The following is a 72,089-nucleotide window of genomic DNA, read 5'->3' as shown; positions in this document are numbered from 1 at the left end:
ATCCGGGATACAGAAAGAGAACATACTTTACCACCCCTGTACATGAAGAAGGTAGTTTAGTCCCATCTTCCTTACTTAGTGGAATGCTGGCAGTATTCATTCCCAATTTATCTCCCCAAAACTCTTTTCTTTTATAGGGTGTGAGACAGAGAAATCTTTGTGGGGAGGGAAAAGTTACTTTCTCGCAATTATTTCGCTCTATGTTGTTTTCAATATCTCATTTTTACCTCATTACTTATGGGATTTCTTTTATGGTTATCTCGCTTTACCTGATTGATAAACCAAAGGGGAATTATAATCCAGTCATTATTACTGACAGCTGTGGCAACCGGTAGTTCTTAATGAATTAACATCTCTCCATGGGTCATTATTTCATTCATCACAGGAAAAGTCTGCAATAACAAATGTCTCTTATCAATCATACGCACCCCGTATATTACCCAGTCTTGTTTATTATAACACTTACTAATAAGAATGTCTATTACCATAGAATCCAGTATCCCTCTGTGGCCTAGGTTAAAGGAGTTAAAAGATAAGCATGTTCCTTTATTTAGACACACATTAACCCAGTTTAAAACAAAGCACATTAGTTTGATAGAATAGCTAAATCACACTTGAGTTTATATGCACAAAGGATTTTGGTTAAAATAACAAAAGAATTATGGAAGCTTAATATACACAAATCATAAAAGGTAAATAGTTACTGACAGGCACTCCCTTTTTGCCAGTAAATCAATGGCTTTTGCTGCAAGTTCATTGCATGGTAAGAGAAATAAAACTCCCGAGGCAAAGCATTGCTAACCAACCAAAGGAACCGTGGATCGACAGAGCGAGGCTGCATGTTTGGCAGCAGAATTCCATTGCACACAAGTGGCTTATCACTTGCCACATGACCCTGGAGTACACACTGGTGGCGTTCTTTCCTTCAGGTAAGTCCAGTTTGTTTTCAGTCAGACTCACCGTAACGTTAAAGCACTCACTAACCAATGTGTCCTTAGTTGCGTTCGGCTCTAGTGACTGGAAGCACCTAGGGTAATAAATGCAATCGGGGAACTTTTTGAAGTTGTCGGTGTAATATTTGTCCTCTTCGGGCTCTAGTTTGATGTCGAGCAATTGGCCGGTGTAACAGAGTGTTCCTGGAATCTTCACTGGTTCTTTTTTGGTTGGCGGGCTGGGCTTATTAACGGGGGGAGGACTTTTATTCTGGCTTGCTTTCTTACTTGAGGAGCCCCTCCTACAAAGGGTGATATCGCTACATAGCACCAGCAAAAGCATAGCCATCCAGCAGGTCACCATCCGGGTCCTTCCCATTCTGGAGGATCTGAAAGGGGAAGAGATTTGGATCATAAAGCCAGAAGGGACCATTGTGATCATCTAATCTGACCTCCTGTATAGCACAGGCTACAGAACATCTCTAAAACAATGCCTGTTTGAACTACAGTTTATCCATCCAGTCTTGCCTGAGCGAATGGCAATTGAGGGCGAATCCACCAGAACGGTTGGCAACTTGATAATTAACCTTTGAATCTCACTACTTTAAAAGATTTCCACTTTGAACTGGTCCAGCTTCTACTTCCAGCCATTGGATCTTCTTATGCTCTTTGTCTGCTAGATTGAAGAGTCCATGTAGGCACGTATAGCCTGGGATAGAGTCGTCCCTTAACTTTCTCTTAAGCTAAATATTTTGATCTCCTTGAGTCTGTCACTATAAGGCACATTCTCCAATCCTTTCCTAATTCTCACAGCTCTTCCTGATCCCTCTCCAATTCCACAATGTCCTTCTTGGATTAATGCTAATTCTTAACAACCCAATGTATTTCCTATAGATATGGGCTCAATCCCAACACCCTGTAAACTTTGGAGGGGTTCAGAATCCTAGCCCGCCTCTAGACCCTAATTTTGCAAACAGTTCCTAACTTTATAATTGACAAAACCAACCCCCTTGTCCCAAATGCTCCCCTACCCTTTTTGGAAGAGGAGGGGGAACAACTCTGGTTCCAAATTCTCCAGCATGTCAACTCCATGACATATGCAGTTTGGGCAAGCTGTTGACTGCTGGGGTAACAACCAGGGGAAGGTGCCAACATTTAGGTGACAAATAATCATACGTAGATAGCGCTCTTCATCCAGAAGTCTCAAAGGACTTTATATTAAAGCATCACAACCCTCCAGTATTACCCAGAGGCTGCATAAGAGCAGCCAGATACTTCCTTTTTGGCTGGAGGAAAGATGGTTTAATGGTTACAGCACCAGCCTAGAATTTGAGATCCGAGTTCAATTCCCCTGCTCTGCCCCAGATTTCTGGGTTGGCCTTGCATGAAATCACTCCATCTCTGGGCCCTGTCAAATGGGGATAGTTACACTGCCGTGCCCCACAGGGGTGTTGTGACCTGCCCAGAAACTACAGCAGTGGGGGGCCAGTTGCATGGTGCAGTAGACTGACCTGTCCTTGCAAAGCATTGGTTCAGCTGCAGGTGCAAAGGTATCTTCATGTAAGTAGCCAGAGTGATCTTTCCATTTTACATCAGAGAAAACTGAGGCACTGGTTAAAGTCAATGGTTTCTATTTTCAAAATGACCTAGGGGCTTTAGATGCTTTTCCCCATTGAGATTGAAGTAGGGAGTTCAGGGCTTTTCTAACTTCTAAGTATTTTGGAATTAATTCCTAATGAACTAGGCTGCCGTAAGAGCTTTCTTTGTATGCTGCTAAAGGAGAATTAAGAATATTGAACAGGGATCTCTAGTAACACATTGGTCCCACTGACTTCAATGGGCTTTGGACCAGGTGCATATTAGTTTTTAATGATCCTTTGCTGTTCTCCACCTAACCGCATTTACTTCTGAACCCACTGTGTTTGGGAATTGCATGGGGGTAAGAAATAACTAATAGCCACAACCCATATTGTGCCATTGGGTATCAAGCAGAACTCCCCCCACCCCTCCCCATCCATATCAAGGAGGGGGAGTGGGGGGAGTTCTGCTTGATACCCAATGGCACAATATGGGTTGTGGCTATTAGTTATTTCTTACCCCCATGCAATTCCCAAACACAGTGGGTTCAGAAGTAAATGCGGTTAGGTGGAGAACATCCATATCAAGGAGGGGGAGGGGAAATCTGCTTAAAAATCAATCCATTGCACCCATCATAATAATTTTTGAAACTGTTCATGTTCACGGTGTGGAAATATTTTCTGAGCATGTAGGACCTAATCCAATGGGAGACTTTCCATTGACTTTGGTGGGCTTTGCATCAGGTCCCTAATGTCCCAACTCATTCAGTGCTAATAGGAAGGCTGTTTTATGATCACAGGATGTTGCCTTTTTGTAAGGCCTCACTTTCAGTGGAAAGTAACAAGTAGTCGCTTTCCAGCTAGGTTCATAGAGCAAGGTTCATAGCTTGCAGCCCTGGCAAATTGTTCCACGGTACGTTACAGCTTCTTCCTGTGGAAATAGTGTGTGGCTGTTTTATTCATCGCAGAAATCTGTGGGTAACTTTTTTTTTAAAAAGGCTGTCAAATCAAGCTCCCCACTGAATCAATTCTGTGAACCCAGCTAAGGGTACTCAGATGTACTGCTGAGTGTTGTCTCTGAATGCTCCACAGAAAAGAGAAAAAGTTGCAATTACACACACTTTTTTTCCCCCCTCTCTCTCTCTCTCTCTCTCTCTCTTTCTCCCTCTTAGCTATGTACCCACACCCATGCATTTGGTTCAAATGTCTATGTTTGGGTGGGGGGTTTTTGCTTACCAGTCTTGTTCATCAGAGTGGCAGGGTAGAATGGAAAGATCAACAAGAGACAACAATGCAGATACCAGGGTGATGGGTGCGTTTTAAATACTTGGGCAGATAGAGTATATGTATCATGGTGGTTAGCTTGAAACATATAGAAGATGGGATGGGTGAATGCTTCTACACCATTTCCTATTCTTTCTGACCTCTGGTTAGAGCAGAGGAATTAAGTTCTCATCCCCAGCTCTCCCATTGGTTTTCTCTGATCTTGGGTAAATTATTTAACCACCCCGAGCCTTAGTTTCTCCATGTTTGTTTGCCTGTCTTGCAGGGGTGTGGTGGGAATGGATGATAAGCCACTTTGGGATCCTGAGGGCTCCAAGACAGACAAGGTGGTATTATTGAGGGGAAAATAGGGTGCTGCCTGTGTGTTTCTGTAGAGCCAAATCATGCAGCGTTTACTCTGGCAAAACTCTGACTGAGAGTCAGTGGGACTGCTAGGAGAGTAAGGATCGGGTTAGAATAGAAGGATTTAGCTCGTTCATAAACAGACTATTAAGAAATGGCTTTAGTCTAAAGAAGAAATCAAAGCATAAGCAAGTTTGTGAATGTGATTTGATTTTTTTTTTTTTTCTGTGAGGCTAAATTCAGCAACAAAACCCACCGGATACATATATATTTATTTTTTGGTAGGTGCTTTGTGGTTTTCCCTGTAAATATGGTACAACATACTCATATTTGCTTCAATCTAAACTAGTAGATGAATAGAACTCTTCCATCATTCCTTTCTTTCCAGGAAAAGACTCTATAAAGACAAGGTTTCGAAACTCAATGGAAAGGTCAGTTAGGGTCCAACATGCAACTGTACCCATTAAAAAATATTTATCAATGATAGTTTTAATATCCCAGAGCAATTAACATTGCACGGGCTGGAAGAAACAGCCAGTTCTTTTAGGATCTAACTGTGCAGATATCAAGTAACTTATCTGAGAGCATGTCTAATAATCATCCAGATAAGACATGCTTGAAGTGAATTCTGGTCCTTGTTACATCAATGCAATTCCTTTTGCTTCGAGATCAGTCTTTGGGTCATGAATTACTGCGGGTCCATGAGTAGTCCCTTTTATCCAGGACACTTAGGAGTAACTGAAAACAAATGGGGATTACATAGCTCTGCAATTCACAGGACGGAGTGAGAGGTTTTTAAACAACAAAGGTAAATGGCAAGATCCTATGCAAACATGAATGAAAATAAGTGATAAAAATCTGTGCCGGATGTTGGCAATCACTCACCTTTCTGCTAGAGAGTTGCAGGTTGTTTTTTGGGGCAAGTGCAGGTCTCGATAGCATTTGCCAAGCTGAATCTCTCAAACTATATAGCAGTAGGTGGGGTATGTTCATTTCCAAATATGGAAAATTATTTCTCTCTGAGTGTACTGTATCTGAGAGCATCTTCTGTTCCCTTCCCCTCCTCCCCTTTCAAGGTTTGAATTGCCTCTTGGTAAATATTTCATTTTCCTGCACATGTTAGAGATGAACTGAGCTGTGCAGTTTATATTTGAACTGTAAGCTCTGTAGGGACAAGGACTGACTTTTTGTACAGCACATAGCACAGCGAGGCCCTGATCCATTATTAGGGATTATAGGTGCTATTGCAATACAAATACTGTCAAGACCTGGATCTGCATCTGAACTTGGCCAAATTTCTAGGGCAGTTGGGCTGAATATCCAAGTTCTGATTGTGCCTAAAAAGAGGCTCAATATTGTGATAATGGGTGCCATATAAAATCTTAAGATCCATCGATTAGATGCCATGAGTGCAGGGGCCTGGACTAGATGACCTCTCAAGGTCCCTTCCAGTCCTATGATTCTATGCACCTCTGAGTTGTAAAATTGGGGTTTTACTCCTGAAAAGCCCTAAACTCTGAGAAGAATTCAGATCTGTCTTCTGATTTGTGGCCCATCTCCAGTAAGCACACACAGTCAACACTGATTGTGTCAAGAATCTCAACACTTTTGTTTAGGAGGTCGGTGGGAAAGGGGATATTTAGATCTTGGGTTCTGGTTTGGTCCATTTCTACATAGTTGGGCCATGGGCATGATTCAAACTTTTAACCTGCCTTTGACAAATTGGGAGTGGTCGGATCCAGGGAATTAGTTGGGACCTATCTCTACAATAAACTAAATCTTTCATCCAGAAAACGAACTCCAGATGGTTAGAGATGGCACCACTTTACACAGTAAGTGCAAGTTATTTAGGAATCAGATTTTCAGGATAGAAAAGACTTATTTGGTCATGTGTCCAATGGGAGGCAGTTCAAGAACTTCTTCTCTTCTGGTTGGGCATGGAAGCACTAGATTCATACAGCTTTTCTAATAATAAAGATTCCTCAAAGTCAAGCAAATGGCAGTCTCAAAGCAAGTTTTTTGGGTTCGAAACAGGGGTTCTCTGTCTCCTGAATGCTGCTTGGTGTTAAATAAGATATAATCAAAGAATTGTGAGAATGCAAATAATCGAAGAAACTCAGAGAATGCAGAGTGTGCCAGAAATAAAGTCCACTGACCGTAATCTTGAATGTGTGGTTTTACGGTGTTCCTGACAATTCGTAATATCCATAGCTCATTTCCCCAACACTATGCACATCCAGGACACTGGAGAACATATTAGTAACACTTAAATCTCCTCACACCCCCATGAGCATTGTTTCATCCCTCTAAAGATGAGGAAACTGAGGCACAAGGAGGTTGACCCAAAATTTTCAAATGTGCCCCTTAACTTCCAGGTGCTCAATCCAAGACACGAGTTTCACATGCACAGAGTATGTGCTCCTCCCAGTGACTTCATTTTGGTGGTGTGGGTGTCAAGTGCCTCTTAAATTCAGGATTTAGTGTCTCATGCTCTGCCCTGAAAATTAGCAGGCACATCTCATTTTGGGCCTGAGATCACACAGGAAATCAATTACCAGGCCAGGAATTGCACCCAGGAGTCCTGGTTCCCAGTATCCTGCTCTAAGCACCCAGTAAGCTGGCTAGTACCAGCAAAACTCCCAGATCTCTGTGAGCTTCTAATAGCTGAGTAAACACACCGAGCTATGTAAAAGCATCCCTTTATACATTAACTGCTAGCCCAAACAGCCGGTTTAGCTAGTTATGCGTCAGATTCTCTTGCTGAACAGACATGGTTTTCTGCCTTTCTTGTAATTTAAACTGCTACCCCTAGCTATAGTGGATTTCCTAGTAAAGGAAAACTCCAGTGTAAAATTACAATACTTCTAATCATTGCATCTGATTTCAAAGGGCTAAATTCTGTCCTTAGCTAAACACATCATGCTTCTTTAGATATCAGTGGGAATTGCACTGAAAATTGCTAATTTCCCTAACCTGTAGTCCTTAATGGAGGTGGTCAAATAGCAGATTTTTTTTGGTTCACTGGTAGATCTGAAAAATTGAAAAAAATCAGTTTGGGTAAAATGAAACTGGATTTCTTTGTATGCAGTGTTGAGAATGATAATAGGTATAGTGGGGCTAGGTCATGAAGGGCTTTTAATGGGAAGACAAGTAGTTTGTGTGTGATGCTGTGGAGATGGGGGAGTCAACAGAGAGTGGTCTGGAAAAAGTGATAGGCTACGAAAATGACCTTTGCAACTGCGCCCTGAATGGTGGTCAAGGCCAAAGAAAAGATGTTGCTGTAATGGAGACATGAGGCCATGAGAACTGTCTCTTTGCTAACGCATTGTTTAAAAAAAAAAAAAAATCCCATAGAAGGAATATAATTGTAAAATTTCCTAGGACTCTCCTGTAAAGGGAGTTTTGTCTGAGGAAGAGCTATAAAAGATTCCCCCCCACAAGTTTATGTTTGGATGTGCTAAACACAGATCCTCTTCCCAGTGGCTGAGTTACAGATGATGTCACTGCCTTTTGTAAGAAGTTTCTTGCTTTTGTGACTTGCTCTCCACTCTAATGTTGTTTGTCTTTTATTTTTATTCTTAAAGCTTGAGGTTTAATTTCCAGTGTATCCAATCCATTCATCTATATTCATTCTGAAATATTTAAATATAACTCCTCTAAGAGCTAATGAGCCAAGAATACATTTATGCGTGATGTTATTGGCAATTTCAATAATTACTTTTTTTCAAAAAAGCACTTACTGTAATTCGGTATTTTTATTAATTTTTCCTTTTAGCAGGCCCTGTCTTGTACTACTCAAGTGGGCAGCAATCTTCATATCAGCCAGTGTCTGGTATGGATTTAAAGATGAACAGTAAAACTTCTGACAGAACGCGTAAAGCTGCCAAAATAAAAATAGGTGCTCTCTCCCACCACTCTGCCTTTAGACTCTGACTCTTTCACGGAATATATATAGGCTTGATGATCCCAATTCTCCCCTGATTTCAATGGAGCTACCTGGTGTCAGACAGTAGTGAATCAAGTCTAACATCAAAATTATTTTAAATAAAATTGTTTGACTATATTTTAGATTTTTTTTTTAAAGTCAGAAGGGACCATTGTGATCATCTCATCTCCTACGAGAGACAGGCCTGGGGAATTTCACCTATTCCATCATCCGATCCAGACCTCACTGAAGTCAGTAGACTCTTTCCATTGACTTCAATGAAGGCTGGATCAAGTCTTCTTCATTGACAAATCCTCTGAATTGCTGACCATCCTCTGTTCCTGCTGAAGACAATGGGAGTTTATAGTGCTCAGGACCATGCCGAATCACACTCTTGCTGACCACTCTTCCTTCAGTATTTTCAGTTTCCTTTGCAGCAGCTAATAGAGAGGAAGGATGGTGTAGTGGTTTAGGCAGTAGAGACTTGAGTCATGTCCAGTTCCCTGCTCCACTACAGATGTCTTGTGGGATCTTGGGCAAGTCACTTGGGCTGAAGGTTCAAAGGTATTTAGGTGCTTCACTCCCATAGTTGGGAACTGGGCAGAGCATGGACTTGAACCTGCCAAGTGAGTGCCTTGCTGCAGATTACTGGCTATTCTAGGGGGTGGGTCGGTCTCTCTCTCTCTCTCTCTCTTTCGTTTTCATGAAAAAATTTGAAAGGTCTTGGCTACATCCAGATGCAGAACAGATGTTTTTGCAATCTCAAATTTTCTTGGGGACAGGAAAACAGTTTCCCACCCAGCTCTAATGTTGCTACTGACCTCCTTTTGTAAAATGCTCTGAGACCAGTTGATGAAAAGCACTGGAGAAGGGCTAACTGGTATCATTTATTGAGCAAGCCCAGGTCTGTGTTCACAAGGTTACTCCTTATCAGAGGTAGCTGGCAATAGATTCCAAATGCAATTTATGTTTATGGCAGTAGCACCCATAGGCTTCAACCAGGGCCGGTTGAGCTAGGTGCTAAGCAAATACTCACAATAAAGCATGATTCCCTACTCTGTGATCTGAGACAAAACTCAAGTAGGCAGGGAGCATGGATACAACTGCACAATTACACAGATTAGGCATTGCCTACTTTGGTCCAGAATCCAAAGCCCGTTGAGGATGCTCTGTGGGGCATAGGGGTTGCCCCCGGAGAGGCCAGATGGTGATGACACCATTGTCATCTCTGGGAGGTTCCACCAGGGAAGGGCAGCTGTAAGTTCTGGTGTATCCCACTTGTGGAATACTACTCCTGGGAGATGCGCTGTTTAAGTGTGTCTCTTGGGCAGCCTAGCCCTGCTCCTCCACAACTAGTCTCATGTGTATGTCTATATTCCTCACTAAACCCAAGCTCTGACTTCAGGTATGAGCCTAAGGCCTTCTTCCGTCCACACACAAATCAGTCTGACTCAGGTCAGCAAGCAGTCAGGACCTGGGTCCTAGGACCCAGGTGGGGGGAGGTCTGAGCCTGAGTCTTGCTGTGACTCTCTGGTCCAACCCCAGGGCCGGCTCTAGGTTTTTTTTTTGCTGCCTCAAGCAAAAAAAAATTTGGCTGCCCCCCAAACCCAGCCCTGGGCTCTAACCAGTGCCCTCCCCCACCCACACCCCCTGCCGCCCCAGCCCTGGGCTCTCTCCCCCAGTCCACCCCACCTGCACCCCCTGCTGCCCCAGCCTTGGGCTCCCCCCGACCAGCGCTGACTCCGCCCGCTCCCCCCTCGCCTCCAGCCAGTCCGGCGCTGGCAGGGTCGGGGTAAGCAGCGGGGCTCCCGGGCTGCACCTCAGCCCAGGGTCCCTCCAGCCAGGGCTCCTGCCTCCAGGACTGGCTGGGACCCAGGAGAGCAGAGCTGGCGGACCTCTCCGGCAGGGGGCTGAGGAGCCGGGGCAGGGTAGCCCCAGAGGGAGTGGGATGCAGGCCCCGCATGGCAGCACCCCGCCCTCTATGGCCCCGCTGCTGCTTCTGGCCGCCCTGCCGCAGTCCCTGGGTGGCATGGGCCGCTTCGTCCAGCCCCGGCTGCAGTGCTGGGGGGCAGCCGCCCTGCGGCACCTGCAGGCAGCTCAGTGTGCCCTGCAGGGCAGCCCCCAGCCCGAGTGTCCCCCGCTTAGAGCCTGCCCGGCCCAGCCACAAGGTGTAGGCACTGCTCTCCCACAGCGCGAACCGCAGTGGCCCCAGGGCGTCCCCCCGTGCATGACGCGCTGCTGCTGCCAGGGCCGGCTCTAGGCTTTTGCCGCCCAAAGTAGGGTTACTATCCGTCCGGGTTTCCCCGGACATGTCCGGCTTTTTCAGCGTTAAATGGCCGTCCAGGGGGGATTTCTAATCAAGTAGAAATGTCCGGGATTTCCCCCTTCCCCTCATGTGGAGTGCGGCGTGGCTGATTGGACGCCTGGCCTGATTGAAAGCCGCTCGCAGCCACTAGGGCCTCTAGCAGCCAGAGTCCCTCCCCCTCCCCCGCTCCCTCCTCTCCCACAGAGCAGCGCGGCAGTGTTTGATTCCACGTGGAGCCTGCATTTCTCCCTCTGCCGGGTGAGCGGGGGGAGCAGGGCAGGAGGTGGTGTGTGTGTGTGTGTGTGTGTGTAGAGGCTGCAGGGGCAGGGCAGGCAGGGGGCACAGAGGCTGCAGGGCAAGTGGGGAGCAGGGGGCACAGAGGCTGCAGGGGCGGGGGGGTGCAGAGGCTGCAGGGGCTGCAGGGCGAGGAGGAGCAGGGCAGGCAGGGGGCGCAGAGGCTGCAGGGCGAGGAGGAGCAGGGCAGGCAGGGGGCGCAGAGGCTGCAGGGCGAGTGGGGGGCGTGCAGAGGCTGCAGGGTGAGGAGGAGCAGGGCAGGCAAGGGCATAGAGGATGCAGGGGCTGCGGGGCGAGTGAGGAGCAGGGAAGCACTTAGTAACCCCCAACCAAGATCAGAGCGGGAGGAGGAGGGGGAATGCGGGGTGCTCAGAGGAGGGGGCAGAGTTGGGGCAGGGACTTTGGGGAAGGGGTTGGAATGGGGGCGGAGAAGGGGTGGGCTGGGGGCGGGACCGGGGCCCCGTGGAGTGTCCTCTTTTTTAAATGTTTGAATATGGTAACCTTACCCCAAGGCAAAAAAAAAAAAAAAAATGACCAGAATGCTGCCCCTGAAAATGTGCTGCCCCAAGCATGTGCTTGGTTTGCTGGTGCCTAGAGCCGGACCTGTCATTTTGCAATGTGGATGCAGCTCAAGTAGCAGACCTGAGTGAGAGGGTCGTGTAGTAGGTTCGTGCCGGGGCTCTGCCCTCCGGGACAGAGGGGTGCCACGCCGACTCACTACAGCACAGACAGTTAAAGCTCAGGCCCCTTTACGCAGGGGCTGAGCGTCCCACAGTTCAGGGAGCTCAGGCCCTCAGGCAGGGCTGAGCAAACACTCAGCTAGCTCAGGCCCTTTGGTGCAGGGGCTGAGCAACAATACACTTTGGGGGAGGCCCAGGTTCCTACCTGAGCGTTGGGTGAGGGGGAAGCCTGCCACCTGTGAGCTGGGGTGGCAGGGGGGGACGCAGGCCCACCCACTCCACTGCGTCCCAGCCCGGGGCCCTAGCAGCCGTTACTGCCGCTGCTGGTCAGTGGGGTGTCCTGACCGAAACACACTGACATCGGCTCACATGTCTCTGCAGCCTGACTGGGGTCAGCTACCCCCGGGCTACTTCCGTGTTCCCCCTCGGGGCCTACCTCGTTGGCGATGCCGGGTTCAGGCCAGTCCAGCAGCATTGGTTCCTCTGGTGCGGGGCTTGGGGGCCGGTCTGGCAGCTCTCCACCAGGGTAGCTGGCACGGGGCAGGCTTGGCTCCTCCTCGGGGTAGTGGGCCCGGGGCAGGCTTGGCCGCTCCTCCTCGGGGTAGTGGGCCCGGGGCAGGCTTGGCCGCTCCTCCTTGGGGTACCTGGCGAGAGGTAGGCTCGACTGGCGTGGTGATGTAGCAGGCGGCTTGCTGCTGTCTCCCAAGCGGGAGCTCGGCCCAGGATGTCTGCTGTCTCTGCCGGCCTGGGCTCCACTGAGCTCTGCAGGCGGGCTTTTCTACTTCCGGGTCGGGGCCGTGACCTCGGAGGGGCGGGCGCCAGACCCGGTGGCTCCGCCCACGTTGGGGCTAGGGGAAGTTTGGCCCTATGCGGGACGGAGGGGCACCACACCGCCTCACTACACCCCCCCACCCCCTCAAGGCCGGCTCCCGTCCCTCGGGGCCGGACCCGTCTAACTCTCCCATGTGGGACAGAAAGTCTGTGTTTGCGTGGTCCTTACCGGCCCTATGGCGGATGGTATAAGCATAGGGCTGTAACGCCAGGTACCACCGCGTTAACCGCATGTTATTGTTCTTCATTCGGGCCAACCACTGAAGCGCGGCGTGGTCCGTGACTAGTATGAAGGGGGCTCCTAGGATGTAATGACATAGGGTGTCACAGGCCCATTTTACTGCTAGGGCCTCCTTCTCTATTACCGCGTAGTGTCTCTCGCGGGAATAATTTTCGGCTGAGATATATAACGGGGTGCTCCTCCCCATCCACCTCCTGAGACAGGACCGCCCCTAGTCCTACTTCCGAGGCGTCGGTCTGGAGGACAAATCCTCGGTCAAAGTCGGGGCTGAACAGGACGGGTTTGTGGCAGAGACCGTCTTTGAGGGCCCGGAAGGCGCTGTCACACTCCGGGGTCCATTCCACCTGTCTGGGACTGGTTTTGGTGAGGAGCTCTGTTAAGGGGGCCGCAATGGAGGCAAAATCGGGGATAAACCTCCGGTAATAGCTCGCCAGTCCCAGAAATTGGCGTACATGGCGCTTCGTAGTGGGTGGTGGGCATGCTGCTAGGGCTTGAACCTTCCCGACAAGCGGCTTCACTTGTCCTCCTCCAATCGTGTAGCCTAGGTAGGTGGTCTCCTGCCACCCGATACGGCATTTCTTTGGGTTGGCGGTTAACCCGGCAGCTTGTAGGGACCTCAGGACAGCCGCTACCCGCTCCAGGTGGCTCTCCTATCAGTCACTATAAATGACTACATCGTCCAGGTATGCAGCCGCATATTCCCGATGAGGAAGCAGGAGGCGGTCCATGAGACGCTGGAACGTTGCAGGGGCACCGTGGAGACCGAAGGGCATCCGGGTGAAGTGGTAGAGGCCCGTGGCGGTGGCAAAAGCAGTTTTCTCCTGTGCCGTGGGGTCAAGGGGAATCTGCCAATACCCTTTGCATAGATCCAGGGTTATGAGGAAGCGGGCCTTGCCTAACCGGTCCAGCAGCTCATCTACCCAAGGCATGGGGTAGGCATCGAACTTCGAGATGGAATTAACCCGGCGGAAATCGATGCAAAAGCGCTGTGTGCTGTCCGGTTTGGGAACCAGGACTACTGGGCTGTGCCACTCGCTCAGGGATGTTTCAATGACGCCCAGCTCTAGCATCGCTCGTACTTCCTCCTCGACGACCTGCCGCATATGATAGGGAAGGGGTCTCGTTTACTCTTGGATCACTACCCCCGGCTCTGTCTGAATGTTATGGTACACGAGGGTCGTGTAGCCTGGCTGGTCGGTGAACGTCCCGCGGAACGCCCACAGGAGGCACTTAGTCTGTTTCCACTGCTCCACAGTCAAGGACTCTCTGAGCTGCGGCACACCGACATCCTCGGTCGGTGTAACCTGAGGCCCTAACTCGGGCTCGGATGGACAGGGATTAATCAAGAGGCCTTCCCGTTCCCACCAGGATTTCAGGAGGTTGACGTGATACCGCTGGACTTTTTTTCGGCGGTCGGGCTGGTTGATCTCATAGGTGACCGGCTCAATCTTCCGGATCACCTCATATGGCCCCTGCCACCGCGCCAGGCTGGAACTTGCGGACTCGGGCCTCTCGGTTATATGTTTGGGCCTGGGTTTCCTGCGTGGCCTTCAGATTCTCTCGAGCGAGAGTTCCAGCTTGTGCTAGGCGTCCCTGCAGCTGGAGGACATATTGGAGAAGGCCCTGAGTGGGTGACGGGGCTTGTTCCCAGGTCTCTCTCATGAGTTCCAGCAGTCCCCTCGGCCGACGGCCGTATAACAGCTCGAAGGGAGAGAATTTGGTGGACGGCCAGGAGCAATGGTGGGATCAACTGGTCCCATCGGCGCAGGTCCTCAGGGGAGAACTTGCGCAGCATGTCCTTCAGGGTGCGGTTGAACCGCTCGACTAGGCCGTCGGTTTGTGGGTGGTATACAGAGGTGCGCAGCTGTTTAATCCCAAGGAGTCGGCAGACCTGTCGTAGCAACCGGGAGGTGAAATTGGTACCCTGGTCGGTGAGGATCTCCCGGGGCAGGCCCACGCAGACAAAGACCTTGACGAGTTTGTCGGCAATGGCCCTTGCGGTGATACTCTCGAGCGGGACGGCCTCGGGAAAACGGGTCACGTAGTCCACTATGACCAGGATGTACAAAAACCCGGCCCGGGTCCTCGGGAGGGGTCCCACCAAGTCCATGGCCACCCGCTCGAACGGGGTCTCCATAGTGGGCATAGGGACTAGTGGGGCTGGGGCCGTCCGTGGGGGAGCAGCCAGCTGGCACTCTGGACAGGAGCTACAATAGTTTCGCACCTCTTGGTGCACTCCTGGCCAGAAGAACCTGGACAAAATCCGTGCGAGGGTTTTCTCTTGACCCAGGTGCCCGGCCGCGGGGACGTTGTGGGCGAGCTTCATCACCGCTCGACGGTGGCACCAGGGCACCATCAGTTGCCTCTGGACCTCCCTGGTGCGGGAATCTCGGTCGACCCAATAGAGGCGGTCACGCCGTAGTTCGAACCGGGGCCATCCCTTGGCCCGGGCGGGATCAATCAGCGCATCCTCTACCGTGGTCAACTGTTCATAGGCCCTGCTCAGGGTGGGATCCTCCCTCTGGTCTTGGCAGAAGTCCATAGCGATCTGAGGGTCATCTGCCGATATTAGTGGGAGGTCTTGAGGCTCTCCTTCCTGGCTCCGATGTCCCGCCTCGTCAGTCTCCTCCAGGGGGTTCTCGCGGCAATCCCCTTCCAACGTGGGGGTGATATCGGGAGTCTCCTGTGCATGGGAGCCTAGGATGCTCGGGAACTCTGGCCAGTCTCGCCCCAAGATCACGGGGTAAGCGAGTTGCGGGGCCAGGCCTACCACCCATGGTCCGTGTGACCCCGTCCATGGTCAGTGGGACTCAGGCACTGGCATAAGGGCGAACGTCCCCATGGATGCATTGCAGGAGGATGTTCCCCAGCTGGGGGTCTTCGGGGAAGCCCAGGCTTTGGCGGACTAGGGTCTGTCCACAGTCCGAGTCAACCAGGGCTCGGGTCTGGTAATCTCCAACGACGACGGGCACGGTGACCTTGGCAGCCTGCGGGGATCGGGCACAGTTCTCCCCGGCGCACACGTGCCCAAAGCTGCAGTCCATCTCAGTGCAGTTGCGTTGGAGATGCCCACGCTTCCCACAGGAGAAACAGGGTCCGATTTCTGGTCGCCCGGGTTGGGCTGAGCCCCGCACTTGGTGCCTAGGGGGACTCCGTGGGCCACAGCCAGTCCTTCTTTTGGGTCCACGGGAGCAGGCCGAGGGGGCCCCTCGGGACGTCTATACCGGGACTCCTGACCCCCCCGGGGGATTCCATGGTTCGATTCGGGGGTTCGTCCGTCTCTTGGGGTTGAGGCGATCGAGCCCTGGAGGGTGGCTCCGCATACCCGGCCCCACCGGGGTTTCCGCCGCCAGGAAGTCCTCCATGAGGGTGACGGCAGCTGCTACAGTAGGAGGCCGGTGGCGAAGGACCCAAGCCCTCCCCTGGGACGGGAGGATATGAAATGAACTGTTCCAAGAGAATTTGCTTGGTGAGCTCCTCGGGGTTCCGCCTCTTGAGTTGTAGCTGGCACCGGTCCCTCAGCTCCTGGGCCACCAACTGAGGCCGGGTGCCCGGGGTGTAGGACAGAGCCCGGAACCACTGCCGGAAGGTTTCGGGGCTAATGTCTAAGGTGTCTAATATCGCCGCCTTTACCCGGACATAGTCTCGTGCCTCCTCCGTGGACAATCCCCGGTAGACTGTTTGTGCCGTCCCAGTCAGGTATGGTGCCAGGAGGGTAGCCCACTGGTCCGGCGCCCACCCGGCAATGTGTGCGACTCTTTCGAAAGTCACTAGGAAGGTCTCAGGGTCATCCTGTGGTCCCATCTTAGTCAGCCTTACCGGCAGGGTGGAACAGGGAGCCCTGTCCGGGTTTCCTAGCTGGGGTCCTGCGGGCCGGGGCAGAGCGTTCGCCAACTGCTGTAGACACGGTTGCTGGAATTCCCGGTTTTTCACCGTCAGGTCCTGTATTAGCTGCTGCTGCTGGGCTCCCAGCTGCTGGACGAGCTGCTGGTGCTGTTGGAGCTGGGCGGCCTGCTGTCGCTCCTGGCTCTCCGTCAGGAGCGTGAAAAGCTTCGTTAAATCCATGTCTCCCGCGGGGGACTGCTCCCCCCCCCCCAGACCTCTTCTCACAGGGGTCTAGGGCTCGTGCCCACATTCTGGGCAAGACGTCCCCACTTCTGGTACCACGTGTAGTAGGTTCGCGCCGGGGCTCTACCCTCCGGGACAGAGGGGTGCCACACCGACTCACTACAGCACAGACAGTCAAAGCTCGGGCCCCTTTACGCAGGGGCTGAGCGTCCCACAGTTCAGGGAGCTCAGGCCCTCAGGCAGGGCTGAGCAAACAATCAGCTAGCTCAGGCCCTTTGGTGCAGGGGCCGAGCAACAATCAGTTACGGGGCTCAGGCCCTCTGGTGCAGGGGCTGAGCAACAGTCAGTTAAGGGGCCCAGCCCCTCTGGTGCAGGGGCTGAGCAACAATACACTTTGGGGGAGGCCCAGGTTCCTACCTGAGCGTTGGGTGAAGGGGAAGCCTGCCACCTGTGAGCAGGGGTGGCAGGGGGGGACGCAGGCCCACCCACTCCACTGCGTCCCAGCCCGGGGCCCTAGCAGCGGTTACTGCCGCTGCTGGTCAGTGGGGTATCCTGACCGAAACACACTGACATCGGCTCACATGTCTCTGCAGCCTGACCGGGGTCGGCTACCTGCGGGCTACTTCCGTGTTCCCCCTCGGGGCCTACCTCGTTGGCGACGCCGGGTTTGGGCCAGTCCAGCAGCATCGGTTCCTCTGTTGCGGGGTTTGGGGGCCGGTCCGGCAGGTCTCCACCAGGGTAGCTGGCCCGGGGCAGGCTTGGCCAGTCCTCCTCGGGGTAGCAGGCCCGGGGCAGGCTTGGCCAGTCCTCCTCGGGGTACCTGGCGAGAGGTAGGCTCGACCGGCACGGTGGGGTAGCAGGCGGCTTGCGGCCTGCGGCTCTCTGCCAAGCGGGAGCTCGGCCCGGGACGTCTGCTCTCTCTGCTCCACTGAGCTCTGCAGGCGGGCTTTTATACTTCCGGGTCGGGGCCGTGACCTCGGAGGGGTGGGCGCCGGACCCGGTGGCTCCGCCCACATTGGGGCTAGGGGAAGTTCGGCCCTATGCGGGATGGAGGGGCGCCACACCGCCTCACTACAGTCTGCATGGCACAGTATGGACATGTTAGTGCGGCTGTGAGACCCTGGTCTAGTAATTGTAAACCCAAGTTTACAATGCTGTGTAAATACTCAAGCACAGGCCTGGAAACACCAAGTCCACAAGCCTGGGTCCCACGTTGTAGGATGTGCATGCTGGCTGGCTGGCTCTGGGTCCCTCCGTGGCACCTAGCACCTAGGGTTACCATTCGTCCGGATTCCCCCGGACATGTCCGGCTTTTTCGGGTTAAAAATAGCGTCCGGGGGGAATTTGTCAATGTCCGGACTTCCCCTCCTCCCCCCCCCCCCCCCCCCCATGCAGAGCGTGCGCGCGGCTTACAGAGCAGCCGGGTCTCCAGCAGCCAGAGCCAGAGCCCTTCCTGCACTTCTCTCCTGAAACTTGACACCACTCCCCTCCTCCCCCTCCCTCCCTCCCTGCACTCACAGATGGCCGGCTGTTCGTCTGGAGCTCCGAGCCTGCTGCCCTCCCCCGCTGTCGAGCGCGCTGCTCTGCAGCACAGTAAGGGGGCCGGGGGCCAGAGAAGCGGCAGGGAGGTTCGGGGGGGGGGGGTAGTCAAGAAACAGGGAACGGGGGAGGGTTGGATGGGTCAGGGAGTTCGGGGGGGGCTGTCTGGGGGTTGGGGGGTGTAAGGTTTTGGGCAGTCAGGGTACGGGGGGGGGTCTCAGGAGGGGGCAGTTAGGGGACAAGAAACAGGGAGGCTTAGGTAGGGGGTGGGGTTCTGGAGGGCAGTTAGGAGCAGGGGTCCCAGGAGGGGGCAGTCAGGGGACAGGGAGCAGAGGGGTTTAGATGGGTCAGGAGTTCTGGGGGGGGCTGTCAGGGGGTGGGGGTGTGGATAAGGGTTGGGGCAGTCAGGAGACAGGTAGCGGGTAGGGTCCTAGGGGGCCAGTTAGGATGTGGGGAAGGTCTCAGGAGGAGGCAGTCAGGGGACAAGAGGCAGGGAGGCTTAGGGAGGGGGTGGAGTCCTGGGGGGCAGTCAGGGGACAAGGAGTGGGGGGGAGGGTTGGGGGTTCTGAGGGGGCAGGAAGTGGGAGGGAGTGGAAGGGGCAGGGGCGGGGCTAGGACAGGGGCGGGGCTAGGGCGGGGCTCCTCCCGTCCTCTTTTTTGATTGTTGAAATATGGTAACCCTACTAGCACCACACCCACAGTATCCCTTTGCCATGTGAGTTTCTCAAGCAGACTCTGTGCTGCCAGTGGCTCACAGCCCAGATTTCTATTTATGGAAATCAAGAATTAACCCAGGCCCTAAAACACATTGTAAGTGCTAAGTCTGACTTTTGAACCATCTACATGGATTAAGAAGCAGAATCCTGGGTTGGTCTCCCCTGGTGTCCAAATATTACAATTGCATTTCACCTGGTCCATTGCATCTACTGCAGTATCAGCTCAATTATTGTTGAGTCCTGATTTCTAGAGGTGCTGAGCAGCCACAATTATGGGAGCTGCAGATGCTCAGTATCTGTTGACAACCAGGTCTTAAGTGTGTCAAGTCATAAGTTGCTTACATCCCCCATGGAAAGTTTACAAAACAAGACTTGGCAAAGGGACTAAGGAAAAACCATAAATGAAGCAGCCTGATGAGGTGTCACGTTCTGGGGGTGCAATTCAGACCAGTGAGGGGTTGTGTCACCTTACAGAAGTGACATTTGCCATTCCTTTGAAAGAAACTACATCAGCAGCTTTGCCACCATATTGGAGTTAAGAAACACTTAAACATTTTAATCAAAGCACTGGATTAGTTTACAGTAAAAAGTGAAACAAGTTCATTAAACAAAAGTCCTAGTTTAAGTGATAACAAGGGGAAGAAAAGCATTTAGAAAGGGTTACAAACAAACAAAAGTAACTAACAAAAACAAACATGCATCTGATGAAGTGGGTATTCACCCACGAAAGCTTATGCTCCAATATGTCTATAAGGTGCCACAGGACTCTTTGTTGCTTTTTACAGATCCAGACTAACACGGCTACCCCTCTGATACTAAACAAAAGTAGGAATATGCTTCTAAGACTAAAATTTAATTTCAGCCAGTTACCATCTGCCTAAGCAGATTTCTCACCTATAATCAACCTCCAGAGACTTCAACCCCCTTGGTTGAAGGACCCATCTTTCTGGGATCTCAAGAGCTCTGACCTCTTTAGTCCCTCAAGTGATGGATAACTTAGGGGTTCTCTGCTCCTCCTTTTATAGTCCAGTAAATCTTTGCAAAGCACCACTCCAAGTTCATTGACATTGCTTCAAGAGGCAGAGAGGTTTCCTGGGGGTGACATCTCCATCACCCCTGAAGATGGTTAAGTGGTGGTCTTTCCTCACTTGCTCTCATGATGGCTGTGTTTACCTTGCATGTAAACATGTCTTCGTTGTCTCTGCCTGATGACCAGGCTCCCTTTGTGTTCAAGACCTGAGCAGACCTCTTTTCTACTTTGTTCAAATACAGACTTTCAAACACAGTCTGAGAACATTCATAACTCCATGTATGTCATTGTGAAATGTATGTATTCATGCTATTCATCGCCAGTGTGTTATTAGTTTTCCAACAATATATTACTTGACACCTTTTGGATACAGAACGTGACCCCAGTGAGTGGAGGTGCGCTGGTCAAGCTAGCTGAAACTCAGTGGTAGATGCCAGAGGGTAAAGGGCTCCCTGGTGTTGGGATGTTGCTAGGGTCAGACCAGGATCATAGTCTCCAGCAGCACTTGACCTGGCCACCTCTGCTGCAGGCATTCTGAATACAGTGCTGTCTGCCTGCGGGAATTTCAAAGGGCCAGTTAATTGCTGGTTGGGTGGTGTTCAATCAAGAGAGCACTAAACGGAATAGTTCCTGTTGTTTGTATTAAGATTGGAACTCTGTTGGAGCTGTACAAACACATAAGCAGAGACAGTCCCTGCCGTGAACAGCTCGCAATCTGAATAGACTAGACTCCATTACCTCCTGAAAGGTGTTGATTCTAGTTATATCAGAGACCTGCTCCTTGAGCCATCTACCGGTGGGTACTTGCAATCAGATGCCACGCACATTGAAGGATGCCACTGTACCATCAGAAGCAGACAGCTGATGGATCTTTTGCTGCAGATGGCCCTGTAGACGGGCATTCACTCCCCTCCACTGAAATTGGTCTTGTCTCTCTCCACTCAAGGAGGCAGGGAAATCAATGGCAGCCTGAATGGGTGCATTGGTCCAGCTGTGTGGATCAGAGTGCTCAATCGGGATGTGATGGGGTATTTAGCATGACCGCTGTCAGTCCTATATTTATCCTCCCTTTCTTTTAAACTGGACTCCTCATTTGTGTGTAGTTTAGAGGCTAGTATTTTTATTCTGTTCAACAGCAGCACAATGGGGATGGAGTGCTGCTTAATATCATTGTATTTACTATTGGCAGGTAGCGGGGACAAGCCAGGGATGGGCTGAACTCAACAACCTTTACCTGTCTGTTGCTTACTTAATTCAGTATCTAGCTTATCCCACATAGGAAAGTTTGTAAAGCTGGATCTCACCCCCAATTGACCAGCAGATGGCAATAAAGCAACAATAAAGTATTTAGACAATGAACTATTTCAGGGCAGGTGATTTTTACCTATGTACCCAGTGACATGCTGGCTAGAGAATTCTAATAGGAGATGTCTTCCACTTAATACTAAACCAGGGACAGATGGAGAGAGTCAGTCAATACATTTTGAGGACAAATGAAAGAGACTTCTGTAACACTGGCTGCGTCAGAGAGGAAAAATGCCTTCTTCCACCATGGTTTTTGAGTTTTGGTGAAATTCAATTCAAAATGGTAGAATGGTGTTAGGATTTGAACATGGCAGTGGTATTATAAGATAACTAATGGAAAGTATAACACATAACCTTTTCCTATTCTTCCTGGGGTGGGAATAAAAAGGAGGTTAATTTAATAAAAAAACAAAAAAACAAAAAACCAAAAAAAAACTAGAAAATAAAGGGCTGAATTTTCTCTATGAGTTTAACTATCCTGGTTCTTACCTGAATTCTCTTTTAAAGCTTGGTAGAACAATAGGTTTTCTATTTTTTAAATTGTGAAACATTTTGAAAATTTCTATGTCCCTTTCATGCCAAACAGTTTGAAAAGGAACGATTGGATGTTGAAAATGTCCCGTTTCAAAAACTTTCATTTTTTTCCCTCCTCCCACACCCTTTCCCTTTTTTCCAATTTGTCATTGGAACAGAAAGGAAAATGGGGAGGGAAAATTACTTTTTCCCCCCCAATTTTAAGTTTAATAGAAAAATAAATAATAAAAAACCTTTTTAAGAAAAGTCCTTTTTTCAATGGTAAAAATAATTTTTGACCCAATCTACAAAGCATTTGTTGGAAAATGTTGATTTAACAGAATTGAAACCTTCCATGAGCATGTGTTGAATGTGACAAAATTTCATTTTGGGTTGGGGGAGGAGTCAAGATGTTTTCATTTCAACTTATTTATAAAATAAAAGTTGAAACGTTAAAGTGGAAAAGAAGCGTTCTGAGGTTATCGAAAGGAACTCTTCTGTTCCGCAGGGAATTCCATGTTTTTTTCACCACTTGTTCCAATGCAGAACGAAAACAAACTTAGAAACTGTGGACTTTTCTGCGGGATAGAAACTCTGTCTGATGAAGGGCACTGAAGGCAGAGCGGATTGGGGTCTGAGTGGTGGGGGAGGCATTTCTTCCCTTTTCCACTTAACCTCTTCTTTGTCATTAGCCCAGGGCACTTCACCTTCCTGGAAAGGCTGCTGTCGTGAGGATGGGGAGCTGAGTGGGTGAGGTGGCAGTAGGACAGGGTAGTTGACTGGGTGGTACTAGCCGTTTAAATTGCCTTGATGCTGAGGGATGGGGAGAGAAAGAAACAAAGCACTTACAGTATTGGTGGTTTCTGATGGTTTCTGGACAGGCTGGTGGTAGTGTCAGCAGATCCCCTGTAATTCTGGCTGGTGGCAAGGGGGGATGTATATGGAGGGCCTTCTGCCCTGCTTCCTCACATTGACACAAAGGGGAACCACATCCACAGAGATGGGATGCATTTAATGGGATTGTTTCTGTTATGTGAAGGCACAGCAGGGTTCCCGTGCAGTTCGCAGATTCATAGAGCATGATGCCTGCGGGGACCAGTGTGCTCATCTGGTCTGAACTCCTGTATAACACACGCTATAGGTTTTGCACAGCTGTGCCAAACTGGAACCAAGCTGGGCCAAGGCCGGGTGGCTCTGAGTTAAGGCACAGGGTCCGTGTGAAGGAGCAGTGAGTGACTGATGCTCCCTGTGCAGTTGCACTTTAGTGTGGATGAACAGAAAACTTGGCTTTCCGAAGACTATTGACTGAGAACTGGGCTGAGATCCTCAAAGGTATTTGGGCAACTGACTCCCATTGATTTCAAGGTGTCAACACCTTGTGAGGAGCTTGGCCTGAATTAATTAAATTAAAAGCTAAAAGGCAGGTAATCAAAGCTGGGTTCAATCTAGTCAAGATCACAAGCTGGCATCAGGCTAGAGCACAAACATAATACATTACTGAGCTCAAAGTGTAGGAGAGGAAGCTGCTGCTTTATTTGCTGGGATCTCTCTCTGCTGCCCACTTACAGTTGTTGGTAAAATGACCCACCTCAGCTGATTGAACAGCAGTACATAGGGTTGTGTCACGAGCTGGTTGGAAATTTTTTTTTTCTTCTTTTTGAATTTAGCAAGAATTCAAAGTACTTGCATTTGGAAAGGATGCCAGTTTCCCAGGTGGGTATTTCTTTCAGGGTGTATAGTATAGGTTGACAAAGAGTCCTGTGGCACCTTATAGACTAACAGACGTATTGGAGCATAAGCTTTCGTCAGAAATTTCCAGAGGCAGGTATAAATATGCAGGTAAGAATCAGTCTAGAGATAACGAGGTTAGTCTGATTCTTGCCTGCATATTTATACCTGCCTCTGGAAATTTCCACTACATGCATCTGACAAAGTGGGTTTTCACCCACGAAAGCTTATGCTCCAATACGTCTGTTAGTCTATAAGATGCCACAGGACTCTTTGTCACTTTTTACAGATCCAGACTAACACGGCTACCTCTTGGATAGTATAGGTTGCAATTGTTTGATACCCTGCATGGGTCCCAGTGTAGGGTGGTTGTTGACAATGAGGGTTGTGCGGTCAGTGTATGTGTGGTGGTGGTTCTGCATTGAAGCAGGTTTTCTCCGGGTATGTGTGTGGCCATGAGGCAATCTACTTCTCTGGTGGAGTGTCCTTGTTTATTGAAGGCGGGGGGGTTTAAATGTGTTTAGGTTTGTATTCTGGAAGAGAAAGTCCATGATACGCACCTGAACATATAAATCTTTCCTGAATCCCCTCTTCTGGCCTTCAAACAATGCCCCCAATCTCATAATCAGAAGCAAGCTCCCCACGGACCAGGAGACACCAACTCCAAGTGGCACCAAACCCTGACAGAAGAACAGATGAAAAATCTGCAGACATATCTCCACTGCTATGATGATCTGCGCCCCCCCCCCCCCCAAACACACCTTTCGAGGTCCCTGGATCCTACATAGGCCTGCCACAACATGTGGTGTACCTCATCCAGTGCATCAAATGTCCCACCAACAACATGGGTAAAATGAGACAATCACTATGCTCTCGAATGAACTCTCACAAAAAAATGATAGAAGACAAAAACACCCTGTCACCCTTGTCCCTTCCACCAATGGAAGTTAATCCAATAAAGATATTGCCTCACCTACCTTGTCTTGTAGTAGCTGTGTTTGGTCCCTGAGTACAACACCGCAACCTTGCGAAAAATGTCATTTAATCAAATTATCCATCTAAAAACAGTTTTGATGGAAAATTTTCAACCAGCCCTAATCATGTCACAGCCTCTTGGAGATCACAATTAAATCTGAGCCTTTTTCTCTGTTGTGTATAATTCAAATAACAATAAGAGTCAATACAAATATATATTTTTAGCTCAGTGGTTCCCAAGCTTTAACAACCTGTGAACCCCTTTCACTAAAATGTCAAGTCTCGCAAACCCCTTCCTAAAAATGAATATTTCCAGGGATTTTCTCCTTTACCGAAGTATAAATTATAAAAGCAGTGATCTTGAAAATATAAAATTTGTTTTTATGACATGCTTATTACATACTATTAATTATTATTTATCATTATAGTATTATTACATTATGAAAATGGCAACACTCTTCCAAGATCTCACATTTGTAGCTTGTATCACCTGTTCTAAGACAAGGCTCCTATGTTTCATCAAGGAGTATCAGATGTGAAACAGCATGAAGGTATTTAAGAAGCCAACTCAGAGTTCCTCCTACACAAGCATTCAGGCCTTGAGCAGTCCAGTACAACAAAGCTTAAACTTGTTCTTCATAATAATTTTAAAAACAATACTAACTGCCATTTTAATTTTAAAAACAGCAAAAAAAATCCACCTCCCTTTCCATTTCTTATAAGGAGTTTTGAAGTTTAAAACTCCTCAGTGTGATAGATATGCTTGCTTTGATCTACTTAGCTCTTGGAAGTCCAAGGGCTCCAGGCTGATGGCCCTGTGCTACCCGGAGTCCTTAGGGACAACTCTGTTTGCCATTAGGGAATTTTTTCCTAAGAACCCCCTGTAACACTTCACAAACCCCCAGGGACTCATGAATCCCAGTTTGAGAACCACTGTTTTAGCTGGATCAGAAAGATGCAGAGCCCTTGTTTACAGTATGGGCTTTCCTAGCAGAGATGGCACCCAGCCAGCTGTGCCAGAATCGTGGAAAGCTTATTTGAATGAACTTCCTAGAAGATTAAGGAAAAAAATAAAACCATTTAGACTCAAGTTATGAGAAACCCAAAGCAGGAGGAAGGATGGGAGGTGCTGGTAGAGACCACTTTGGGTAAGTAATGCTGATTTCTTTGTCTGGGGATTTCTATTTTCCTCCGCTCGCTCACACAATCAGGGTCAAATCTGGGTCCCACTGGAGACCATGCTGGTTTTGCCATTGATGATGGTTTGGCACTGCTGTGTAACTGCCTAGGCTTTAGCATACGAAATCTACAAGGAGTAAAATGCTCAAACTAGCCAGCATGATGCAAGGCATAGTCTGAGGGTTACTGACTGGCAGGACAGACCCAACACTGTTCATTGATCCCTAAGTAATGTTCTACATTTGAGATCTTTAATGCTCGTACATAGCAAAAAAATAGAATCAAATATTATTGTCTGAATTTTTCTTTTTCAGTGATCTCATTTTGGTTGGCGTATAAAGGATATTTTAGGGAATTAACCCCATGTTAGCCAATCAGATTGCTTGACCTGTTCCCTCCCCATTCCATTAATTTTACCAGCTAATAATCAGCTTGAAACTCTATAGCAGGCTTCTCTTGGAAATGAAAGAGTCATTCTGCCACTGAGCTGACAAGAGATTTTTGCCCCCTTTATGCCCAGGGCTGCTCATGTTACAGAGATGCAGCTGGTGTGGTATAGTCAAGTCATTTATATCTTGGTTCTAAAAACATGCTAAGACTTTCTTTGATCTTACCCCAGTCCCTTTTCTCTGGCTTCCATGTTGGCTTTTGCTCCGCTCTAGGTTCTGATATTCTACGATGGGCTAATGTAAATGTGTCCAGTAAGTGATTTCAGTGGAAGTGCTTTTATCTCCCTGCTCCACGCCCCCACCCCGCCTCCTCTGTAATCTATATATCCTAAGGAAGCTTGCAATATAACATAAGAAAAATATCACTGGTAACTTATCTCATAAAATATATGCCAAATGTAGTCCTGCTGAATGCAAGTAGCTTCATGGCAAAGTATGTCCTACCTTTCCGCTACAAAAATGAAATCCTGACTCCGTCTACGCTGTGACATATTGGCCCGAAACCGGTGGGTTTCAAGGCTCGGCTGCTACTACCTGTGCTACCTTGGTTACACTGCTATTGATACTCCTGCTTGTCAATGACAGCTAGCCATGAGTATATGATGTACACGAGCAGGGGAATCATTCCCTTAGTTCATAGTGTAGACGTAGTCTCAAATGCTGGATGCTCAAATACTGTAATATTTCTCTTTCACAAATACTTAATCTGAACCCCTCCAAATTTCAGGAAGGGGGTATTTGAATTCAGATCACTGGATCCCAACTCACTTCTGTGGCCTTATTTTCCTGGGAGAGCAAAAACCAGTTTCAATCCTATACATTTAAATCTCCCACGATGGGTTGTTCTTGCAAGCTTCTGGTCTAAGGAGACAAATGGCGTGATCATGCCTGATTCCCTTCTCAATCTTTTGCCAGATGAGCTGATCTGGTGAAATAGCCACCATTTCTGGCTGAAGTCTCATAGGAACAGCTCCAAAATCATGTTAGCCATCCAAACTGCACCCCTCTTTATCCTCTGGCCTGTGATGTACAGGAGGTCAGATTCATTGACCTTGGTGTGATCCCTTCTAGCCTTAAACTCTGACTTAGTTTTATCCAGATTAATAACCAGACCAGTGTGCACTGCTTCTTGCCCGACCAGATTGGCCATCAATTTTATTCATAAAAATGGCTCAGATTTAAGATTCTTAAGGTTTTTTTTTAATCCCCACTAAATCCTTTAGGGTCAGATTGTGAATTGTTGTGTTGATATAGGGGGGTGTCAGACCCGAGAAGGGATAAGATGTTAATAAAACCTTTGCTCATTGTTACAACATTTAACAGGCAGGAGTAATGCAGGGTTTTCTGTCCGTGATTGCTGGTGACTCCCAGAGTAACAACCACTTTTTAACCTTTTTATTAAAGACACAGAAAAGCAGTTAAAGCATTTGAAATATAAAGTAGTAAGTAAGGCTTGCGCTGTATAAAACAAACTGCCCTTTCCCTTATGTTTGCTGTATTGAGACCTTTTGTGTTTAATAGGGGAAACCCTTCTTTGACAGTCTCTTAGGTGGCATTAAAGAGGGTGTTAAAGGCCCTTATGGGGGCTGAGAGAATAAGTTAATTTAGATGGCCCCAGTCTGATCAGGATGCTTTTCAGGAGTAGGACAGCGAAGGCCCAAGGGGATCACAGTGGATGTGGGGTCTCAGGAAACAGTGGGGAAAAGAAACCATGATGGTAAACCTTGCTTTCTCCATTCTACACATCCCCCAGTCTCTCACTGCGTGACAGCTAAATAAACAATGCCCATGAAGGGGTGGCAGCCTCATCCCACTAATATTATCCAATGAAAACAGATTTCAGTACTCTCCAATACAAGCACTTCCTCCCATTTCTAGAATCTTCCCGCTTAGTGTTATATCCACCCGTGACTGTAGCAGGAGCCTGGAAGTCCCCTGGCTTTAGTTCTTTTCAAGGGTTGGTACCACCTACTTGTCTTCAATGTCTGCTGCCTTTTATAAACAGTCTGGTGTAACAGGCGGGTTGGACTTTTGTCCCCTTTGAGAACCTAAGCGTACAGCTGCAGTTCATAGTCCCGGCACCTCTGGGCTTGCTGCATCAGTTATGACTGTAAAAAAAAATTGCTTGAGCCCCAGCACCTCTTTCATTACAAATTAAGCACTGCCCCAATGGGAAGAAGGGATTTTCAATCTGGATAGGCAGTGATTGGTAAGGGTTGGTGGCTGCTAGAGGAATTGAGGGGATCAGCAGGAAAAGGTGTGGCAAGGCAAATGAAAACTAAGGTCAATGCAGCAGCTGAAAGGAAGAAGCATCTTATCCTAGTCACGGAGAGAGAGAATGAGACATGACCATTTCTGTTCCTGCCTCATCAGATAAAGGCTGGTGCGGGGGAGGGTATGTTGATGCAACGTTTTGGAATGAGCCTGGGCCAACAGAATTGGGTTAGTGGGGCACACGCTACCACTCTATAAATATCTGTATGATCCGAGATTTGAAATCTGAGGAAAGGACAGGCTTCAAAGCCTGAGCCGCAGCTTCACAGTGCTGCATGCACAGCTGTTTTTAGGGCACTAGTGCAGCCCTGCTATCCTCAGTCTGTTGACCCAGGCTGGGAGCCTTGCTCCAAACAGGGTGACCAAACGTTTATTTTTTCAGAGCGGGGGAGGGTATAGTTGCGTATGTAAGACAAAGCCTCTAATATTGGGATGGCTGGTCACCCTACCTCCAAAATGCTGTGTAAACATGTCCTCAGTGACTCAGAATGATGAGCTGTGCAATTCCAACCTGTTAGGCCCAAGAGACCAGGCATCCATAAAGCAGCCGCATCTTAAAACTGGTCTAGTGTCTCAAGAGGTACCAGTCGTTGCCAATTACTGTTTTGCAAAATAAATTTAAACAGTGGGTCTACTTCAAAGCATCCTCCCTTTCCAGAGTGCTGGGACCAACAGAGCTACAGGACTGTAAGCTTTTTGCTACTGGGATCATGTCTACCTTTGTGTTTCTATAATGCTTCACATGCTACCCTAGTGGCGAAGAGTAACTGCCAAAAAAAAAATGGGGGGGGGGGAGGTGAGCGAGGGAACAAATCCAAAGCTGTTTTTTCTAAAGAAAACGAATTTAATGAATTGCGTGTATTGGGTGAGAGAGCCCAGAGTCCACTGGTATTAGAGATGCGTAGACTTGATCCATTGCGGGTTTTGAGTTTTAAGGGGAAAGAACCGGTTACTCCAGTGTGAAGTACTGTGTATCAATATTTCGTGGCTGCCAGTCTTACCAGTGAAGTAATGGATAGACAATATCACAGCAGAGCAGCTGCTAATATTTTCATAATAGGGTGAAAACAGGGTTTTACACTCAAGTCAGGGGGCAGGGTAGGGGGTGGGGGAACAATACATTTCATTTTAAGCCTGTTCATTAGAAAGCAATAAGGTCTTCATCTGATTCTTATAAGTAAAACAGATAGCTATGCAAATCATAAAAGTTCAGTCACCCCATATATAAATTGCAATATAACACATACATGATTTAATACTAGAGGTACAAAAGACCTAAGAAGATAGCTACATCCATAATAGATCACTGCATAAAATATTTGAATTGTGACATACTTACACTAAAACTGTTAGGAAAAGCCCAGTGCTTGAGAAAATTAGACGTAGACCTGAGACGCACAGTTCAGATCCCTCCCTGGACTTTCCTAACATTCAGGGTACTGGCATTCTAGACCTGGAGTTTTGGTTCAGCCCATTTTAGGAGTATGGGCTAGGTGTAAAATTTGGATCTGGACTCCTACAGTGTGTGTCGGGTTTTTGAATTTGGGGTGCTGGTTTGGGCCCCACCTCTGCGGAAAAATATAAATGGGAGATATTAAGTCAGGGGTTTCAAAATAGGGTCGTGCATCAAGTTTGCAGTGATTGTACATAAGGCCATTATACATCCTTGTTCTTTATATTTCACTGACACAATATACAGCTTTCCTTTTGTGTGTGTGTGTGTGTGTGTGTGTGTAGGGAAGATTACAGTTGATTCTGTTTCCGTGTGCACCTTCTCCCCCAGACAAACTGATTCAAGACACAGTCTAAAATTAATTAATTTAAAGCAAGAAATATCAGGGATTGGGAAGGGGAGGGAAATAGGATATCCTAACTCTTGTGATACCAGTTCAAATGCTCCCCAGGTTAGTAGTGAGGGAAAGTGATGGCTGTTTGGTCACTTATGATAAGGGAGTTTGTCAGTATTTCTAATGAATAAGTACCCGCATCAGAGAAACTGCCACTAATTTGAAGCCATCTCAACAGAGATGCGAAAGACTGAATGGGTCATGGTGACTGAACTACCCTTCAGGGAAAGACTGAAGTTCACAAGGAAAGGAAAGGTGAGGGAAGCTTGTGCTGCCATTGCTTAGGAGACACCAGTTTTCTGCACCAATAGAGCTTCAATCTGAGGCCATGAATTGGGCTCCTGACACAAGTCCTTAAATTCACGCACAGAGGAAGCAAACATTTCCTGAAAAGAGGAAATGAACAAAATGGTTTTAAGGCCCATCATTTTCTGAAGCATGCAAAACTAAGTGGCTAATAAATAATTAACTCTAGGGTCTGATGCTAAACATTAGGTGCTTACTTATCCTCCTAGGCATAGGTCCTTTGCTCCACTGAAGTCAACGGAGCAATGCTGATTAGCTGAGACCAGCTTGATCAGCTGAGAGTCTGGCCCCCAATTCACCAAATGATGGCATGTGATGCTCTCATCTTGATTCTCTGTTGCTTAGCACATGTTTAAAGTGGGTGGAACACACCACCAAACCAGAACATACATACATATAAATACACCCACTTTGCCCAGTTATGTGACCTACTAGAGCTGGTCAAAGTTTTCAGTGGAATAGAAAATGCAATTTTGTTGAAACTGAAACTTTTCATGTCAATTTTGAGGATTTTTTTAGGGGAGAACTTTGGATTCATCTTAACTTTCTCAGTTTTTGATAATGTCAATTTTGCTTAAACTATTTTGTTTCATTCTGACTTACTATATTTTTTTGGCATTCTTGAAACAATAATGGTGTTTGAACTGAATGTTTTTGGAATTTCTATTCTGTGGAAAATTTCAACTTTTCAGTCCAATTCAGGATGAATTTTTGAAATGTTGGAATTTCCCGCAAAATGGAAACCCCATTTCCCAGACCAGCTCTAGTGTTTATACAGGGTGCAAAAAGTGATCCTGTATTGCTTTTTTTTTTAAGACTATCAATCTGTTGTATGATTAGCTACAAGACTCTTCTGTGTCCCAGTGCAAAAAAGTTGCTAGTTTCCTTACCTCTATTTATTTACCTGTGTTTTGAGCTAGGTAAATAACTTCTCCATCTAGTAACTTGGCACTTACATTTTATCGGAACATAGAATTGCTTAGCCACTATGGATAAAACTTTCAAAACCAGCTATGCTACCAAGGAGACTAAATCCAATTTTCAAGAGTGCCTCAGTCACTTAGGAAAATGGGACTTAGATGTTTAGAAAATTATACCATATATGTTGTTAAAATGCAATTAAAGCACAGGCAAGCAAGGAAGGACTATCTTGTGGATATGATACTGGACGGGGACCAAGGAGACCTGGGTGCAATTCCTGCCTCAGCCACAGACTTCCTGTGTGATCTTGGGCAAGTTGCTTAATATACTCTACATGTCAGTTTTCCCATCTGTAAAATGGGGGCAATACTTCCCTAACCCTGCTTTGAGCAGGGGGTTGGACTAGATGACCTCCTGAGGTCCCTTCCAACCCTGATATTCTATGATTCTATGAACTCAGTGGGGGTGTTTAAGGGTAAAATTCATTTAATGAATGTGAGATCCTCAGATATTATGGTGATGAGGGCCATATCCGTGCCTGGATCAACAGAAACATGAAAATGTTCAGGCAGAAGTAGTGGTCTCTGAGAACAGGAGTTCAGCTTTCAATTTGAGTAGATGAAACATTGACAAATAAAGAAAGATATTTGCATGAAAGAGACACGCTTGAGCCTTTGCTGTGTCTGTTTAATTTTTACCAGACATCAAACATTTATAAAAGGATTTGAACGTCAGAGTTAAGTACATGCACCATTACAAATATACAAAATGTTCTCACATCACAAACTACATGTGACTTCAAAGTCCTGTCTTTATGGTGTGAATTTTGAACAGTTTCATACTATATCCATTCAACTTACATTGAAGCAGAAATAATTAAGGGTGCTTGTTTTAGTCATTCAGTGCCTTGCTGAAATATACAGTATATTAAATATTTGGCATGGTAATTGCAATAAGCGTAACCTTTACATATACTACACATTATATACAACACCTCTGCGTCATCAAGACAATCAAAATGCAGATTAGCTGTAACTGACCCCATCAATTACCATAATAATTAGGGTATTAAGCCAGGATTAGTTGCTTCCAAAAGATGATTTCCAGCATTTTGACTGTCTGTGTCAGGATATTGACTGATGTTGCTTGCTCTAACTTGATCAAGTTGCTGAAGTAAGTGTAATGCAAGTTTTAGTGATTTAGCGCCTGATCCATGGGAGCCTTTCCATTGACTTCAATAGGCTTTAGATGAGGCTTTTAAAGTATGTCATGCACAACTTCCAATGAAGTCAACAGCTTGTGTGAATGCAGCTCGGTGAAGGGAGAAACTTTACTGACAATATAGCCGCGAACGAAACCATGCACCTTTTACTGCATCGGCAGAATTGCTTTTTCTTGGGACGACAACTATGAAACCAGTGTTACGGTAGCAGCTATTTTTACACTTTCATCAGCCATTTGTCTCCTTAAACATTCCAAGTCAAAGACAATTACTGTACAACTAAAAGGATACTCTGTCCAAACTTAACATTCCTAGGCCTGCTCCTTGAAACCTGGGCGTTTGGCAGGCTGCCATCTTAGGCTGACTCTTGGCCTCCAAAGCTGGCCTATTCTTTAGTTGCTGCTGGAACGTTTGCAATGGGCAAATTGTTAAATGGATGGAACGCCACTACGTACACATGTGCTTAGAGAGGATACTCTTAAGTACAAGAAGGTGATCTAAGGATATAAAATACAGCCTAACAATGGAAGGGTCTCACTTCACAAGCCACGGACAGGCAGGAAAAACTGTCTGAAATACTTGGTATGTACTCCAGGTTACAAAATTAACTTGTAATTTGAATTTGGATTGTTGATATCCCAAAAAATGTGACATCCCCAAGTTGGGGATTGATGCCATTTGGAACTATTTAATGTCATTAGCTAAGACATCAATTATCTCTAAAGAGGATTTTCATAAGTATTCTGCCTTTGCAACTTGCTCAGCCTAGATGACCAAGGAGGGCTTGTGAAGCCAGACAACAGTCTGAAGTCTTTAATTAGACGAGCTGAAGAGGAAAAAGTCCAGTGGTGTACTGAAATGGAAAAACAGCTCTCAAAAGTGGTCTAGTTTGGAGGAGGGAAGATGAGTGTAATCAGATGGATCCTATCCGTACCAGAGTTTAAAGAGTGGATTTGAGGAAGAGGGCATTTTGGTGAAGGCCACTTCCTTGTGTGATCACAAGCTCACTATGTCAGTATTAACTGATTTGTATTGACTTCTAAGGTCTATTGCACTAGAACAAACGTGGAACTAACAGATTGAATTTTCTTTCCATTTGAAGTCTGGCCCTAATTTTAATTCTGGACAGTAGGTGTATAATCAGAGATAGCTTTGAAGAGAGAGCTATACACTGTCAGCCTGTGTCTCTATGGTACATTATTGATGCCTATTACAGATCTTAAGATACTTCACCTAAGACAAACACAAGCAAGAATGAGAGACCTCCACAGAGAGGCTGTTTTATATAGATTATTCCCTCTGAACGTTTGCACAGATCAGCAGCACAGTTCAGGCTGAGACTGCTTTCTTAATGCATTACAAAAAAAATGACAAGCATGATAATCAGCATGAGTGAGGGGTCAGAGAGTAGTTTGACACCAGAGGCCAGCTGGTATTGCTGATATTGCTGCATGCACATCTCCTGGATCACCTGCTTCATGACTCTGGCTTCTACCTGGGTCACATTTTGATTTTCATTGGGATCAATTTTGTATTCGGTCACTGTGATATTCACACAGTCCCGCACAAACCTTCCCTCTGGAACGGAGCGGTCATTGTATTCCTTGTAGTACACTTGGTTGGGATAGCGATTGGAGTTTTCGCTCCACCACTGGCGCTCTTCAGGACGGTCAAAATTCATGCGCATTCCTGACATTGCACTTCCCAGGGCATAGCCACCTAGGCCACCCACCACGGCACCTGCCACTGCTGCTCCTGCCATGGCTTTCATGTTGGTTTTGGGTTTATCAGGCTTCCAGGGCTTCTGGTTTTTGAAGTTTGTTCCACCACCAGCTGGGTTGTAGTGCTGCCCACCACCACCAGGGTAGCCAGGATTCTGGGGGTAGCTAGGGTTCCTGGGGTAACTGGGATTGTGGGGGTAGCCGGGATTAGGGGGATAGGCGGGATTGGGGGGGTAGGCAGGATTATGGGGGTAGCTAGGGTTTCTGGGATAGCCAGGATTTTGGGGGTAGCCGGGGTTGCTGGGATAGTTGGGATTGCGGTTGCTTCCTGTGTTCCCACCGCCTCCACCTTTACCCTTTCCTTTTTTGGAAAAGGAAACGTCGCTCCACATCACAACCAAAAGGATGACTATCCAGCAGGTTATCCGGTACCTTCCCATGGTGATAAGTCTGTAAAAGATAATTATTTGATTTAAAGAACAACCTGATGTATAAAACTGTTGGGACACACAATATTGCAACCAGATGGTAGGGGGATGTCTGCTCAGCCTCATTTATATTTGACTTTAAATAACCTCACCATTAACAAATCCGCCTTTGCCAACAGTTACCCCACAATGGTATAAGATATTTCAGCATTTCTTTGTACGCAGAACAGGAGAAAACTGTGATAGCAATCAGCACATGTTGATTTTTCAGTGGGTACAACTGTAGTTATAAACAGGAGGACAGACAGAAGGAGGTCTTGCATGAGGTCTAGGGTCATGGTCTGCCTTTGGTTGCATTTATGGGGCTCCCACTGCTGTCTGCCTCTGAGGGTGTTATTTAACTCTTGACTTGTGAAATCATTATAAACAAACACTCCATTTTATATAGCTGTAGACTGAATGCATATCAATATAAAAAAAATACTTAAATTACAAAAGCAATAGAAGTAAAAGTCAATTTTCTAAAAAGGCTATTTTCTCTTAACATGCACTTAATTCCTATGGATGAGAAATGCCAACAGATGAAGAAGCGAGAACAGACCTGATATATAATACCTAGAGGAAACAGACCTTGTTACTTCTGCTATATCTGACTTGTTAAATTAACTGCAGTTTAAATTTAAAACCACATTCACTTAAACTTGCTCTGCAAAATTTCATGCTAAATCACAAGAGGAGATTTTGCTCCTTGTCAAGGGGTATGTGTGGGTATTGGAAAAAACAGAACAAAACCAACAAAACCCCAAACCAAATCTCAAATTTGGAGGAATGGAATTAAAAACATAGTTTAGAAAAGCTGTTTCTTGCTGTTATTTCGAAGTGTACACCTGGGTTCTGAGTTAGAGGTGCTGAATATTCTCAGCTCCCATAAGCTTCAATGGGAGTGGTGGATGCCTTACTGGTTTGACCTTATGGATTTCTTAAAAAAAAAAAACACAAATATTTTAGTGTTCACTTTTTAAAAAAACCTTTTAAAATAAAGAATGACTTTAATACACCAGTATTTATGTTCAACAGATCTCAGTTAAACAATGATTTCTACAATGCTCATAAACATGCAATTCTCAAAGTATAGCTGTCGCCTTTAAAAAACTGAGTACCTAGAGTGTTACGGCACATGGTATCTGAGAGAGTGCCGTACAGTATTTCCCTAATCTTACGACAAGTAACTACAGTGTTTCACAGTATTGGGCTAGCAAGTGGACAGTGGACTATCACGTATAAAACTGTAAAATGTCACTTTAAAGAAGCATAATAAGAAATGGACAGTGTATATTATACAGATGTTTCTGCTCTCTTTCCCAACATCTTCCCACCACTATTTCGGAAAATTAACATTCAAGCTCTGAACATCAAAAAAGAGAATGGTGTTGATTCTCATTTACATCAAAGCCTCTATTTAGAAAGGTGTAAATTACATTTACATACGTCAATGCCTCTGCACTATTGGAGCAGTGTAAATGGGCCGCAGCGTACATGAGAATCAGGCCCCATCAGTTAAAAAACATCACAGGAAGCCTGCACATGTACAACACTTGTCAGCAAAAAGAGAATAAAGCATTGATGAGAAAAGTCTGGGCATATCTAGATAGTAATCAGGTTTGCAACAATGTTTTGCAGTAAAAGGAAGAAGACACACACATTCTTTTGTGATGCAGAAGTTACAACAGATTCAGCTCAGAACTGAGTTCAGACAGAAAAGATTTATAAGAGAACAACCCTCAACATAAGAGGAAAAAATGCATTTTTAACAACAAGCCATTAGAAAAGTCATGTATTGGCAGCTTTACAATGTCTGGGGGAGGCAGAAGGAGAAGACATCCAATTACTGTGTGTTTCCCAGTGTTTGTCTCTCAATTACTGCACATTGGCAGGATAAATGCCAAGGAAAGTCCAGGTTAAATGCCTGTTTAGAAGGCTTCCATGATTACTGTACACTAATTCTATCTACTACTACTTGAAAGGCTGCTCCACTGGAGAGAGTCTAGAAGAAATAAGATCCAAATGAATTATATAAATACAACAATCAGTACAGGACTGTAAAAAAATATTTTATATTGCAGTGCAACATTTAATGTATACCTTTAACATCTTTGAATGACTCAATTAAACTGTGTAGAAGACTAAACTGTTTCTACCCTAATGCAAACGGTCACAGAAGTCACAGCAGCTCTGATCCTAGTCAGATCCAATTGTTGGCTCACATGAAAGTTACAAACGTTGAGCTATAGGTTCATAGCTCTGTAACAGAAATTCAATGACAGGCTTAACATTTGTTGACTAGACCAAAGGATAACTCTACCTTCTTACTGCAGATGGCTTTCCATCTAAAGATGTTTCCTGTAAAAGTGAAAATATAAAAGACACGGAGAACTTTTTCCCACCAGAATTAAGAACTGTCATAGCTGAAACCTCAGCTCCTTCCTAAGGTGTAGGTGTATGATCCACCAGAAGCCAAAGCAGGATCGATTTGATTGATTTAAACACATAGAAGCCAGGCCATCCTTTGTTCTTCCAATTGGACCTATACTTGGGAGGCAACAGTGTGCAGAAACTGACATCATTCCAGTCTCAAGTGCTGGGTGGGTAGGAATCTTGTCAGCTCCAGCTCACTGTTGGCTCTGGAAAGCACAAGGTACAAGCAGTAACATGCAGTCCCAGCAACTCTCGCTTCACATCCTTGATCAGCTCTTGGTGTGTTAAACAGTCTAGGAGCAATTTCTAGTTTGTCAACTGCAGTGACACCGGAGCATATTATCTACAAACACAAGCATCATTTAATGAAGTGAAAGCAGGAACAGAAAAGGGAAAAAGGCCTTAGAGAAGACAAAGGCTTGGCTGAAGCGGTGAGCCATCCAGCAAGCTTTAAGGCTAAAATGCTAACTAAGCGGCCGCCAGAGGAAACCAGTTCCAGTCAGAGATGCTCCGGCAAAGAGATCCTCCCTCCTGCCCCAAGAGGGCACAAACACACTTCAGGTTGTCTTCACCATCACAGGGAAAAAGGCAGTCTGATGTAACCAATTCCCACACCATATTTTAAAGGGACAATGCCCACCCAAAATCTAGTTGATGTTAAGAGCAGTTTCAGATGCTACATCTGCCCGGTTTTTGAGGATTTTACAATCGCGTTTCTTTTTTCAATGCTTTTCATTCCCCTGTTAACATGTGCAAATTGGACACAAAGTGCCGTCAAGTGTACAAAGCAGATAAACTTGAATTTAAATTTCCCTTCCCCCCCATATCTTTCTCACCTCTCTCTCTCTATCAATGAATGTTGGCCTTATTGACATTGGTTGACCAAACCTTGTTAGACCTCAATTTGGCCACACCTGGATTTAGACTGAGTTTACTTTCCTTGAAGCTGTTTTGCCAATGTAAGTACAAACAAAACTGTCATGTGCTCAGCATGGGAGACTTACCAGGAAGCTGTGGGCTACAACATAAAAACGACTGTAGGGGAGGATCATGGTCCACTATGACAGTGTCCTGGCCACATTGAAAGACTGTTGGATGTGTAACTGGTACCTAGCTTACTAATTACTTTCTAAACCCTGGTAAGCCTGAAATCATTCAGCAAACAAGAGACCACATTTACAGATTATTTCACTCCTTTCCAGCTGGAAAGGCACAAGGGGATGTACAAGCCTATCCTTTTGTCTCTTGATGTGTGGGTGCTCTTCTGCAGTGTTTCCAAAAAAGTCCATATTATTGGAGTGTGGGGCAAGGAGACTCCATTCAATGAGCCATCTAACCCACCAGTACATTGGGCATTTAAAAAAGACAAACCTGTTAAGTTTGTACTTCCATTTTCTTCTCAGTCTTAGGCCAGGTCTAAGGTCTAATGTGGATTAGGGGAGTGATTTTTTTTTTCTTTATTTATTTCTATACCTACAAAAACCCTAGTACCTAGTTATTCCAGTATTTAAAAAGAGCTGTTACTGCTACACCCAGTTTGACTGGGGGAAAACTAATATATAGGTTGCACATAGTTTATAAGCACTTGTTTCGGGATAACAGCAAATCTTTTTTAGTGTAGGTGTTAACGTTAGGACATGTCTTTGCTGCCAAAAAAGGTGGGTTTTTTTTAATATAGTGGGATAATTTATGTGCTTTAGTGTTCTCAGTGTGAAATCCTAGTGGAGACAAGGCAATGTAGTTCTTACTCTGGTATAGCTATGTGAAATAGGATGACCAGGCAGCAAGTGTGAAAAATTGGGACAGGGGGTGGGGGGTAATAGAAGCCTATATAAGAAAAAGATACAAAAATCGGGACTGTCCCTATAAAATTGGGATACCTGGCCACTCTAAGGTGAAGTGACCCATGAGCAGTGAATATAGCCTTGACCTGGCCTAGATACATCTCAGTAAAAGTGACCTGTGTCTTGTCTTATTAGGATTTTACAGTTGGATAGCTAATGCACGTAATCCCACTGTAAAAACGCCTCTTTTTGGCAGTGAAGACAAGACTGCTGTAGCAACAGTAAGGCCAGATGTATAAAATAAAAGGTTTGCAAATATAGCTGTACCAGGAAACCCTCCCAGTGTAGATGCATCTTATACCAGTATAGCTTCCTTGATCAAAATAAACAATAACTAGCAAAAGGATTTTATGCTGGTATAACTGCATTTACACCAGGGGTTTTCTGTTATAGAAACGTAATTTTTAAAAAATCACACCTGTAATTGAAGTAATAATCCTACAACTACCTTCTACAATCCTTGTCTTCACTAGGATTTCATCTCATGTTAGTTATCATGTTGGCTAGCAAAAGGTAAGAACACACTCCCCCCCCCCCCGCCCCCCCCAGTGTGGACACACTTGCTCCAATAACTTGGGTTGTCCCTCCCTGGATCAGGTCTGTTCCTTTTTAGATTACAAAACCAACTACACTACTCAAGATGTAAGATGTACTATCAATTTATATCAAGGTACAATTCCCATATTCTTTGTATTCCCTACTTAACACAGACTAATATCTTATTTGCTTATCTGACCACTACTGAGAGGGAATTTTCACTCCATTGTCCAGGAAGAGTGCCAAGGTTGGGCTTGTCTAAAGAGTCTAAGGGAAATGGGCACCCAACTCTCACTGTACTTTAATGGGAATTGGGCTTTTGTGCAAATCCCAGATCAAGTCCTGGTCTAACTAAAATTAATGGCAAATCCTAACTTCAGTGGGGCCAAAACTTGTCCCTAGATCTTTCCCCCCTCAGACTACAACGAATTCTGAATCCATCAGGGCATAGGAGAAATTTCAATCCGTTCTTCTAATGTACATTACCCTGCACATGTGTGGGTTGACTTTACTCTGTGTTTGTGGTGCCCAATTAACTACGTTAGTGAAATCCTCCCGAAGATTCCTTAGTCTTGAGTAACCTCACTTATTTTGCCACCTCATCATTCATGGCTCCCCCTTCCAGATAGTTAATAAATATACTGAATAACACCGGCCCTAGTTCTATTCCATAAAGCACACACTACTTTTAATGTCTCTCCATGCTGAGAACTGGCTACATATTCCTACTCTTTGCTTCCTTTTATTGTGAAATGAGTCCATGCAAATTTCTAACAGAGAGAGCGCCAAGAATGGAGAGAGATGAATACGGGCATAGGGTAGCTGGCTCCTGAGGGGCTTCAGGCACCCAGTCTAGCTGTGACAGGCTGGCTAAGGAGAATGAGCCAACCCAAATCCACATGTGAGTAGTTAATTACCTAGGTGGCAGTTCTGGAACACCTGGGCCTAATACAGGCTTCTGAGGGCTCGGTCAAGAGGAGGTCTTTGGAACACGGAGAGGAAGCATCTCAGACGAGCTGATTAGAGAGCCCACCAGAAAAGGAGATCTAAGAGAGGTGCTCCTGGAGAAAGCAGGTGTCCAAAGGGCTAACAGGGCAAATGCCTAGGGAGGCCCAGTCCCAGTGAAAGGACCTTACCAGATAGTAAGAAGAGGTCCAGGTCGTTAGGGAAGAGCTGCAGGGGCTTGATCTCTGCGGGGGTCCTGAGTCAAGGGAAGGAACCCATCCACAGGTGATGCCTGGAGGCGTGACTCCAGTGGAGGATCTCAAGTCTAGAGGGCCTTACTGGAGAAAGATCCTAGACAGAGGAGAAGGAGGAGGAATTTGGGTGGGAGCAGACTGACTAACATTAACTCGCACCCCTTTTTCTTCTCCCCCCTCCCATCAGTAAGATGCTGGAGTGAAGGCTTGTTTGCATACCACGTTTCACCTCTGATTAAATCAACCAGATCCCTGAAGGGGCGGTGTTAACTATCTGCAAGCCTCACGGAACTCATTGATAGTTTATGGGGGAAACTGAGGCAGAGATGCATCTGTGGTTCTGCACTGGGCCACCAGGGGTGAGTGCCCACCATAACAATCACCCATTTACTTTTCTTTAAGTGCACGAATGAAGTAGTATGCTACATCTAAACAACTGAAACGTTTATACAATTTTGGCTCCGGGAAATAGATATGATGGCTCTTGGCTTCTGTTTGTAAGGGGGGAAAAAAATCAGCAACATCTCTGCACAAGAGAGAACCTATCTGTACCCTGCTCTCAGCACTATAGTTCCCCTTTCCTCTAGAAAGATTTTATTTGCAAAATACACGGGGCAGAGAAATAACGTGCAAAGAAATGTTGGACTCATGATAGAAATGTCCTTATTTCTAATGCTAAACACAACATTTAGCAGGGCAGTACATACAGGAGAGTATGGTCCGTACATAATGGAGTCTTGAATTTTTAATGTACAGTAGCTTATGTCTCTCCGAACGCTGCAGTTGCCATGGCAGAGGCTGGTATTTGTGGCATAATGTTATTTAATACAGTATTAAACCACACCAAAAAAATCTGAATCAACTGCCGGTTTGAATGCTTAGCCCTGACTGTTCCTTAATCAAAATGCTGATTTAATACATACGACAGCTTAAGTGGATCACAGTATAAACCCTGCAAGTGGGATTTCCCCCTCCCCCCCCATGGCTGACTATGGTTACATAACCTAGCAGGGTTCTTGTACTTAAATATGCTCCCTGTCTACCAAAACAGAGCAATGGAAAGATATAATAACACATGCCCCATGACTATAACAATTAAGAAACAAAGCCTTTGGTTTTTGTTCTTTATTGGATTGCCTTACCCCATAGAGTGCTTTAAAATCTAGCTGTTTTATAGCCCTCAATCTTTAACTGTCTCTGTTCCTTTCTGATTTCCATAATGCCTTCATACCGAAGTACTGTCAGTCAGTGAGGGCAGTGAGGGTTTAAAAATAGTCCAAAGACCTTTATATTTTGCGTGCATCAGCTCTGCATATACAAGGGATCACATTAATAACTTCACTGGGTAAACTGTACGGTTTTTACTAACAAAGCCATGTCCCTTCCTGAATACAGACAGAAAAGCTCAATATTATTCATACGAAGAGCCAAGCCTCCTCTTAAGCAAGCAAAGTAATTATTAATAAGAATGCAATTGGGTTTTTTTTCATCAGACATGTTACAGCAAAGCACTCGAGACTGTTTCACCTGGGTTGTATTAGATAATCTAGCTCAATGTGCCAGGGAAAAACAAACTGGTAAACAAGGCAGTGGCTCAGAAATTTGTGTCTAATCATGCGTCTGTTTAATGTCTCTGCAGCCTTAGGGGTGGGGTTCCCGCCTCATGTCTAGAAAAGATGAATTGCCACTATAATAAGATGTTATCCATCCCTATGTTACCTACATAAGTGTTGGAAAGCGTAATTATCTTGTTTACAGGTAATGATGCTGTTGGTGCTCATTAATCTGTATGTTTTGTGTACACTCAGGGCCTGTCTCTACAACCTTTAGAGAAGAGGATCTCAAAGCACTTGGCAAACACGGCTACATGGATCCTCACAACGTAATAGTACTGCATCTCACCTTTTTGCAGGTGAAGGGTTTCACAAAGACGACACTGTCAGGGTTGTATGGAACAAGGATTATTTATCTAGATCCTAAGTATAGTGAGCACTTTCCAGACAAATATGGTTTGTGCCAAGAAGAGCTTATAATGATGATTAAAAAGAGTCAGAGACCGAGGAGAGAGAAATGGAGAATGAAGGTAACAGATACTCATTCATGATTCAGGTTTCAGACTAGCAGCCATGTTAGTCTGTATCCGCAAAAAGAACAGGAGTACTTGTGGCACCTTAGACACTAACAAATTTATTAGAGCATAAGCTTTCGTGGCCTACAGCCCACTTCATCAGATGCATAGAATGGAACATATAGTAAGAAGATGTATATATTATATATACAGAGAACATGATGGCAACTTCCATGTTCTCTGTATGTAGATACATCTTCTTACTATATGTTCCATTCTATGCATCTGATGAAGTGGGCTGTAGGCCACGAAAGCTTAAACTCAAATAAATTTGTTAGTCTCTAAGGTGCCACAAGTACTCCTGTTCTTTTTACTCATTCATGAGTTTGCTTTGGTTGTTTGGGTTGGGGGGTATTGGAGATATTTGTTTTGCAACAGAAAAAAAAGTGCTGGTTCTTTTTGTTTTTATTCAGTCAATTAGAGGTGGGGCAAGGGCGATAGTGGTGAAGAGCTGAATCTGTACAGTAAGTGAAGGCAGGGAGGAAAATGGTGGAAGAGGAGAGAGGAGATGGGAAAGGAGAGGAGTGGTCAGGAAAACAGAGGTCCAGCAGGAGAGGGATGTGAAAGTGTGAGAGAGCTGGGAATATATCAGAGGCATCCGTCAACAGAATGTAGGGACAAGTCCGAGGGAACAAATGTTGAAGCTGAGATGCTCTTATGATGCCAGGAAGCTGCCATGCTATGGAGTGTGAGGGGAAATCCAGGAAGGGCTGCAGGTGGGCGTGCCTGTTAGCAGCTTCCATTTCCAACCTTCAGCTGGTACAAGCCTGACCTAGGCTTTTCTAGAGTTCCTCTTCTTGTAAAGGTCTTTCTGTTGGATTAGACAAGGGGGCAACAGGTAGGAAGGGCAAGATTCTTGTTAAGGGATGCGGATGCTGTGTTGTCTAAAGTGTAAGACGGTCTTATGCCGTATACAGCCCTGAGCGCATTTCTGGCACTTAAATAAATCGGGGGAAACGCAGGACCTGCTTTCAGAGGGAAGATGGGGTAAGTGCCCCTGGTACTGCTGCCTCTGGTCTGGTGTAAAGGAAGAAGTAGATGTGAGCAGATGAACCGGGTGGGGTTTTGTTCGTGTGCCTGTTTCGCTGTCGGACCAGAGACACAAAAATCCGTTTTCTGCTCTGATTTGAATTATCTTGGGGTCAGGCCCGCCATGACTAGGCAGCGCTAGGAAAGGAGGATGTGCAGCGTCCAGAATGAGATCACCCCGGGCAGGGAGGCGAGGGATCCGGTCCCCCTGCTCCCCTCCGACCCACACAGCACGTCCCCTTCCCCCCCTTAATGTAAACCTCTCCTTGCCCCCGGACTGATGCCGCCTTTGGCTGCTCGATTTTATGCTGGGGGTGAGGGCAAGCTGTGCCCCATGTCAGCTCCCCGCGCCTGCCCCCCCCCCGTTTCCGCTCCGGTTCCCCCTGCCCGCCCGGCTGCCTGCGCCCCGCAGCCCGGAGCCCCCACGGCCCCGCACTCACCTGGGCACTGCGCTGTGCGCTCCACCTCCTCGAGATGCGGCTGGGAACTGCGGTTGCTGCCGCCACCGAGATCCGCCTGCGCCGCGCTGCCAGGAGAGTCGGGGAGGGAGCGGCGCGCAGGGGAGGAGCCGGGCGCCCCGCCCAGCCCTGCCCCCCCACTGCCCTGCACCCCACAGACCCAACCCAGCGCCCCACTGCCCCTCCTCACCGCCCAGCTCCACCGGCACCTGCCTTGCACCCCCACTGCTCTGCCCCCCACCGCCCCAACCCAGCACCCCGCTGCCACTACTCACCGCCCAGCTCCACTTGCCCTGCCCCCACCAGCCCTATCCACCCCACTTTCCCCCACTGCCCTGCCACATGCTGCCCCAACCCAGCACCCCACTGCGCCTACTCACCCCTCAGCTCCACCCACCCCTGCCCAACCCCCCCACTGCCCTAGTCCTACACACCCCACTGCCCCAACAGCCCAGCCCCACACCCTCTGTCTCCCACCTCCACTGTCCAGCCTCACACCCATTACCCCCAGCCCAGCCCCACACCCCCACTGCCCCTTCACCCCACAGCCGAGCCCTACACCCTCCCCCCACCCAACACCGAACACATCCCAGTAACTGCTACATAGCATTTGCTCTCTTGTACACACAACCAGCTCTGTCCAAGTCAGCCCAGTAGTCCCCACTGCACCGTCCCCGGTACCCAGTCTGCTCCATCCCCAGAGCTCAGCCCTCCAAACACCTGAACCGCACAGCATGGCACCCACAACCCAATATCTACCACTTAACACCCCCCACTCCTCCATACAGCCCTCTGCAGACCCTCTTCGAGCCACCCCTAATGTCCCATTCCTCCCCACCTCACAGCCCCTCACATTATCCCAGGGCCTTTAACAGTACAGCCTGCCTGTCCCTCCCAATATCACCATATAATACATCCAGCCCCTCCTCACACCATCTCCAAAACCACACCAGTCCCTGCCCCGGTACTCCCCCACATCGCTCACCCTACACCCCTGAAGCCATCCATCACCGCCCAGCGCACTTCACCTGCCCATTCCCTTCTGAGACAGAGCCCCCTAGCTCCCCACACAGCTCCCGCCTCCCACCATATACCATTCCCTCACTCACTCGCTATTGCCCCTCCCCTCTTCCTGGCTTGCCCGCATCACTAGCTTGAATTTCCTCTTTTTGTAATTTCTAGTGCTAAGCAGAAACAGGCCGCAGACCTCCAGATGCTGCCCAAGTCACTAGCCTGCAGCCAATTATCCCCTGGTCCTGCTGCCCAACAGGGGAGAGCTATTGACTTTTGATTAATAAATAACGCATAATCCCGGGGAAGAAGATTTTGAATTCTAGCAACACATAGAATCCACCTTTCCACTCAGGCTCAGTCTCACAAAGCAGCAGCAGGAGAACAAGTCGGTTGTGGGCTTCTGCACTGTCTTTTCTATCCAATCACTGTACAGGGCGCTAGTAAATTCCAGCCAGGATCTGCTGCTACTGGGTATGTCAATACTACTCCTGAATACTGGATGTGTATGGAGGAGGTTCCAAATGAGGGTCTGAAAGATGCAGCTACGGCAGTTCTATTAAAACCATGAGGAGTCCGGTGGCACCTTAGACTAACAGATTTATTTGGGCATAAGCTTTCGTGGGGTCAAAACCCTACTTCTTCAGCTGCATGGAGTGATATTGGGGAATATGAGAAGCTGGAATAACACGAAATAGAGATGGTATTAATTCTGGCAGCTAATGTGCATATGCACAGTATACATTCAAGTGATATCCTCAGCACTGCAGAGCTGTATAGCGAAAACTGGCAAAACCATTTCCATTATAAATACCTGCTTTTAGGGGATTACACTTTTGCCATAAATATTCAGTTGTGCGATATAGTACATTTATAAAGTACTATCAGTACAATGGGCAAGATGCCCAGCCAGTGTAAATTAGTGTAGCTTAATTGATTTACAGTAGCTCCAGGCACCAGCCGACCAAGCACATGCTTGGGGCAGCACCTTAGAAGGGGCGGCCAATGTTGGCGGGGGACGCTCGCGGTGCTTTTTTTGTTTGTTTGTTTTTTGTTTGGCGGGGTGGCGCTCGAGGGTTTTTTTTTTTGTTTTTTTTGGTGGGGGCTTTGGCGGCGCGGCCCGGTGCTCCGGGGGTTTGGGTGGGGTTGGGTGGCGCTCAGGCAGCCTGGCGCGGTGCTCGGGGTGCGGGGGTTTGGGTGGCCCGGCCCGGTGCGGCACTCAGGGGCGGCCCGGTCCGGTGCTCCGGGGGTTTGGCCGGCCCGGCGAGGCGCTCGGGGGGGGGGGGCGGGGGTTTGGGAGGCCCGGCGCTCCAGGGGTTTGGGTTGCACGGCGAGGCGCTCAGGTTGGGGGTTTGGGCGGCGCGGCACTCGGGGGGCGAGGGTTTGGGCAGCCCAGCGAGGTGCTCGGGGGGGTTTGGGCAGCGCTCCGCGGGGGGCGGGGGTTTGGCTGGCCCGGTGCGGTGCCCCAGGGGTTTGGCCGGCCCGGCGAAGCGTTCGGGGGCTGGGTTTTGGCGAGGTGGTGTTCGGGGGCCGGGGGTTTGAGCGGCCCAGCGCTCCAGGGGTTTGGGCGGCGTGGCGCTGGGGGGGTGGGGTGGTGGGGGGGTGTTACGGCGGGGAGGTGCTCTTCTTTTTTGCCTGGGGCGGCAAAAAAGTTAGAGCCGGCCCTGACAGTAGCCAAGGATCTGGATCAATAGTTTTGCAATATTTTTAGGGATTTGATTCAGAAACTTTTAAGATTGGGGTGGAGAGTAATGGCGGGGGGGAATATTAAGGGATTCTGTCACTTATTTTTAAGCTCAAAATTTGTTTGTAAACCCCAAAAAACAAACAAACAAAAACTCACCGCCACCAACCAAAAAAACCAACAACTGTGTGATGCTGGTGCGTGGTTTTGAAAATGGAAAGGGCTAGAAATAAAAGGAAACTGACGTGTATTTTTAATTGCCTAAGCAGAGTGGAGTGTAAATCATAAACAGCCTGAGAAAGTTGTCCTCTTCAAACAATGACTTATTTAAAAACAGCAAACTCTCGCACTATGGACGAGTGACAGAAATTCCATAGGCCTGGTCTACACTTAAAACTTACATTAGCATATCTATGTGTTAGTCAGGAGTGTGGGGGGAAAAAAAACACATCCCAGTATAGGCACAGCTGTGCCGACAAAAGAGGGCTTCTGTCACGAAAGCTCCAGTTGTTTGGGGAGATGACATTGGTACACTGACAGTACTCCTCTCCTGTTGGCGTATGCTGCGTCTATGCTAGGCGGCTATGATGGCATAGCCTTTGTAATGTAGACGTAGCCATAGTTAAAGTTGCTACAGGGTTTCTTGTGTGTTTTGTTTTTGTTCTCTACTTCCACCCCCCCAACGCCGGTTGCCTAATGACTCTTACCAGGCGGATATAAGGCAAAAGAGCCTAAAACGCAGGGTTGGGGACGGATAACCCTCCATTCATAGCAACAAAAGCTTCTGTTCTCACACAGTCATGCCCACTGATGGTGCAAGTGGGCACAACTCCATTAAACTAAATACCCTTAATAACATAGGAGTGAAATTCACCCCTGTGCAGAGAGCTGACGCAAAGCTTATGGACCACTTACATATTGCTTAAACTCTGGTTTTGGGATATAAAGAGGACCTACATGGAGCAGAAGATGTCCATTGACCCTCTGCACCTCAGTGAATTTATTTCACCATCTCTCTCAAATCTTTGCACACAGTCCTACCAAGCTAACTCAGAATTCCCATCAGATAAAACCCAAATTTTTCTTTTTCCATTAGCCATTCTGAAAGATATTGGTCTATTCCACACATGCTGTTATCTTGAGAATCTCTTTATATTCTTCTTGTCTATCATTTAAATGGAAAAATACCCTCTGAGTGTGAATTATTAATAATATGTCAGAATAAAGTATCTTCAAAGTAGCTTACATGTTATATGGAATCTTCACAGAACTCCATTGAGAGAGAGGAAGAGAGAGAATCATCTAGGACACCGTAAGAAGAAAGCCAAAATAACGTTTCAAATGCCTTTTACTTTAGCAATGTAAACACTTTAAACTGTTAGTTTCGCTCATAACTAAGCTGATCAAATCATTTTGATTTTCCCATTTCATTCTGCTTTGAGGTTTACAGTGTAACTATTTTTTAACATAATATTTAATATTTATATTGTTTTGATAAAATGAAACTTTTCCATGTTTCCAAATCAGATTTTTTTTCAGAATTTCAATTTTTTGTGGAAAAAAATTGGGTTTATGGTTCCAATTCAGAGTGAAAACAAATTCTGAAATATTGGAATTTTCTGCAGGATGGAAATTTCCTTTTTTCCAACCAGCTGTTCTCTTAATAGAAATTCTCCCATGTCTTACAATGGATAAACATTAGTTTTGTAGGAAAACCCAAACAATGAACAATATAAAACACAAAATGAGCCAACCAAAAAATAAAAACAAATATTTGGGGTCCATTTTGCAGCAAAACATGATTTTTATTATTATGCAAAGTAATATATGACTGAATCCATTTTTAAATCTCTTAGAAGTACAAGTGATATTTTTATGTGCACAAACCAAAACAAATCCTTTAATATTTATAGACTATAAATACATATATAAATAAATACTCTATAAATATTAGGGGATTTTAGTTTGTGCACATAAATATGTCACCTTTACTTCCATATGTATACAAACATGCATATATGTATCTCTCTAGAGTATATACTACAGCATTTATAGCGCTTATTTCACGTCAAAGGACTCCCAAACTATGTCACAAGCTTAACAAACTGCTCTGCATGAAAATACATAATATTTCACAAATCATACTTTGGTTTCCCTACATCTACGATTGAAAAACAACCACCGCTGTGGGTGAAATATGGGAACTGGTTATCAACATATGATATCAAGATGGATGTATCCTCCTGAAACCAGCGGCCCAGGGTTAACTAAAGCAGCAAATTGCTATTATTCAAGTGGGAATTTAGGCCAGATATTGTGGCTAACACCTCTACTATTACGGAAGCTATTAGTAACCACAATGGCTTGGACTTTGATTTTTATGTCTCATCCACAAGACTGCGCATTTCACTGATCTCTGAAATCCAAAAGCAGAGGAAACTGAATTAGATTGGAGACAGTCTGAGATGGAATTTTGACACATTTACTGAGTCCAATCACCTTTAGTCAGCAAGGGCCTGATCCAGTGCCTACTGAAGCGCATGGGAATCTTGCAATTAACTTCTGGATGGAGGATCAGGGCCCAAATACTCAAAATGTAGACATAGGAAGATCTTGGTATCTCATCCCAGTCTCTTTCTTCTAGCCAACCGTGTTTAAAAACTGAGACTTCAAACTACGGATTGGCAACATTTTTCAGACAAATACCTTATTTGCCAAAAAATGCAGTGTCTGTCCACCCAAAATTATTCGCGAATGTGACCCAAATTGTTGCAGTTGTAGAACATTTGTGTGTGTGTGTGTGTGTGTGTGTGTCCATTCAGCCCACTTTATAACCTTTAGCCCAGTGGTTTAGAGCATTTTCCTGGGATGTGGAAGTGCAGAAGCTGTTCCATTTTTATAAATACTTAAGTATTCACTAGGCCAAAGAGAGATTGACTCTATAGCCACTCACCTGGGAGGATAGGGGTTTGAACCCACATCTATCTCCCAGGTGATACATTTCGGATTTACTGATCAATTCCAAACAATTTTTGGAACAGAATGAAACCTTTTTTGTTTCTGGACTTTCTTTTTTCTGATTTGCTTGGCTGAACTGGAAGATCAGTTATTTGCCCGCCTTGATTTCTAACTGATCAGTCTCAAGCCCAGGAAATTGATTTTAACTTCAGAGGGCTTTGCATCAGGCCCGTGTGAAAATGGTATCTTTCTGCTCAACAGAGCTGATCTGTGCAGATCTTATAATGATCTATTTTATTAACAAAACCAAAATTTTGCAGTACTGCCAAGCCTAACCATTCAAAAATCATGAGTCAAAATCACATTTAAAAAAACCCAACAGCTTTGAGTACTGCTTCACTTTCTGGTTCCTGAGCTGTTAGGGTACGCTCAGATCATTTCCAAGATTTTCTGTGCAAATATGTGGGTTAGTAATAGTAGTAACTGTTATCTCATCTCCCTGACATCGCATGTGAGCAAAGTTCTATTCTACATAATCTAAGATAGCATGAAACGAAGAATAAAAGCAGAACTACCACCACAATAAGCTTGTTTCTGTGAGGGCAGAGGCACATGTGACCAAATTGCAAATACCCGTCGCATCATTGAAAAATGCAGTAAGTACAGTCACCCATTGACCATGCTTCATTGACTACTCAGAAGCATTTGATACTGTCTTTGGAGGATGCTGACAGACATAGGGATTCCAAAGCATGTCACTGAAGTCATTGAAAGTCTTCACCACCACCAACAGGCCCTGGTGCAAACAACAGAAGATGACACTGAGAAGTTTTCAACTGGGAAGGGTGTGAGATAAAGGTGTATTTTGTCTGCAGGCCTTGTTAATATGTATGAAGACTGTATTATGAGACAAGCCTGGGAAGGTTTTGACAAAGTTCCCTTGGTAGTGTGCTGTATATTTATACCTGCCTACTGTATTTTTCCACTCCATGCATCTGACGAAGTGGGTTATAGCCCACGAAAGCTTATGCCCAAATAAATTTGTTAGTCTCTAAAGTGCCACAAGGACTCCTCATTGTTTTTGCTGATACAGACTAACAAGGCTACCCCTCTGAAACCTGTTCCCTTGGTAACTTATTCCAGTATTTAGGAAAAAATGTCTAGCTATAAGAATATCTAAATATTTAAACAGGGAAGCTGAGATGAGATTTTCATGTAATCACTTGACCCCAGGAGCTTGGCCATTAGAAAAACATTAAAAATCACATGACTCATGATAAAATCACGAGAGTTGGCAACACAGATTTTTATTCCTGTTCTTTACTTCTATTATCCCTTCTGATAAACACAGGTGGTTTCTACTCTGCTCCACACATCAACCGAATAATTAACTCCATCCTGATTGTGGAATCTTTTGTTATTTTTGGCGATGGTCAAGCCAGAAGGAACTCAGCGTGACTTCTAGTTTCAGAATGAGTTTGTGGCACCAGCAACTGCGGGGGAGGAAACCACTTGTAAACTGAGGAAATGTGATCAGAAGAAAGTGAAAGCCCATATGAAAGGCCACAATTTTTAGTGTCACTTTTTGGAGTCACTTTCTGTATCATAATCAGTGGAACTGGAGTCAGAGGGCCCATGTTTTCTGGAGGGACTGTTATTGATGGGACACCAGGGGAACAGGAAATGTGGGGTACCAGGGAGTTAGGCTGAAAGCAACTCAGCCATGTGGACAGTGCCGTCCACATGGTTTAATAAAGTTTCACTTGTTCAATTTAACCTGTGTTCAGCTACACATTTTGCAAATGAAACAAGCATAACTGCACATCCTGGTGTAATCAACTCTCACTTATGTCCAATTCTGAGGGTATAAGTGGGGATTAAATTGATGTATAGGCCCTTGCTGTCCTTTTGCATAAGGGTGACTTTCACCCTTTATGACTAGGAAGCAAAATAAATAGGTTTGACTCTGGGGTAGTCTGAGTGTGTGTGTGAGAGAGAGAGAGAGAGAGATCACAACATATAAGAGGATTTTGGTTGTACCGTACCACGTATATGTTTATCCTTCTGACAAGATAAAGTTCAACAGGATAAATACTGCCTGCCATGAAAATGGGATGCACTTTGCATTGCTTGAATTTGAATATACAGTATTGAAGTCAATATTTATTTCCGGAGTAGAAAGCAATTTTAAGGGTTGAGTGTGATTAAGGTCAATAAGTGAAGGCATGTTGGACTGGATGGTTGTTTCCTATGCTAAGAGGCCAAATTCATCCTTGGTGCAAATGTGCTGCAGTCACATGATCCCACATGTCTTGTTTTCCAGTATTTTTCAATAGATTTTGTGAGGGTTTTTTTGGAGGGGTACCTTCAGCGGAAATATGTCATCAGTTGTACTTCACAGAGATGTTTAGAATTAATTTTAATGGGCCAGATCCTCAATGCATATAAATCAGTGTTATTCCATTGGCTTCAGCTGAGGTTCTGGCCTATCATGTTTGTAAAACACTTGGGAGATGGGAAAACCTTCTTAGAACACCAATCCTAAGCTCACTGAAGTCGATGGGAATTTTTCTATTGATTTTTCAAGGTCTGTAGACTAGATCCTAAAATTCTAATAATTGTAAAGTGCTTTGATCGATGGTGCTATAATTTTATAAATGCAAATTATTAATTGTTCTAATTATTAGCTCCAAACTATAGCAATAAAATGGTGTTGAGAAACACCAATTAAATGAAAAACATTGCTTTTTCTTTCACTATATTTAAACAGCTTGTATTTTTATCATAGAAGTTAAGCCTCTGTGTTCAATGCAGGTTTGCACCCTGAAATGTATTTTTTTCATTGTTTTGAACAGTCCAATTTCAAACGTCTCTTGGGATGGAACTTGTAACCAGAGGCTATTTTACAGTCTTACAGATCTCTCCATTAGGAAACTGTTCCTGATACTCAACTTAATCTCAGCTCTGACAGTGGCTACTTCTGTGGCCTTTGTCAAATCACATAACCTCCCTGCTTCTGTTTCCCCATCAGTAAAATGGAATTCTAGAAATGTAGGGCTGGAAGGGACCTCAATAGGTCATCTAGTTCAGTCCTTTGCACTTAGGCAGTAACAAGTATTATCTAGATCATCCCTGACAGGTGTTTGTCTAATCTGTTCTTAAAAACCTCCAGTGACAGAGATTCCACGACCTTCCTTGGTAATTTGTTACACTGCTTAACAACCTTTACAGTTAAGAAGTTTTTCCTAACATCTAACCTAAATCTCCTTTGCTGCAATTTAAGACTATTACTTCTTGTCCTGTTCTCAGTGGTTAAGGAAAACAATTTATTATTCGTCCTCTTTACAACAATCTTTTATGTACTCAAATACTGTTATCAGGTCCTGCCTCAGTTATCTCTTCTCCAGACTACACAAACCCAATGTTTTCAATTTTTCCTCGTAAGTCATTGTTTGCTAGATCTTTTAATCATTTTTGTTGCTCTCCTCTGGAATTTTCTCCCATTTGTTCACATCTTTTCTGAAGTGTGGTGCCCAGAACTGGACACAATACTCCAGTTGAGGCCTTATCAGTGCTGAGTAGAGTGGAAGAATTATTTCTCATGTATCACTTACAACACTCCTGCTAATACATCCCAGCATGATGGTGGGTTTTTTTTTTGTCTTTTTTTTGGCAACAGTTTAAAATTGTTGACTCGTATCTAGTTTGTGATCCACTATAACCCCCAGAACCTTTTCTGCACTACTTCTTCCTAAGCAGTCATTTCCATTTTGATTATTCCTTCCTAAGTATAATTATTTGCCTTTGTCCTTATTGCATTTCATCCTATTTATTTCAGACCATTTCTCCAATTTCTCAAGATCATTTTGAATTCTAATCCTGTCCTCCCAGCTTGGTATTGTCTGCAAACTTTATAAGTGTACTGTCTTTGCCATTATCCAAATAATTTATGAAGATATTGAAAAGAACCAGACCCAGGACAGATCCCTTCGGGACTCCACTTGATATGCACTTCCCAACTTCATTGTGAACCATTGGTAACTACACTCTGAGTATGTTTTTCCAACCAATTGTGCACCCACCTTGCAGTAAGCTCACCTAAGCCATATTTCCCTGATTTGTTTGTGAGATGGTCATGTGAGACAATATCAAAAACCTTACTGAAGTTGAGATAAATCACATCTACTGCTTGCCCCTCTATGCATAAGGCTTGTTATCCTGCCAGAGAAGGATATTAGGTTGGTTTATCATGATTTGTTCTTGACAATTCCATGTTGACTGTTACTTATTAGCTCATTATCTTCTAAGTGCTTACAAATTGATTGACTATTTACTCCATTATCTTTCCTGGTACTGAAGTTAAACTGATTGGTATATAATTCCCCGGATTGTCCTTATTCCCCTTTTTTATATTAGGTACTATATTTGCCCTTTTCCAGTCCTCCGGGGTCTCTCCCATCCTCCATGATTCCACAAAGATAATTGGTAATGGCTCAGATATCTCTTCAGCCTGTTCCTTAAGTATATTAGTATGTATTTCAACAGGCCTTGCTGACTTGAAGACGCCCTTATAAATTAAAAATATATTTTTTATATTTAGCACTATTATAAATGCTGGAGGCAAAACGGGGTTTGGGTCAGCTGAAGGATGACAGCTCGCGACCCCCCACATACTAACCTCATGACCCCCTGAAGGGTCATGACCCCCAGCTTGAGAACCCCTGATTTATACTGATGTTCACGGTTAGTCATCCGATCACCGATAACTATTTTTATGAAAACTGAAACAAAAAAAGCATTTAACTCTTTGCCCATTGCTGCATTTTCTGTTATTGTTTTTCCTTCCTCATTGAGTAATGGGCCTATGCTGTCCTTGGTCTTCCTCTTGTTTCAAATATATGTATTGGAATGCTATCTTGTTATCATTTATCTCCCTAGCTAGTTTAATCTCATTTTGTGCCTTTCTAATTCTGTCCCTACATGCTTGTGTTGTTTTTTTATATTCATCCTTTGTCATTTGACCTTTCACACAACTCTTTTTTGAGTTTTAGTTGATTGAAGATGTCCTGATTAAGCCACGGTGGTCTCTTATGAAAGATAAGAAGTGTAGTATGCATTGGAATAGCTTGCTCTTGTACCCTTAATAATCTCTCTCTCAAAAAATACCAGCTGTACTGAACATTTTTTTCCTCTTAGACTTGCTTCCCATGGGATCTTAGCTATCAATTCTCTGAGTTTGCTACAGTCTGCCTTCTTGAAGTTCATTGTTTTTATTCTGCTGTTTTCCCTCCCACCATTCCTTAGAATCATGGACTTGTCATTTCATGATCACTTTCACCTAAGCTGCCTTCCATCTTCAAATTCTTGATCAGTCCCTCCCTATTTGTCAGAATCAAATCTAGAACAGCCTTCCCCCCAAGGCACTTTCTCCACCTTCTGTAATAAAAAGGTGTCTCCAATACATTCCAAGAACTTGTTGGATAATCTGTGCCCTGCTGTGTTATTTTCCCATCAGATGTCTGGGTAGTTGAAGTCCGCCATCACCACCAAGTCCAGTGCTGTGAATGATTTTGTTAGCTATTGGGGGGTGGGGGTGGGGGGAAGCCTCATCTACCTCTTCTTCCTGGTTAGATAGACTATAATAGAGCCCCTACCATGACCCTTGTTTTTTACCCTTTTATTCTTACTCCGAGGCTTTCAACAGATCTGTCTCTCACTTCTATCTCAACCTCAGTGCAGGTGTATACATCTTTGATACACAAAGCAACTACTCCCTTTTTTCCTCTGCCTGGCCTTCTATACCATTATTCTAGTCACGTGAATGATCCCATCTGGTCTGCTGATTGTGTAATAATTGTGATTATTCAGTTGTATTTCTATTTCTTCCTGGTTATTCCCCTTACTTCCTGCCCTAGTATACAAATATCTAAGATGTTCAGTAGATCGTCCCTCTGTATTCCTTCTTGTCTTTCCTTTGTCCCTGCTGTGATTGTCCATGTTTCCCCCAGATTCCAACCGTCCACGTAGGTCTCTGTTTTGGACTGAACTGTGGGCTTTTTATGTCTTGCCCCCATCTAACCTAGTTTAAAGCCCAGCTCGCTAGGTTAGCCAGTCTGTATCTGAAGATACCATTCCCCTTCTTTGCTAGGTGAACCCTGACTCCCCTCTGCAGTCCTTGGAACAGCATCCCATGATCAAGGAAGCCAAAGCCCTCCTAGCAACACCATCTGCTCTGCCATGCATTCATCTGCAGGATGTGTCGGTCTCTGCCTGGGCCCCTACCCTTGACCATAAGGACAGATGAGAACACCATCTGTGCCCCCAACTCCTTCACCCTCCCTCCCAGAGCCCTATAGTCACTTCTGATCTGCTCAGGGTCATACCCTGCAGAGTTTCATTAGTGTCCCCATGGGGTAGTAGCCAGAGGGTCAGCAATCATTCTGTAATGTCTCAGATATGGGCCCCTGATAGGCACTACACCTCCTGGGATGCCAGGTCATCCTGGTACATGGATGCTTCCTTCTCCCTTAGAAGGGAGTCACTGACCACCACCATTTCCTCTAGGGAGTGGTGGCCAGGGCGCCCCCCCATCCCCAGCCTTGGATGTACATGGTTTCTCCTCCTCCACCTTTGCGGGGAGATTCCTCATCCCTCATTGCCAGGGCAGCATTCCAGTTTTTTTTTTTTTTTTTTTAAATCTCTGTGGACTATATGAATGAGTAATACTTACTGCTCACTAACCTGCCTCCCACAGTGTTTTGAGGATTTGTTCGTACAGTGCTCTGAACATGAAAAACGCTATAAGCACTGAGTAGTCTTTTTTTTTTTTTCCCCTTGAAGTTACCAAAACAAAGCCAGAAAAAGTGATAGCTACAAAACGCATTAGATAAGAATGAAATCCATTAATGCTCCAGGAAGTACAAGTCCATAAACAATACAAAAACAAAAAACAAAAACCAAACAAACATTAACAGGCTGTTTGCCCTGAAGCAAAGCTAAAAAATATTGGCTGTACCCTGTAGTTGTGATAGCTAAACAGGATGGAACATGGTTGTGTGTGGATTGATCCTTTCCATCATTCAGTGGTTTTATTTTAACTGGAATCGGTGGCAGATGAATGAGGTCTCTGGCTCTTTTGGTACTGCAGGTACAGTAGAAAAGGAAAGCACTGAATGGAAGTAGTTGGAGGCCTAATCATTTTTTTTTTTGTAAATTTACCTTTTAATTCATTGATTTAAGTTCTTGCTCATGTAGATCCCTTAGGGACGGGCTTGCAACCTTTCCATTGTTAACTTACTTGGATTGTTTTGGGGCAGCTGGGAAGGAATTAAGAACACATTCAGCGTGAGAATTGTTATTCTTACAGTGTGAGGAAAAGCTCATTACTTGGCAAGTTGTGCTGGGTTGCTGTCTAGTGGTTCAGCGTAGGCTGAATCCGTACCCTGTTCTCATCAAAGCACACAGACTCGGAGTTAGAAGCTAAGTTCACCCCTTTAATAATAACAACACCTAGTTTTTTTTTTTAATTGTGCTTTTTATTCAGAGATCTCAAAGATCACTTTACAAAGGAGGTCAGTATTATTATTACAGGTGGAAAAACTAAGGCATGGGGGAGAAGGGGCTTGCTCAAGCCAAAGTGACTTTGAACTTTGGCTTTATTTGTTATGTAGGTGTGGGGAAGACAACCACACAACCCGACCCGTAGGCCCCATCCTTTCCTGTGTTGTAAATTTCTGCAAAGTGACCTTTCTGTGGGATTGCAGAAAGTCAAATTTGGAGTCACTCACTCCAAAAGGTTCCTGGCAGTTGCAGATTGATAGTGCTCTGATGGAATATGGCCTTATAAATACACAAATAATAATTTCACCTACCTGTAGGGTGAAACACAACAGCTGACTAATAGTGCTTAAGAAGGCAGTGTTGTCTAGTGGATAGAACACTGGACTGGGATGGGGAGACCGAGATTCTAGTCCTGCCTCTGCCATTGGCATTTGTCAAGTCCCTTCAGTTTCCCGATCTGTAAAATGGGGATAATGATACTTAATTCCTTTGTAAAGCACTTTGAAGAGTGCTATATAGTGGTAGTTATTTTAATAATAATAATAAACAATGATATGTAACATCTATTGAATCACCAATGCCATACCCTAGGTCAGGGGTTGGCTACGTTTGGCACGCGGCTCGCCAGGGTAAGCACCCTGGCGGGCCGGGCCAGTTTATTTACCTGCTGACGCGGCAGGTTCGGCCGATCGCGGCCCCCACTGGCCGCGGTTCGCCGTCCCGGGCCAATGGGGGCGGCGGGAAGCAGCGCGGGCGAGCGATGTGCTGGCCGTGGCTTCTCGCCGCCCCCAGGACGGCGAACCACGGCTAGTGGGGGCCGCGATCGGCCAAACCTGCCGCGTCAGCAGGTAAATAAACTGGCCCGGCCCGCCAGGGTGCTTACCTTGGCAAGCCGCGTGTCAAACGTTGCCGACCCCTGCCTTAGGTTTTCCTTGACGATCTCCCGTCTGAACATTTTCCAGATTCAGCCTTGCTGGGAGTGGGCAATAAGCCACCTTGAGAGGGAGTACAGATATCTAATTCTGAATTATTACAGGGCTGGGTTGGAGGAAAACAATTCTGGGTACCTGCTCACTGTTGGATTTTAAATGGCATATCTATCTGGTAGCAAAAATCAGTGTCTTCCTTTTTAGGACAGCTATAAAACAGGATTTCTATTTCCTAGAAACTGAGTCATAGTCTAATTAAAAGAGCCTATGTCAAATTAGTTTTTGTGATATTTTCTTCCTTGCTCTTCATCATAAAGCCTTGGGAAGATAACGCTTTGCACATTAACGCATTTCCCCTTCATTCAAACCTTTCCAAGTATTCTAAGCCTGGCAGCCCCTGTGGCTATTACACTCTTAATTATACACATGGCTAAAATGAAGCACTGAGAGGTTCTCATGACCTGACCTCCTTCCCTGCCCCCCACCTTTTTAATTAATAGATTCCACAGTTTAAGGCCAGAAGGAATCATCATATCATCTAGCCCAGTAGTTCTCAACCTTTCCAGACAACTGTATCCCTTTCAGGAGTCCGATTTGACTTGTGTACCCCCAAATTTCACCTTACTTAAAAACAACTTGCTTACCAAATCAGACATAAAAATACAGAAGTGTCCCAGTGCGCTATTGCTGAAAACTGGCGGACTCTCTCTCATTTTTACCTTCTAATGATAAAATAAATCCATTGCACTATAAATATTGTACTTACAGTTCAGTGTGATACTTGAGAGCCTGTCTTTCACTTGTGAGCCTTGTCTGAAGCCTGGGCCCCAGGCAGTGGGGCTAAAGAATATAACTTAACTTTGTGGGGTTCCCTATGGTGTGAAACCCCAGGCATTTTCCCTGCTTGCCACCCTCTACTGTCGACCTTGCACTTGCAACCCCCCAAAGCTGTCCCATGACTCCCCCAGGGGCTACAACCCACTGATCTAGATGAGTTGAGTATCCCCTGGAAGCAGGGCCGGCTCCAGGCACCAGCCCACAAGCACGTGCTTGGGGTGGCACCTTGGGGCAGGGCGGCGCTCGGGTTTTTATTTATTTATTTATTTTGGTTCGTAGGAGCAGCGCTGGAGGGTTTTTTTTTGTTTCCGCAGCGCTGGGGAGTTGGGGCTTCGGGCAGCGCGGCGCTCGGATGGGGGGGTGAGGGTTGGGGCAGCGCGGCGCTCGGAGGGGGGGCGGGGGCTTGGTGCGGCGCTTGGATGGGGGGGCGGGGGCTTGGCGCTGCACAGTGCTCAGAGGGGGGGGCGGGGGCTGGCGCGACCCTCGGGGGCGGGGCTTCGGGTGCGTGGTGCTTAGGGGCCAGGGATTTCGGCTGCGCGGCGCCAGGCAGGCGGGGTTCGGCTGCGTGGCACTCACGGGAGGGGTACGGCTGCGCAGCGCTCGTGGGGGGGTGTACGGTGGGGCGGCGCTCTTCTTTTTTGCCTGAGGTGGTAAAAAAGTTAGAGCCGGCCCTGCTTGGAAGACCTCTGTACCCTTGGTTGACACGTACCCTTGGTTGAGAATCACCGGTCTAGTCTGACCTTCTGTATATCACAGGCCATTAAATTTCACTCTGCTACCTCCTTATTGAGCCCAATAACTTGTTTGGCTAATGCATATCTTCCATAAGGAAAGTTGAACGTGGAGTCCCAGCTGATCCCTGTGCAGAGCTTTCTTCACACCTAGGGAGAAAAACCACTCCTGCGCACAGGGCCTTTTACAGTATGGCCAATCCAAAATGCTCAACAACCCAGAGTGAGGTCTGAAAAGAATCCTGAAATTAGCTTTAAAATCATGAGATTTTAAATGTTGCATTCTCTTTGTTTGCCTTCTGTTTTTTGAGATGGTGGGGTGTACTTGGCTCATGTCTTCAAGATTTTCTCTGCAACTACCAAAGGACCCACTTTAATAATAAAAAAAAAGAAAAGAAAAAGAAGAGAGTGCTGAGGTTCTCCTCACAGGAACTGGGGTTTTAAGTAAAACATCAAATATTGTTAGACTTTTGGTAGAAATCATGAGTTGGTAACACTGCTGTTTTGGCAATTTGCACAGACTTTCTGCAGTCCTGTGCCAGAATGATTCCCCCCACCCCCTGCAATTCTTGAGGATTCCATATTACTCAAAAGCAGGATTTGTAGTGCTGCAAAAAACAAAACAGCTCAGTGGAGAGATGTCAGAGTTTGTGAATGCAGAGGGTCATCTGCATGAAGCTTGGTGATTGCCAGGATAATAGAGAAACCATGACTCCTACTCCCGTGTGCTAGCTACCCCTCCCTAACCAGGATCTGTTTGTCTTTTTCCAGATTGTTTCTCTTCATTGCAAATGGGCATTGACCTGTTATTGAGGGCTTGCTTGGTAGTACCTGTCTCGGTAATTTTAAGGACAAAATATATGAATTTGGAGTGACTAATTTTGAACCATCACCCCATCTCCTAAATGCCTCCTTATTTTAACACATGTGGAGCAGATTCTTCCCTCAGTTACAGCTGTGAAGCTCTGTGTTGCCAACTCTTGTCACTTGTCTCATGATATTCGGCATTTTTCTTAAAGTTCAAGCTCCTGGAGTCATGTGATTATGTGAGAATCTCTGCTTTCAAAATTTGGGGCAAAGATTGGGGATTGGTCCTGCTTTGAGCAATGAGTTGGACTAGATGACCTCCTGAGGTCCCTTCCAACCCTGATATTCTATGATTCATTTAAAAAAAAGATTAACCATGAGAGCTAAAAAAGGGTATGGTGGAAAGCTTGAAAATGTGAACCATAAAGGCTCAAAACCCAGAAGGCAAATAAAGCAAGAACTACTAGGAGCTAGTAAACCTACCCCTATGGATGGATGGATGGATAGAAAGATAAATAAAATGATTGCAAGCTGAGTGTGTACCCTGTGGAGCCTATTCATTGGTGACCAGTTTTATTATCACATTGAAAAATGCACATGCTTTATCCAGGTTTTATCGTATAAAGAAACAAAGAAAATCCCATTTCTGTTGACTGCTATATGTTGTGTCTGAATGCTTTGGGCACAGAGAACTGATTTTGGTCACCCAGGCTCCAAAAGAGTTAAATGCTCCAGTGGCCATCTGGAGTGGTTGAATTTTCCAGACGGCAGCTGTTCCCGTAACACTAAAGTAAACCCTTTCATAATTGCAGCTGGAAACAAAATAAAAATCCCCCTCCTTCACCTACATAAACAAATATTTTAAATAAGATTTAGTTAAAAAATGGAACCAGAAGTTCAATACTGTGGATGATTTGATTTTTTTCCCTATGATGCTTTACCTCTTGTGTCCCTGGGCAACGTGAACATGTATAAAATGCCACCAGATTAATGGCAGCAGCTTGCACCCAGCTTCACAGGCATAGATGATGACACAGGTGCAAGGCAGTGGAGAAATTGGACTCAGATTGATTCACTGATGTTTGGTTGTTGAGGGAGTTGTGTAAGCCAAACATAAAAGAGATGCTCTAGTTCTAACACGAATTAATTCAAAAAGTCCTATGGCCTGTGTTATACAAGAGGTCAGACTTGATGATCACAATGATCCCTGCTGGTTTTATCATCCATTAATCTATAATCTACATTAAACTAACTGTGAAATGAATTCAGAAGCGAAATAGAGTATGACCCAAATACTGAGGTCATTTCTTTCTAACTGCTTAAATTGCCACTGAAATCCCATAGTTTTTATTCCAGCTCCTATATAGACATTCACACTGCATGCATCAGCATATGGTAAAGCACATGAGTAAATGCCATTGGCTTGTGTAGCATGTACATACTCAGAGGAGAAGGAAAATGAGAGCAGGCTTCCAGGAACCTCTGTGGCTGTAAACAAAAGGGAAAAGAAATGTTAGGAAAATTATGAGGGGCCGATCCAGCAAAATCTATTGGTTATCTTTTGGACCTGGCCATTGATTCTAAGAAGATCCATTTGGCCATTAGCGCACATAGATTACTCCTGTCCAAATAACCAAATACTATACTAATGTCCATTTATATCAAGTAAGTTACATGTAGAAACTTAAGGCCTGAATTCTCATTTACACTAAAGCCCCTTTGCCAAAGCAGTGAAAAAGGAACCTTACTAAAAATGAAAATTGGGGGTCAAGGGTTCAGTCCCATAGACTCAATGGGAGACTTGCTGGAGAAGAACTGCAGAATTGGAGATGTTCTCCAAGGCGGCCGGCTGTGAGTTTTCAACTAGCTGAGATTTTTGATTGTTTGTGCCTGTCATATAAAAAAAACTTTACCATTTGTTGACAAGGTCTAAATCATTCTATAGGTTTCTTAAACTGTCCTATAAATTCCACACCAGAGGCCTAATTCTCTGTTAAATTTGAGTTTTAAACCGAGCTCCTTGAAGGGCTTCTCCTCTTCTGTAAAATGCTGGAGGACTTTTTAACAAAGAATCAGGGTGATGAAGATCTGATCTTGTTGATATAAGAATAGCACGGAAACAGCACAAGAGAATGCTCATGCAATTAGTCTGAATGGTCGGGTAAATGCTTATAGTTGACTATTCTCGTGTTTTAATGCAAAGCAGGAGCTTATGAAATCCACAGGTCACGGGGAAGTTCGCCAAAGCTCTCCAAGGTGCTGATAGAGGCAAACAGTGCATTTTATTAGGTAACTGATAGTCCAAAATATATAGAGGAGTGACGAGGGGAAGGGGAGGGCAGGGAAAGTCCTTGCTGGGAAGTCATTCAACTTTTACAGGCACAGAACAGTTTGTTCTAGCTAGGAACATTTCCCAACAAACACATGACTGTTGCAAAGCCAAGCCCTTGGCATTCCATTTGATCAAAAAGAAAATGCAATTAGCCTGTGATTCCTCAAGCAAACTACATCTAATAGCACCAGCCATTGGTGATGCTGATAATTAATATTTTAGAATTCATGATCTCTGCTGAGCATGCTGTCTAAGTAGGGGATTTTCCTTGCTTCCTGAATATTTTTGAAGGATTTCCAAATCCATTTGGTTAGTCCGTAAGTGGTAATATCTCTAGCAAATAAATATCTGGGCCAGGTTAATCAATATAAATCAGTACCTCTAAAGATGAATCCTGTCAGCAAATTGCTGCAAATTGAGATCCCATTTCTCCACCCACAAACTCATGGGCTGGTTGATGTAATCCACTGCATGCACACACACGGCCATATTCCTAGCTGGTGTAAATGAGTGTTGCTCCATTGGCTCCAACACAGCTATGCTGACTTACAGTAGCAGAAGAACTGGCCTATTTTCTTTTACAGTACACTACAGTCTCCAGCCCAAACAGCTCTGAAGGCAAACATGACTTGCTGACTTACTGTGTGGCCATGTGCAAGTCACTTAACCCTGTTTGTGCCTCAGTTTCCCCATTTTTGGAATGGCCATAATTACTCCTCTCTGGCATTGTGAGGCCAAATTAATTATTGAAAGGCACTCTGAAACCTTTGGATAGAATGCACTATACACATGCAAAGTATTATCTCCCATAATTGTGCTTCAGAGAGAAAGACAAGTGTCTTTTTTGTTTTGTGTTTGTACAGTGCCTAGCATAATGTGACTGTGCTTCTAGATGCTACAGTAATACAAATAATTGATAGTAATAATAAAGTATACAAAGAACTAGAGCACCCAAACTGCACCTACCTATTTAAGGAATATTTAATCAACAACTTACCTATTGTATAGGTAGGCATCTTATTCACTGAATCTCTGTGGATCATTTACACATCTTCTGTGTTTATTATTGGAATACGATCACTTTAAAAGTTATAACTGCTTCTCTAGCTGCTATAATCTGATAACTGTTGTAGGTAATTTAGTACTACCCATGTGCTAAGTACTATTCCAGGCAGAGAAATAAATAAGCTACTTACAGGCAGAGCTGTGGTCCTGTATCTAGGTTGATTTCTTGATGATGCAACGAATTTTCTGGGGATAGTTGTTTAAATCTGCAAGGAATAAATCTCTCATAGGAACTGCTTTTAAACAACTCTCTTTGCTCACGGCAGCACAGTGAACTCATGATTAAGTCCCGTTGGCATTCTAACAACCAGCTGCCAGGTTTGAGTTGTGTGCAGCTTTAGAAACAGGAATAAAGATACTGCTTTAAAAAAACAAAAACCAAAGAACAACAAACAGTACTGGTCCAGTTACGTCTCCACAGGCCCATACAACACATAATGTTTCTAAAGCATTTGTCTATGCAAAAACAGAGTTGGTGGGCATGCTTCTGAAGGAGACAGGTAATTATTTTATGTAACTTAGTACAGTTCTTAGCCTGCATCCATTCTGCTGGGGGCGGTTTACTTGTAATAACTCTTATTTTAAAAACACTAGGCAGTTTGATACATTTTTCTGAAGGTTTCCAGGGTCTTAGCTTAGGGCTTGTCTATATGGGGAATCTATTCTAGAATCAGGTAGGGTGTATGCGAACTTAAAGTACAATAACTGTTTCAGAATAACTCCACTTGTGGGCATTCTTATTCTGCATAGGTATTCCAGTCAATTTTCTCCATATAGATAAATCCTTAATTTAGTTGTCGGACTGGGTGTTTCAATGCTCAAATGCATTTTTCTCGATCCCATTGTTACAAATAAATGATATTTGGACAGAGAAGTCAACCAGTAGTGGCTAGGTTATGTGGTGGTCAAGGATAGCTGGATCTTTCTTTATTTAAAGATGAAAACAGTAGAGTCTAACTGGGTGAGTAAATCATACCCATGTGAGTAAGGAACTTGCAATCTGTCTCTGTGTCTCAGCAAAATATTCCGCGTAAAACCAATCTGGAGCACAAAGCGTTCAAGCTTTTGGAATGTCTTGCCGTGTTGGCCTCTGCATGTGAACAATTGACTACTGTGTCCTGAAGAATAAGTAAGCAGCAGAGAAGTAATAATTGGAGGAAGGGACAGACAATTTGTGTATTTTTTAGAAAGACAAAAGCAGCATAGAATTTGAAGGCTCTTTGAAGGCAGCATAGAATCTGAGCACTCTGGTTAATATTGTCCTGGTGACATGGTAACGTAGTGACACTGGGTTACTACTGTGACAAATCCCTGAGACTTCCCTTAAACTGACACATGGTACTTCTCAGAGAACTGGCAGTCAACAGACCTGCTGTTGGCTGGAGTCCCTCTTAGGAAAGGTTAAATGTACTTTACTGCATATGGGTATCATGTGTCCAGGGTAGGATCTGTAGTATGTTAACTGTCAAGAGATTCCCATCCCATTTATTTTTAACCTGCATGTCTGGATATAATCCAAAAGAGCTACTTGTGATGGTTTATATTATATTGTACTGCTGCACTTAGGATGTATTTTCAGTTTTGTCAAGGGCATCTTGAGAGTATGGATAAATGCCCTTAATTAACATTTTTATAAATCTGCATAAATAAAAATGTCTACATTCACAGCATACACACAGAAGATAAATATAAACACAAAACACTCTTTCTGGAAGGTTACAATGTAACATGGCTTTATTTCTTAGAATCCAGAACCCTTACAAGTTACAACCAAAAAAACCTGAGAGAGACAAAGCAGGCTGCTCCCTACGGCAGAGAGGTATGACTCCCCCTGTCTTGCTTTAGTCTAACTCTTTGCAGACTGACTGCTGAAGACCCAGATCACATGATTTCCCTACAGAGCCTGCTAGCAGGACTAGGAAACACTTTACTCTTAATGTGTGATAGTTGGTAATTTTAGTACAGTTTTAGTACACCACAAAAATGAATTAATAGAGTCCAACATCCAGGCTCTGTAACCCTATTCGGGACAGCACTTAAGGCATGTCCTTAAGTCTCATTTGACATGCTTAAGGGCTGTCCTGCCTAGGGATACGTTCCTGAATAGAGATGGTAGCCTGGGTCCCTGACCTTGGTTGGGGCCTTAGCCATAATTGTAATACAGGTGATAATATCATCATTCAAGGCCCAGGCCTGAGCACTGTTTACGTGGCTGCAGTGGACATGCAAGTGCAGGAAGTCTATGTAAACTAGCTACACACAAGGAACTTGCCATTCTTGGTCACACCAGGCTGAACACAGTCTATATAAGCAAAGCTCGTGTAAATAAGCTTCGTTATGTCTACACTAGGAAACATTCTGCCTGATCTCCAGTAGCCATGCTATTGGTGGTGAAGGGGCTCCTATCACCCTGTCATTTACCTTGTGCAGTGGTGAGAGAGTCTGGGGAGGCTCATGCTTTGTTACAGATCTTTCTTTCCATTGCGATAACTAGCTAGAAAGCCCTCTCAGAAGCTTGCACAAAGATCCTGCTGTCTGGAGTGAAAAAGCTATCAGGCTGCATGACTCATTTCCGCATTACCATGGTTTCCAAAGAACTAAACAACACCCTAATACAGTGCTGCAGAATCTGGAAAAAATCCTCCTGCCCCACTGAGTCTTTCTTTTGCTGGTTTGTATTTTTTCCTACAAAGAACAGGCTGTAGCAGCCATTTTGCTTTCTCTGTACGATAGTGAAACCAAGTCACAGCCATGAGAAAGCCCAGGTGATTGGGCAGAATCATTTTCAGAATGGTCTGTGGTTGGGGCAAAGGAGAGCAACACACTGAACTGGTTCAATGGATGTGGTTTTTGAATAGGGGACATGTAAAAAAGGTGCTTCACTTTAAACTGTTCCCCCTCCCGCCCCCTCAAGTAGCAACTCCCAGGGCTTCATACATAGTCTGTAATTCTCTCCCTTCTTGCCTCCCAAGAGGCACTAGAAGGACTGACTTTAGCCATGTGGGACCTGCCTGTCATGTGACTTTGCTTATTTTCTCCACCTGGGGAGATGAGCGAAGTGTAGGTGGGGTGGGACCCATCTGCCTTAAAGGGCCAGTCACCCTATGATGCAATGTAATTTCACTGAAGTCAACACAGCTGCACAAACCTGCTGATGAATCAGACTGTTAATTCTAGTCCGTGGATTGTATCAGACCATTTGATTTTGGAGGCAGAAAGAAAGGTGTTCTTGCAACAGCAGGGCAAAATTCTCCCTCTGGATCCACTTAGTCGGTTTCCATGCAGATGTCCCCCTCTCCCGACATGGGAAAAATTCCCATGGATGGGTCTGGTTCACTATTGCCTTGTACCTTGTGTAATCATTTGCACCAGTGCAAAGCGAGCATACTGTGCTACTATGCTGAACTGATAGGATTTTATACCTACTTTGCAAAAGTGTAAATGACTCCATGGAGGATAGGACAGTGAGTGAATTGAGCCTGATATCAGTAGGAGTTCTGTGCATACAAGGAGTTTCTATCGGAGCAGGAAAACCTCCCAGATTTTTTATTGGCTATATATAGGGCCTTACCAAATTCACGTCCATTTGGTCAATTTCACAGTCATAGGATTTTAATAATCGTAAATTTCATGATTTCAGTTATTTAAATCTACATTTTCACAGTGTTGTAATTGTAGGGTTACAAAAAAAGAGTTGGGGGTGGGTCACAGTATTGCCACCCTTATTTCTGCGCTGCCTGCAGAGCTGGGCAGCCGGACAGCAGCAGCTGCTGGCCGGGATCCCAGCTCTGAAGGCAGAGCCGCCGCCAGCAGCAGCACAGAAGTAAGGATGGCCTGGTATGGCATTGCCACCCTTACTTCTGCGCTGCTGCTTGCAGTGCTGGGCCCTCAATCAGCAGCCGCCACTCTCCGGCCACCCAGCTCTGAAGGCAGCAGTCCAGAAGTAAGGGTGGCAATACCGTGGCCCCCCTAAAATAACCTTGCGATCCCCCTGCAACTTTCTTTTGGGTCAGGACCTCCAATTTGAGAAACACTGGTCTCCCCTGTGAAATGTTTATAGTATGGGGTAAAAGCACACAAAAGACCAGATTTCATGGGGGGAGACCAGATTTCACAGTCTGTGATGCGTTTTTCATGGCTGTGAATTTGGTAGGGCCCTAGCTATGTATATGTTGTAGGTTATTGTCACTTTTGTGTAACATTTTCTCTTGGCCCAGGGTTGGTTTTTTTTGTTTTGTTTTGTTTTTTTAACTTCTGTTCTGGCTCATGCAAGATCCTTCCTGGTTTACCAAAATTCTTGTCTAAGGTCCTGATCCAGGAAACATCAGGGCGTGTAACTTTATTCACAAGCATCTCCATCCTTAGAGGTTTTTAAGGCCTGGCTTGACAAAGCCCTGGCTGGTATGATTTAGTTAAAAGAAGAACAGGAGTACTTGTGGCACCTTAGAGACTAACAAATTTATTAGAGCATAAGCTTTCGTGGACTACAGCCCACTTCTTCGGATGCATATAGAATGGAACATATATTGAGGAGATATATATACATGATATATATATGATTTAGTTGGGGATTGGTCCTGCTTTGAGCAGGGGTTTGGACTAGATGACTTCCTGAGGTCTCTTCCAACCCTAATCTTCTATGATCTCTTGGATATAACATGACACAAAACCCTGTTCACTAACTAATACAAAACGCCAAGGGCCTGAATCTGTTCTCAAAAAGAAGAACAGGAGTACTTGTGGCACCTTAGAGACTAACAAATCTGTTCTCACTTTCCCCAATTTCACATTGCTTATCACTTCACTGATTTCAGAAAAGGCGTTGTTGCTGATTTGCAGTGGTGTGATATCAGAAGGGAGCTCTGGGGCTCTGTTTCTGCACCACTGCGAGTTTTGCCATTGACTTTATGGCAGCAAGATCAGGCCCTAATTGACATCCGCAATCTGATACAAGAAAGGGGGAGGCATAGGTGAGAGGATTTGCACCTTCTGAACCCTGCGGTGATGCTTGTTTTCCGGTTGTCATAGACACAACAGTCTAGCAGTCATTCAGTGTCTGTCTCTATGGATACCTTAGTGCTGAGATTATTTAAAAGGGAGAAGAGTAAGGGAAAAAAAATTCTCATTAACTTGGCAGCACAGATGTTTTCTGTAACAGGAAGGCTTTTTTTTTTTTTTTTTTTTTTTTTTTTTTTAAGAAAGAGCTTACATTAATATAGTTACAATATCCCAAAGGAATTTTTGCTTTGGAAAAGTGTAGGTTTTTGAAAATTTTGAGTTTTTGGTGAAAAATCAAAACCAGAAATCTTTTGATGTTGAAATGCAGCAGTGTCTCCTGGGAATTATAGTTCAGGTACCTTATCCCCCTGGTTCTCCATAGGCTGGGCTCCCTGTAGATTGGACTACATTGTTTGGGGAGATAGCACATCATGGCAGTCACATGGATAAGGTGCATCATGGGGGATGTAGTCTGGCTGGGGAGCCGAGCCAAGCCAATAGAGGGGGATTGGAAATGAGGCAACTGAGCTACAAATCCCAGGAGGCACTTTGGTGGCATTTTAGCATCAAAATATTTTGGTTTTCAGACACTGTTTTATGAAAAAAAAATCAAACATTTTTGCAGAAAGCAGACACTTGGTAGAAGAATTTTTCACAGAAACTCCCAGTTTTTCACTGAAGCATAGTTTTCATGGAAAACTTTTGACCAGCCTTCTTTAAGGGGCCCCTTTTCTCCATTCTCTTGCACTTTGTGCAGTTATTTACACCAGTGCAATACAAGTCTAACATGCTCCCATTCTGATCTGGAAGAATTTTATGTCCAGTTCACACTGGTGTAAATGGCTACTCAAGGCTCATGACTATGGTGAACAGGCTTTGAATGCATAAGATGGTGGAAATTGGTTTTATGTCCAATTCATACCATGGATGCGAGGTGGAGATGAGAGTTTTCCTTCTTCTTTGTAGACTGTCCTCCCATGATGAAATGCCCCATCTACCTTGAGCTGTCTGGTTATTTAATGGTGCCAAATACGCACCTTTGGCACCCCCACTTTTGGTAAAAACCCCTCCTCCACGTGATGGCAGATAATGGGGGGTCTGTCAGACTCTGTCAGACACACTGATCTTTTATAGTTGTTGGGAGCTCATCTCCAAACTAAATCCCGCCATGACAGCACTTTTCAATACTTCCATTGTGTTTTTTTCCTTTCCAAATTCTGGTCATCTCTTCTCCCCCTACAACTCCCAAAGTATTTATAGTAACTTCAGAGAGACAACAATCATCTAATTTAAAAATAAAGTGGGAGCACGGTCTGTGAAATATACCCTGACGAAGATCAGTCTGTTTAGAATCCTTGGCCACGATTTAGTTTCAGTTACGTCTTTGAGTTATTTACCATTGTCTGTAGTCAAAGTCTGTGGTTTTATTAAAGAATTTTTGTAGCATTCCATCAAGTCCCTGGCTAAAAATAAAGCAAAGAAAGCTTAGAATTTGGCCTCTTATCTTGTCTGCCATTCCCATCTCTGCTCATTTTGAAGTCCCATGCAGATTCATTTATAACTAAGGTTTAAAGGATTGTGCGAAGGCTCCTGTGAGCAAGAGAGAATGAGCTAATGATGGCTAGAAAACAGCCCCGCCTGATCCTTCCACTCTGTGTCTTAACTAGAATCTTTCAGAACTACTTCCAGGAGACGATGAGGAAACCAGCACACAGAAATCTGAAAATTGCCCTTTTAGTTTAGTTATTAGCCCAATATCTTTCAAATAGCAAAGAGTGAAAGTCGCCCCTAAGCAGAGGGCCAGCACAAAGACTAGATGCCAGTTAAACCCTATTTAGAAGTAAACTTCATCTGGTAGGAATAAAGTGGGTTAGTGTTGTTTAATACTAGGAGCAGGAGAGCATTATAACCTTTCACCTAAAGCTGTTTTTTGTACAGCCCTGGAACCTGACCGGACTTACAGTGAAAACATATTACCATCTCCATTAATAGAAAGCAAACATGTACAGTTACCTACACAGGGAGAAGAGAGACAAGGTGGGTGAGGTAATATATCTTTTTGGACCAACTTTTGCTGGTGAAACAGACAAACTCCTGAGCTATGCAGAGCTCTTCTTCAAGGAGAAGACGTTTGACACTAGAGGGCGTTTTAATTTTGTAGACAAAGACATAAGACCCAGTGACTGGAAATTAACCTCAGAAGAACAACCATACTGGGTCAGATCAATGGCCCATCTAGCCCAGTCTCCTGTCTTCTGTCATTGGCCAATGCCAGATGCTTCAGCAGGAATGAAAGGGCAATTATTGAGTGATCTAGCCCCTGCCAGCCACTCCTAGCTTCTGGCAAACAGAGGCTAGGGACACCTAGAGCATGAGGTTGTGTCCCGACTGCCTGACCATCCTGGCTAATAGCCATTGATGGACCTATTCTCCATGAGCTTATCTAATTCTTTTTTGAACCCGGTTATACTTCTGGCCTTCACAACGTCCCCTGGCAATGAGTTGTGTGACGAAGTACTTCCTTTTGTTTGTTTTAAACCTGCCGCCTATTAATTTCATTGGGAGACCCCTGGTTCTTGTGTTATGTGAAGATCAAAGATCAAACTGGAAATGAGACTCAGATTTTTGACTGTGAAAGGATGTGGTTGTTTCACCACAAGTTATGGGGCCAGATGCAGAAATCACTGGGTGCAATTTTATGGCCTGGAGCTAGTCAGAGGACATAATCATAATGGACTGTTCACCCTTTGTCCAGGAAACTATTACTTTTAGGGATGGATGAATGGTAATAATAGATAAATGTGTCCCTTATCATTATCTAACATGTCTTGATTTGTTTCTGCAAACTGTACGTGTTCACCAAATAATTCAGGCA

General features: G+C 45.3%; 2 protein-coding genes across 5 annotated transcripts; both read right to left on the bottom strand.

The window, feature by feature from the left end:
* Window positions 1-714: 714 nt before the first annotated feature.
* PRND (prion like protein doppel) lies at window positions 715-5,128 on the bottom strand. The gene is given in 3 exon segments (XM_054017336.1): window positions 715-1,321; window positions 5,017-5,092; window positions 5,095-5,128. Coding segments are annotated over 3 exon segments (678 nt in total). The 3' UTR covers window positions 715-753.
* Window positions 5,129-31,927: 26,799 nt separating this feature from the next.
* PRNP (prion protein) lies at window positions 31,928-64,474 on the bottom strand. 4 transcript variants are annotated; one of them, XM_054018224.1, is made up of 4 exons: window positions 64,348-64,474; window positions 62,262-62,307; window positions 57,827-57,972; window positions 31,928-34,654 (listed from the first exon to the last, which is right to left on the bottom strand). In XM_054018224.1, exon 4 carries the CDS (start codon window positions 34,642-34,644, stop codon window positions 33,832-33,834), a length of 813 nt encoding a protein of 270 aa, XP_053874199.1. In that variant the 5' UTR covers window positions 34,645-34,654; window positions 57,827-57,972; window positions 62,262-62,307; window positions 64,348-64,474; the 3' UTR covers window positions 31,928-33,831. The 4 variants fall into 4 exon arrangements, with proteins under 4 accessions (XP_053874199.1, XP_053874200.1, XP_053874198.1 ...); XM_054018225.1 differs by lacking the exon at window positions 57,827-57,972; XM_054018223.1 differs by lacking the exons at window positions 57,827-57,972; window positions 62,262-62,307; window positions 64,348-64,474 and adding exons at window positions 40,625-40,784; window positions 44,285-44,380.
* Window positions 64,475-72,089: the final 7,615 nt, after the last annotated feature.

This window comes from Malaclemys terrapin, chromosome 2, assembly GCF_027887155.1.
Source record: "Malaclemys terrapin pileata isolate rMalTer1 chromosome 2, rMalTer1.hap1, whole genome shotgun sequence".
Taxonomy (NCBI): Eukaryota; Metazoa; Chordata; order Testudines; family Emydidae; genus Malaclemys; species Malaclemys terrapin.
Note: the sequence above shows the minus strand (reverse complement) of the source record. Positions and strands in the feature narration are given on the sequence as shown.

Excerpts from the sequence above, each read along its gene's own strand:
- PRNP (XM_054018224.1), bottom strand. The coding sequence starts at position 34,644 with ATGGGAAGGTACCGGATAACCTGCTGGATAGTCATCCTTTTGGTTGTG.